General features: G+C 40.0%; 1 protein-coding gene across 2 annotated transcripts; it reads right to left on the reverse strand.

Moving 5' to 3' along the window:
• Positions 1–32572: 32572 nt before the first annotated feature.
• SUT2 (sucrose transporter 2) lies at positions 32573–59019 on the reverse strand. 2 transcript variants are annotated; one of them, XM_087697923.1, is made up of 14 exons: positions 58082–59019; positions 36875–36940; positions 36623–36721; positions 36460–36518; positions 36292–36376; positions 36180–36213; positions 35963–36062; positions 35775–35850; positions 35351–35686; positions 34698–34841; positions 34381–34614; positions 34138–34201; positions 33301–33344; positions 32573–33209 (listed from the first exon to the last, which is right to left on the reverse strand). In XM_087697923.1, exons 1-14 carry the CDS (start codon positions 58337–58339, stop codon positions 33036–33038), a joined length of 1773 nt encoding a protein of 590 aa, XP_087554049.1. In that variant the 5' UTR covers positions 58340–59019; the 3' UTR covers positions 32573–33035. The 2 variants fall into 2 exon arrangements, with proteins under 2 accessions (XP_087554049.1, XP_087554050.1); XM_087697924.1 differs by having other exon boundaries at positions 32574–33209; positions 36623–36776; positions 58082–58124.
• Between the last annotated feature and the right edge of the window lie 4090 nt (positions 59020–63109).

A 63109-nucleotide genomic window follows, 5' to 3' on the forward strand; every position in this document is an offset into this window, starting at 1 on the left:
AATAAATCATGGACAATTTTGTCGATCTAACTTGGTTGGTCAACTGCTTTCTTGGCAATTCGTAACTACCCTAGCTTGGCAAATCAGTCCCAAGGAAGAGTGTTGTAGCAGGATGACTACTCAACTTCTAGAAAATTAGAATTATAATTAGAACTTGCCAAACTTGGTCTAAGGAGTAGCAATACTATTTTGTGATTTAGACACAAGAGCATACAACGTTGCAGCTTGTACCATGAGATAGGTGTCAGTATCTGACTTGTGGGGATTATATCTTTCTTCGTACGGTATTTCTTGCTCAAGAATACCTTTGATAGGGTTTGGGAGTCCTATTGACCCAATCCAAAACCCTAACCCTACCAGACTTGATAAACGTTTTGGCCCTAGGGTCCCTAAATTCCTTGCGGACGTCTAGTATTTGGTCATCTGATCCTTAGGGTGAGAACCCTAGATCATTCTTACATGGGCGATTTGATAACCCTAACATTTCGTGAATGTGGGTAGAACTTTTAATAATGAAAAATATTAAATCGGCATCCCAAGTGCGATACTAAGCAGAATTTTATCATAGCTTAACCCTACCTAGCACATTGAGGTGACCATCATATGCTAACTAATCATACCTTTATGAATTTCATGTAGGCTACTCAATTACACGCGAATTACTTCGTTGATCTAACCAACCCACGACTAAAGATGATCTTCCCCTTAATGATGCAAATACTTTCTTCTAAACTTGCAAGTACTTTCCCTAAAAGATGTAAGTAACTGCAAGATGTGTGAGATGTACCATTCCATGCAATTTCAAGACCATAGACCTTTTTGCCTTTATAGGATCTATAGTAATCTTTCTTTTCCTTACCCTATACTATAATGATTGACATTCAGAACTAATTCTTATAAATCCTACGTTGATGCATCGAATTCAAAGCCTTAGTATTTTACTGAAGATGCATCTTTTTCCAATTTCAAACTTTGATAAAAGAACTCTATGCATGGATGCATCATTCTTTCATGACTAGACACCAATGAATACATCATTGATTTAATCCTTCTTTTATCGCTTAGAGCAACCTAAAATGTGACTATCATTGCATGAGAATTGCATAATATATGTTTTATTGTCAAAGTTCATAAATCCTTTCCTTTCAATGCAACTATTTAGACATCATTTAATGACCATCTACGATTTCCTTATACACGAGACACAACCATGAATTTATTACATAAGTTTGATTACATAAGTGTGTTATGTGTTATATGCCCTATCCTTTATGTGATGCGACAAGGACGCAGTCTTAGCACAATTTCATCTTTTAACCTATGCATCCTACATTCAAAAATGCGACTACCCTTGACCATGGAAGTGCAAGCAAATGCAAGTGCTAGTCATGTAACTTAACTTTGAAAATCGAACAAGTATATATAGATTTTCCCATGCATTTTAAGCTTCCATACGTGAATTAAACATGCTTTATGCATCCTTTCCATGCATAAATATTTTTCGGAACCTGGGCATTTAATATCGGGGCGTTGTCCACTCTCGTACTTTGGGTAGAAGCTCCTGCGTGTGCTCCTCTAGACTTTTGCTTAGGAGCCATTGACGCAGTAAATTTCGTCTCAGCAACTCTCCCTTGGTACCCTTTTTCAAATTCCGAAGTCACTTACTACCCGAGATCTCCCTCGTGGCACAGAAAATAGGCCTTGGGGAACACGATTTTTTTAAAAAACGGGAGGCACGGGTGAACTAGGCCTAGAGAAGCTTCAATAGAAGCTTTCCAAGCTTCTGGAAGAAATAGGGAGATGATGTGGAGAAGATGATTGGAGATAATGATGGAGAGGATGACAATGGAGATGAAGATGATGATGAGGATGATGATGATGATGATGGCGACAGCAGCCTGGCGGTGCAGACAGCCTGGCGACGACAACGGACTGACGGTGGGCAGCTCCTCATGACGGCAACAACAGGACGATCCCCCTCTCTCAAGCTTGGGAAGGGGGGGTTCATATATAGGGTGAAGGTCGGGGGGTTCATATATAGGGTGAAGATGGGGAGGGGGATGGCCACACAAGTGGTAGGTTGCATGCCTTCCTCCCCATGCCCCTCCACAAGTTCCAACACATACTCCCTCTCCCTGCCATGCAACGGGTGAAGGGGGGGAGTTTTTTAAAAAAATTGCAATTAATTCATTATCTATTTTGTCCCTTGAAGGGGAGTTCCCGCGGAGGCCTACGGTTTTGAGCCACGGTTTCTTATGCACAACGCGGGTCTGGTGTTTGTTAGTGCACGAGGATGGTGCACTTAGGCCAGTATCTCTTGGTTGCGCGAGATTACTTTGGATTGCTTTTGCATGGGATCTAAAGTCATTAATATTTCGTTGCGGAAATATTACAAAAACAAGCTGAAAAACCCCACTTTATTTTTTTACATGGCATCGTGTTCTAGAAATCTCCATAGCTTTTTAGGATATTTACAATAAGTAATATCTAAAATATCCAAAATATGCTAGTTTTGCCCAAAAATCTAATATTTTTGGACCATCCATACTATACACATTAACACTAGTGATTAATATGGCTCATAACTCTCGTTCACGTTGTAACTTTTGTTGAAGGGTGGCTACTACAGCCCTTGTTAATCCAAGAAAAATATCAGATTACGACTCTCTTTTTATTAATATTTTTAATTGAATAAAAAATTATTAGTTATTAATGTTAGTTAGTTTTTAATTTAGTTAGTCTTTAGTTAGTAACCTTACTAACTTATTAATTGACTAACTTTTGAACTAACTAACTAATTTTTAATTGTGTGGAAGTATTACAATCCTGGTGCTGACATATACCAAGTCAATCACTACTACAAGTACATTCTCTCTCACAAAGTGGTAGTTGTGTTTTGTTCTAGCATGGAACACTAGGTTTCTAGCTAACTTTATGCCATGCATGGAACACTAGGTTTCTAGTGAATGACAACTAGACCATCTCCTTGTACATCCAAATCACCCAATAACTTTTGCAGCCATGCCACCTCACATGTTATCATAACAACACCTCTATACCACTCAGCCTCTATACTCGCTAAAGTAACTGTAGGTTGCTTTTTGCTACTGCATGTAACTGCTACATTACCAAGGGAAAACATGAATCCGTTGGTAGATCTTCTATTAGATATGCTACGAGCCCAATTTGCATTTGTGTATCCAAACACTTATATATCCTTACATGCCTCATAAAAAAGTTCATACTATAAAGTGGACTTTACATACCTCAATATGTATCTAATTGCATCCAAATGAGACTTTCTATACATATGCATAAACCGATTGACAAGACCAACAATATAGTTCAAGTTTGGGCTTGTGATAGTCTTGTAAATCAAACACCCTACTATCCTCCTAAACATAGTAGGACCTTCTATCTCATCCCCAAGATCAGCACTCAACTTCACCTTTTGCTCCAATGGCACTGAAAGAGGCTTACATGCTATCATACCATACTAGGATAACATATCCAAGCCACATTTTGGGATAGCCATATACCATCATCATATCTAATCACCTCAATACCAAGAAAGTACCTTAGCTCACCCAAATCCTTCATCTCAAACTTCTTCTTCGAAAATTCCTTAACTTCAACAATCCCATTGTCATTGTTACCTATAATAATCAAGTCATCCACATAGATGATGTAATATCTCCGCATAATAAAAGTTAGTTGGTTGGTTCGTAAGTTAGTTAGTCAATTAATAAGTTAGTAAGATTACTAACTAAAGACTAACTAAGGTAAAAACTAACTAACATTAATTATTGATAATTTTTATTTAATTTAAAATATTTTATTTAGAAAAATCAAGAGTCGTAAATTTGATATTTTTCTCGAATTGGCAAAGACCGTAGCTACCCTTCACGTAAATTACAACGTGAATGAGACTTATGAGTTATATTAATCACTAAAGTTCATGTGTATAGTTTGGAAGGTCCAAAAACATTAGATTTTGGGCAAAGCTAGTATATTTTAGATATTTTAGATATTATAAAAAAAATGATATGAAACTAGATGTCATTTAAAAGAAAAGATAAGTGATATTTTAGTTAGTTTGAAGATTTTATAAAAAGAAAAATAAAGAAAAGTGACTGGCGAAATCGCGCGCGCTACGATCGTAGTTTACAGGCAGTAGACAGCACTTCGAACAGAGAAAAGAAGAAAGAGTGAACTGAGAGTTTTCTAAACAAGCATCTTGGGGTTTTACCCCCCTTTCGGAGCCAATGGAACCATCAGATTTATGATCTGAGCATCAGATCACTGATCTTTCCAAGATCCCCCTCCACAAAGAGCTCCACTTCTCAACCACAAGCCCTCTTCTCTAATTCACTATAAATACGAGGCATGGGAGAGGCATAAGAAGGATAAGGAGACCCCGAGAGGCTGCGAGAGAGAGGTAGAGAGAAGGATACCCCTCCAAGAGATTGTGAGGAAGAGCTTGAAAAAGAGCTTGAGAGAGAGAGAGAGAGAGAGAGAAGAGTTACCTCGAGAGGCTGCAAGGAAGAGAATTAGCTCAATTCCCTCTATCTCAATCCTCGACTTAACCATCTTCTCTTACGATCTTCCATCTTGAATCTATTCTACCTCCTTAATCTCTTGAGTCTATTTGCGGACGATGGCCTCCAAGCGAAGAATGTCGCGTGCGGATGAAAATCCTGCAACCAGCAACAAGGCTTCGGGCAAAGGCATCACCGTCAATCCAACTGCGGTTCCAGTCGTAAGTAATGTATTTTCAAATTCATAGATGCTTGCTTTTGTTCTCGTATGAGATACGTTAAGCCCATACTATTGCACGAGTATAGGTCATGGGAAAGGATAAATTTCATCTCGCTTACTCGGAAGATGGAGTTTGTGAAGTGCATATATCAAGGGAAGATAATTGCACCTAGTTACATATGACTTATTTGCTAGTAGAGCAAAATTACAAGGAAGAATTAGTCAAGCGTTATGAATGGCATAGTCGTCAAAAGAACGACATTAAAAGATTGGGCATACAAGTGCTAGATTAAAGTATAGTCAAGGGTTATAGATAGCATAATTGCTAAAAGAATATGACATTAAGAATCATGAATAGAGAAGTACTAGTTTGAAGTTTAGATACTTCAAATGTACTTAGCTTAAGAGCCCAAATATTAAGAAGAATTATATTCTAGCTCAAGGCAAGGCATGTTAAAGTCTAATTACTTGAGATAATATCACACTTATCTTATCAAGTATTTATACGTTATGCCTATGACATGTTTGATATATGAGGATAAATTTCTATTTGCCTCATGACTTGACTAAGAGCTAGTACAAGAAATTAATCATAAGGGTTAAAACTAAGATGTCTTGAGATCCGTTGGATAAGGATGACTTTTACCAATCCAAATTCAGGGTTGGGTTATCAATCAAGGAAAGTGTCCTATAGAACTTACATCATGAATAGTGTTTGAACCCTTAACATATACCCTAGCCGAAGGAAGGAAGTGTTAAGAACATTTTTGCATAATATTGCTCTTAGATCCCAAGGGGAAGAGCAATTATGCAATGGGAAATATTATTTCATCTACTCTTGCATTGTTTGGAAAGAATGAAATTGGTTTTGTTGGTTGATCAAACAATATCCTAAATGCTTTTATATTCAACTGGTTATTAGTTGTTGTTTGGATGATTATTCCAAGTGCTTGTGATTTATGGTAAATGCATGGCAAGGGTCTGTGATGACAAGTCGCCATGGGAATAAATGAATGTTTTCTTGGAAATTGATATTAGGCTGATTGCCTTGTTTGTGCTTGATTCTTAAAGGATTTAATTAAGGAAGGATATATTGTACGGGTGGATCACCTCCATGGTCGCACCGCGTATTAACCCGAAAGGGCACTGCTCGATTCACGGGCCGAAGGTCGAGTGGTGAAAAGGGCAACCACGGGAATGATGTTTCGCTCCTAGACAGCTTGTGGGTCAGTTGGAGCTTTGGACACCCCTTGCTAGGTCAAGAATGGAGTTGAAGACCTCCGTGGCCCCCAACATCTGGGCATGTTGGGAGATCCTATTCTAGATAAAGGATTGAGTTTTGGTGCCATGTGAATTGGACCAGTTACTTCTGCAGGGCAGAAGGGATACTTCTGTTGGACAGAAGCGAAACATAATTTCTCCTGTATGGGTGGGAGACAAAGATTAACTTGAAGATAAGTTAAGGAACTTGTTTGATCTTGTTTGTCAATAGATTGCTTTGCTCTGTTTTCGTGTCTGTGCTATAATTTACGCGAACGAACCTTGTTCCCTAAAAGGCTTAATTAATGAAGCTGATTTTAAGTGTCACACATAAATGTGGTAGGACCTAATTAGAAAACTAAAGCTATTAAGGGAAGCGGGTGGGCGGAACCCCCGATGGGTCCGTCCTATGGCAGGGTGGTCCCAGAGAACTGGGAGGCTTCTCACAAGTTTTTATCGTCATTCGACCTTTAGATATTGATAGGTCAGAACCCGATTCATGCCGTTTTAGGGGACCGGAATGGGACTATGCCCTATGGGCAGAGAGGTTGAGTAACGCATCCCTCTCGTTTCCCATTCTCTTTGAACCAAGTGCGGCATAGATCTGCTTCGGGTTGGGTATCTCTGCGTAAAGTAGGATGTCCAATACCCGACGCTAGAATGCTAACAGGAAACCTTGACAACTAGGAACCCAAATTTCAGGTCGATCCTAGTGGGTTCGGTCGTGAACGTTCCGTTGCGAGGTGGATTCGGGAAACCCTAGGCGACAAAACTCGGAACATTCCTTGGGAGTGCCGGGCAGCGACGCTTAGATTCGTTTCTCGATAGACCACTAAAAGAGTGCCTGGAAAGCCGATGGGTGGGCACCTCACAGATGACTATGATGACCAAGCCTACATCTCCCTTTCTCATATAAAGTGAGTGGCTAGCATTAAAAACATAAAAGCCAATGTTGAGAATATACTCTTTGATCTTATCAAACTATGCTCTAGGTGCTTGCTTCAACTCATAGGCCCCAGATATAGACTCTGGATGTCCACCATGTTTGTGGTACCCACGCTTAGCCTTTTCTACGATAGCCTCTGTTGTTTTTCCATGTCTATGGTGTGCCCACACTTTGCAGGTGTTGCTTTCACTAAAGCCTCTATACGCTTTATACTTCTAGTTGTGATTGAGGAGGGGTATTGAGGTTTTTGCAATTACACCTACTGTAATCTCTTTGGAAGGAGCAATGAGGGCTCAGGACAAGAATCCCATAAGCACAATAGGAGGATGTGCTACCTAGACTTTCCTATAAAGCATTGTCCTTGCTTCCTTTTCTTTAATATATGAAAGTACTCTTTTCTTTTCAGTAAAGTATCTATGTCATAATCCACACACAAGATTGTGTTTATGAGTCCAAGTCTCAATCTTGGAACCTAATTTATTTGTGTGAGAGTTGGTCTTATATGTGTCCATGTCTTCATGAGTTTGGTCTTCATCTTCCAACCTCCATAGCTTCCGTATTGCCATGTCCTAGATCCATGTTTCTACAGGCTTTACTGAGCACTCGTAAGAATACGCAGAGTCTATTGTCTAGGTTTCCCAGAGTCCACCCCATAATGGAAGGTACGAACCGTCCCCACAAGGATCAATTTGCAAGCTGGGGGTCCTAATTTGACAACTGAGGTCCCAATGCATCAACTAGCTCCCTCGAGGTGTCCCACAAGGGCTTCTCGGCAGACTTGATCAATCATATTTACCCTTAGTTCATGGAGTGTAACGTTTTTTTCCACAACTAGTTAGTATTCAAGGAACCTTAACGAAGTTCTGGCACAGCCGCTGCACATTTCCCCTAAGATAATTTTTAATCAAGGTTTTAAGACCTCGGTAAGTCAACGCTCGGCTCTACGTAATTTTTTCCTAATGAACGTTTCATTCAATCTCTTGAGAGAAGGTCCAAGCTTACCGAGACCACCCATCTGTAGGACGGATCCATTTGGAACCCACTTCCCACAAATGTTTTTCTTTAGTTCTCTAATTACCTATCACATTAAGTTATGATGTATTAAAGCAGCTTCGTTAATTAATCTGTTATCATAGGTTCCTTCACATAACTTTATGACACAACACAAAGACAGAGAAAAACTGTCTTTTAAAAAAACATATTTATTTAATATTTCACAAAGTTATTTACATTGATTTTTTCCTTCTACCTAGGTAGAAGATAAACCTCCATTCACCAAAAAATCCCTTATGTCTGTGCAGAAGAAAACAGACCCTCCAAGATTTTCATCCCTTCACTAGTACCTAGGACTCCAGGATCCCATCCTAATTCACGTGAGGGTCAGGCAGATCTTAGGAGTCATCAAGAGATTTACGGTCAGAGCCCCCCTAGCACTCCCGCCACCTCCTTGCCTAACGGACTCCTTGCTGAGTGACCTCTTGCCGTCGAGGCCAACCAAAGCTCCTCATGACGGTACAAAAAAATCCTCCTTTGAGTAGGGTTTCGCATCTAGCCGTGGGGGGAGGCATAATGTGATCTTTTCTCCTATTATCCTAATTATATATTTACAATCTGATCTAACTGATGCAAGCACAATCAATCTTTCATGTGCAACCATTAATGCATGCACAAATCAAGAGAAATGTCAGTAAGTGTATTAGCATAGGAAGCAGTCCCACCCAAATCTAGGGTTTCTCTTTTAAGGTCCCATCTTATTCTTAGGGTTTCACTTCCTACTTACAACTCTTTTTTCAGGATCCGCAAGATATTTCACAAATCTAAAGTCTATTTTATCCTTATGAAAAATTTGGTATTTCCACTCTAAAAGATAATATGGGCATTTATGCCTATGGCAGCAGGCAATTCATGCACTACCCTACCCTAACCTGCACTTAGTAGGATTTCAAATGATTTTCCAAGTTTGTTTAGACTTTAGAATTTGTATCGAAAAAATTCTATCAATGTCCAACAAGTCCTACAGACTTTTGATATTTATTTAATTTTCTAATATTAATAGTTTCTGGATTGTTGAGTATTTCATTGTTGTTTTTGCTTCAACATTCTTGATATTTTAGGTTAGGTTTACTCATTGATTCATACATGGGTCAACTCATGATATTGACGCTCTTGCTAATATAATCATTAATATTAACATTGCGTGAGTTTTCAATAAGAATATAATTTTTATTTCATTCTACTCATATCCTATAGTTTAATCAACAATGTCCAACCATTTGTCACTTTCAATGTTTATCTAGAAATATCAATTTTCTTTTAGCTATGTCCTAAGTGCAATGCTGATTGTTTTTATGAAAACTTTATTCTAAGCAATGCAAAAATCATAAGTGCAATTTTTCTTTCATCTTTCATACATCGAATTGTATTACTACACACCTAATTTATGCGTATCTAGTATATATTTTCCTATACAATTTTCTGTTGATTTAATGTATTGATTATTTTATGATATTATCTAAATAATTTTCTATAAATTATTATAAAATGCATATGTGTCCCTTTATCATTAGAAAAATGAAATAGAGATAGTCACTTTCAAGAAAAATTTATAAAATATTCCCTTCCCTCATACCGTCTATCTTTTTTTTGTTATTATGATCATATGTGTCATTAATGAAATAACAATAAATATCATAAAATGAACCATAATTATGATATTTTCAAATGAAAGAGTCTTTTCATTGAATAGTTAATTATTATATTACTTAGGCTATTTTCTTAAGCGGCAGTTTATATGCATTTTCTTTAGAATGTGTTTGTAATCGTTTAAAGCCAAATATAGCAATAAGATTATAAAACTTTTTTTTTCCAAACTGACGAGATGTTACCTCTCTCAGATTTGTTGTAACGGGGGTTTCACCGATTTCCACCTCGTCATTTTCTCCATCCGCCGTGTTTCTTGATTTTCTTGCTTCGAATGGGCTTCTTGAATTTTTGCAACCTCATGGAGCCATGGATGTCATGCAAAATTGACGTGGTACTTCAAGGAGAATTGGTGGTTGTCCAGAAAAAATTTGTGAGTGTTTTGCTTAGTAATATGCATGTATGGGAGGAAGGCGTAATAGGGGGTAGAGAAAATGGAAATGCTGTAGAATATGGGTATTTTCCTCCTTCAAGGCTCAAGCTACAATGGAAAAAACTTTGGTCAAGATGTAGGGTTTGGGAGTCCTCTTGACCCAACCCAACCCCAACATTACTAGGCCGACAACATTTGGCCCTAGGGTTTCTAAATTCAAACAGAAGTCTAGTATTTGACCAATTGATCCTTAGGGTGAGGACCCTAGATCGTTCTTGCATGGGCATTTAGTTAACCCTAACATTCCGTGAATATGGGTAGGATCTTTGGGATCGAAAGTCTTGACTCGGCATCCCAAGTGCGATACTAGGTAGAATTTTTAACGTAACTTAAACCCTACCTAGCACTTTGAGGTGATCGTCATATGCAATCTAATCACACCTTTATGATTTTCATGTGAGCAACTAAACTATACGTGAATTACTTAGTTGATTTAACTAACCCACGATAAAGAAGACGATCATCCCTTTTAAAGATGCAAATAATTCCTTCTAAATTACAAGTAATTTTTTCTAAAAGATGCAAGGAACTGTAAGGTGTATGCGATGTATCATTTCATGCAAACTTGTGATTTCAAGACTATAAAACTTTTCCTTCAATGCAACTATAAGATTTACAATGATCATTTCCTTCCCTCGCCCTAAACTATAATGATGCAATGGAATCAAAGCTTTAATATTTTCAATGAGGATGCATTAAATATAAGGACCCCATGCATGAGCGAATACCATGAGTCCAACATTAAATTAATCCTTCATTTAGCACTTAACCCGACCTAAAATGCAACCATCTTCGCATGCAATTTGCAAAGTTTGTAATTCCTTTCCATGCATTGCGACGATTTGGATATCATTCAATGGGCGTCTAAGATTATCCTCTATATGAACCATGACCATGAATTTACTTCGTAAGTGCATCGTGCGACATAAGCTCTATCCTTCTTAGCACGATATCATCTTCTAAGTTATGCATTATACGTTCAAGAAGATTGCAACTACCCTTGTCCACGAGAGTGCGAGCAATTCCAAATGCACTAAACTTTGTAAATCAAACAAATAAATGCATTTATAACTTCCCTGCGAAAATCAAACATGCCTAATGCATCCTTTCATTGGGAATTAATTTTTAAGAACCTGGGCGTTAAGGATCGGAGCGTTGTTCACACGTGTACTCAGGGTGGAAGCTCCTGCGTGTGCACCTCGCGTCTTTTGCTTAGGAGCCATTGACGAATTAAATCTTGGTTCAGCAACTTCCTACGCATTATAAAGCTACTTCCGTCTGATATCTCCTCCTCCGCACAGGACACAAGCCTTGCTGGATACGGTTTTAAAAACCGGGGAAACACGGGAGAACAAGGCTTATGGAGGCCTTTAATGGAAGCTTCCAAAGAAGCTTCCAAGCTTCTGTGACAAGAAATGATGTGGAGAGAGAAGATGATAATTGGGAGGATGAAGATGACGATGCTGAAGAAGATGATGATGATGGTAATGATGATGAAGATGATGGTGATGATGATGGCAGGGGCGTGGGGCAGCAGCGTGGCAACGGCGGCACAACTAGTGGCTCCTCACGACAACAGGGCAGTCAGTACGATTCCCCCCTCCTTCAAGCTTGGGGTGGGGGTGGTCTTATAGGTCTAAGGTGGGGAGGGTAGCCACACACGTGGCAACCTGCATGCTTCCCTGCCCCATGCTCCTCCTCACACTCATACTTCCTCTCCCCGCCATGCATCAGTTGAGGGGGAGAGCGTTATTTTAAAAAAAAATTGCACAAATTTATCCATTATCCCCTTTTTTTCCCCGTGAAGGGTGTTCTCGCGTGGCCTTATGGTCTTCAAGCCATGACTCTTGTGCACCATGTGGGCTAGAGTTCGTTGATGCACGCAGAGGGAGTACTTAGGCCAGGGTTTGTTTTTTTTCGCAAGGAGATCACTTCGAACCGCTTTTGCGCAAGATTTTGGGTCTTGAATATTTTGTAGCGGAAATATTACAATGCCATACTCTTTGATACTTAACTTACTCAATATCATGCTCGTTCTTGCGCATTCTTTGCCTACCGATTAAGGCGTTTGCGATTTGTCTTGCGGTTACAAAATCAATGCGATCTTTGACTCATTAAATGGAATCGGGAATATTAAATCAAATATAATGCAAGAAAAATTATGATCAAGCCACTGTAATATTATTTATGATGCGTCTTTGCTTCTTATTGGCTGGGAACATTGAGGTGTCTTCTCATGTCAAATTTCAGAATTGATTTAATGCAAGACTCGATATTAAAAAATTTATATGCGGTCACTTATATGATAACTCGATGAGTAATTATTAAAACATTTGAAGCCCGAATTTGTTTCTTGATATGAAGTGTTATGGCGGGAATATTACATCCTCTCCTCCTTGGAGGAATCAAGATATCCTCATCTCGAAAAGAACCGGGGAAACTATTTTTCTAGAGCTGTCTCTTCTATCTAGGTGGTATCCTCCTCAAGATAGTCTTTCCACTGGATAAGATACTCTCTAATGATTTTGTTTCTCAGAGGTTTCTCTTTTACATTTAGGATCTTATCAGGCTAGAGTTCAAGGGCTCCTTGACTAGACATTACGATTTACTAATCATCAAGAATATGATCTTGATTGGCCGCATAAGCTTTCAAAAGACTAACGTGAAATACAATGTGGACTTTCACATGATCAAGAAGTTGCAATTTTTAGGCATTAGCTCCTAGGGATTTGAGAACCTTGTATGGTCCACAATACCTTGGACTCAACTTTTTGAACTTTCCCAATGATAGAGGACTCTTCTTTGGGCGTACACGATTGAAAACCATGTCTCCCTCTTGGAAAATACACTCTTGCCGTCCTAGATCAGCACAAGCTTTCTAGCGGTCTTTGGTAGCTTGGATGTCTTGTCTAATAGTTTTGACTTGATCATCCATGTCTTCTAGCATTTTCTTAGAAGCCTCTGTCAAGATTGTGGGAGAGAAGGAAGGAGTCTCACTTGTAGCTTTCTTGCTTGCACAATGGGGGAATACACACAAGGGTGGAGGCTGAAAACAGTTTTTCTCTTCTTAGTTGTGTAAGCCAAAAGAACTCAAGTACAAAAGAAATAGAAGAACCCTAGATATGGGTCTCAAACCAAACTCAACTAACTAAGGTGGCATACTAACTGAGCCACGAACTAGAGTAGATAAGGATAGCTATCATGTAGCTATTATTCAGGGGCAGTGTACCAACCGCATCTGCAACTGACAAGTCGGTGACATAAATACACAACGGTCACCCTGGCGTATCACGAGTGGAGCTCGATATCTCAACACTCCCCCTCGAGCTCAATCCCAATTCCTGCACACCAAGCAGGTCTCTGAACTTGCGCAGCTTCTCTGCGCCCAATGCCTTCGTGAATATGTCAGCTACCTGATCCTCTGTGCTGACATAAACTAGATCAATAAGACCTAGTAAAACCCTCTCTCGCACATAGTGATAATGCACCTCAATGTGCTTTGTTCTAGCATGATAGACTGGGTTATTTGCCAAGTGTATACTACTCATGTTGTCACAATAAATGACAACTGGCCCATCTGTAGACTGATGCATATCATAAAGTAGCTTATGCAACCAAGCTACCTCACATGCAGCCATTGCTGCACCCCTGTACTCGGCCTCTGTGCTCGACAAGGCAACTGTAGGCTGTTTCTTGCTGCTCCAAGTGACTGCAGCACTCCCAAAAGAGAACACATATCCACTGGTAGATCGTCTATCAGAAATACTACCAGCCCAATCAGCATCAGTGTATCCATGCAACTGTATCTGAACCCCAGTCTCATAAAATAGTCCATATTGCAATGTGGACTTCACATACCTGAGTATGCGTCTAGCCGCATCCAAATGTGGTTTCCTTGGAGCCTGCATAAACTGACTTACCAATCCAACAGCATAGCTCAAATTTGGCATGGTAATAGTCATATAAATCAAACTTCCTACTATGCGTCTGTACATAGTAGGGTCTTCTAGAAGCTCACCTGCATCTGTGCTCAGCTTCACATTCTGCTCCAAAGGAACTGAAATAGGCTTACAGCCTGTCATCCCATATTTGGACAGCATGTCCAATCCATACTGCCTCTGCAAGAGCTGTATCCCACTTGGTGATCTAATCACCTCAATGCCCAAGAAATAACGCAGCTCTCCCAAATCCTGCATCTCAAACTTCTGCTTCAATAGCATTTTCACATGAAGGATATCTTCATCACTGTCACCTGTCATAATCAAATCATCAACATAAATGACAAGTAGCATAATACCTTTCTCTGTTTTTCTCACATAAAGTGAGATATCTGCCTTGGAAATCTGAAAGCCAATAGTGACAAGATACTGTCCTATCTTGTCAGACCATGCTCTAGGTGCTTGCTTCAAGCCATACAAAGCTTTCTTCAACCTGCAAACAAACTCAGGATGAACAGCATGCACATAACCTGGTGGCTGCTCCATATAGACCTCTTCTTGCAAATCACCATGCAAGAAGGCATTCTTTACATCCATCTGATGTAAAGACCATCCCTTTGATGCAGCCATAGCAATGACTGCTCTTACGGTTGCCATCCTTGCAACCGGACTGAATGTTTCTTCATAGTCAATGCCATATGTTTGTGCATACCCCTTGACTACTAATCTTGCCTTGTATCTGTTCACAGAACCATCTGCATTGTGCTTCACCTTATAAACCCACTTACAGCCAATTGCATTTTTACCTTTAGGCAAAGGTACCAATTCCCATGTAGCATTTGCTTCCAAGGCATCCATTTCTTCATCCATGGCTTTCTCCCATTTTTCTTTTCCCATGGCTTCCTCAAAAGAAGTGGGTTCTGGTTCCTGTATCACTTTAACCATATATGCATAGTGAATGGCTGTAAATCCATCATATTTCAACCTATCCACAGGATACCTAGCTCTCGTAGACCTGCGCAAAGTAGGTTCACTCCCAGGTGCTCTCAAAACATCCCTGGTCTTCCTTACTCCAGGTGTAACAATAGAAGGAATACCCAACTCATCATCAATGCTCTGTTCTGAGCCACTGGATTCACCATCCACATAAGAGTGACCTGCATTCACATCAAACATGGGCTGATCAACCTTCTCTTTTCCTTTTCGTGATACCTGCATACCACTATCTGCATTGCTTTGAGAAGATTCTCCTGATCTCAATCTGCCTGTCCATGGCGAAGAATGTAAACCACTGCTAGAAGACGCTCCAGGTCCACTAATATTTTGTGACTGTTGCTTTGAATTCTGTGCAGCATTACCATTTTGTGCATCTACATCATCAATCACATTTACTAGTTTATACCAGCTACTCATCTCATCAAAAACAACATCTCTGCTCACTGTAAACTTACGAGTAGAAGGGTTATAGCATCTATACCCTTTTTGCTGCAGAGAGTAACCAATAAAGATGCACTTCTCAGCTTTTGGATCCAACTTGGATCTCAGCTCATCTGGCACATGTACATAGGCAATGCAACCAAAAATTTTCAAATGAGAAATATCTGGTTTCCTACCAGTATACCTCTCCTCTGGAGTCATTCCATGTATTGCTGCAGTGGGAGTCCTGTTCATTATGTAGACTGCTGTAGCAACTGCTTCAGCCCAATAAAAATCTGGCAGGTCTTTTTCATTGAGCATGGCACGAGACACCTCTCCAATATGTCTGTTTTTTCTTTCTGCAATTCCATTTTGCTGTGGGGTATGACTGCATGAATATCGCTGCTTTATGCCATGCTCCTGCAAGAACCTTGCAAACTCATTTGAGAGGTACTCTCCCCCTCCATCTGACCTTAGGCATTTTATTTGCAGACCTGTTTCATTTTCAGCCATAGCTTTAAGAGTTTTGAAATGCCCAAAAACTTCACTTTTCTTTTTCATAAAATACACCCAAACTTTTCTGCTATAGTCATCAATAAAAGTGACAAAATAATGACAGCCTCCAAGAGATGCAGCTTTAGTAGTCCACACATCAGAGTGGATTAATTCCAATGGCTTCTCACTCTCTTGAACATGTCTAGGAAATGGTTTCCTTGCCTGTTTTCCAAACTGACAGGCTTCACATACCTTATGCATTCCTGCAACCTTGAATTTTGGCAATCCTGCAACAATATTTTGGGCCTGCATTGATTTAAGTCGCTGTACATTAACATGACCAATGCGTTTATGCCAGATATCAATATCTGCAACTACACCGGTCCCATGTGCAAACATTGCTGCACTCAATTCAGACATGTCTGCATCCAACGTAGACATTCTGCCCTTCTTCTTTCCTTTTGCTATCAAGCGACCTTTATTTTTCATATCCTCAACAAAGCATCCATGAGGATTAAATCTGACCTGCAAGCCCTGCTCAACCATTTGACCGACAGAAACCAGATTCTTGGTGATATTCGGGACATGAAATACATCGGATAGGTATTTCTTTTTCCCATCCTGCATAGACAAGGGAATTTTTCCAATCTGCACAATCGGATGTGCAGTATCATCACCAGTCTCCACAAATCCTGGTTTTTCCATTTTCCTTGCATCCTCCATCCATTCTGCATGACCTGTCATGTGGTTTGATGCACCTGAGTCAACATACCATACATCATTGCTTTCTTCTGCACTTGTCACAGAATTGTTCATGTGCTGCACCATAAACAAATGCTCATTTCTGTCATCACCCTGTCTACTAGAAGATGCATAATTTCCTTGTTGCAGTTTTCCATTCATGATGTCATTCTGCTTTTTATACCAGTCTTTAGCCATATGACCCATTTTACCACAATAGTAGCATTCAACATTACTGTTTGCATTTTGGCCTCTTTGCCATCCACCACGACCTCTTTGGCTCCCCCTGCCTCTAGAGTTACCACGTCCTCCTCCATAGGACTGGTTTTCTTGAGTTTGCTGCATATTCTGATTTCTACCACGGCCTCCAAATCGGCCTCCTCTACCTCTGCCTCTACCTCTTCCAGCATTTGAGTAGAAAACAGCTTCTTTTGAAGTTCCTCCTGAAGAAGATGCACCACCATTTCTCTGCTCCTCAGAAATTAGAAGAGCAATCAACTCCTCAAAATCGAGAAATCTTTCACGAACTGAGATGGATGTCCGAAACTGTGCATAATCCTTTCCTAGACCATTCAAGGTCACAGAAACTAAATCATCATCTTCCACTGGCGACCCAATGGAAGCAAGTGCATCTGCAATCTTCTTCACCTTCATGTGGTAGTCATTGATGCTTATACTTTCTCTTTGCACATTATGCAACTCTTGCTTGAGCTGCATTTTCCTGGCTTGCGTATTTGTGCTATACATTTTTGACAGAGTATCCCATGCCTCCTTTGGCGTACTTGCATCCTGAATATGCACAATCATAGAGTCTGAAATACTGATAGACAGCCAATACATAACTTTCCTAGCTCTCTCATGCCATGCTTTGAATGCCTGCATTTGCTGTTGATTGGGAACATCAGGAAGAACTGGTTCTTCTTCATTTCCTGCAACAAATTCCCAATATCCTTTTCCCATAAGGAAATTCATCATTCTAAACTTCCATGCTTGGAAGTTGTTCTTGTCAAGCTTTTCAGTGACAATCTGTGAAAGAGAATCAGATGCCATTACAGAAGATTGCAAAAAATTCTGTCACTGCAAAAACCACAGCTTCACCCTCACAAGGGCAAATCTGCAAAACTGGCGAAAGTGGTATTTGACCACACAGTCACTTCCTAGTGACGATTTTGCATCAACAGGCAACAGGGATGATTCTGTAACTCTCAATGTCTCTGCGCACAAGCATATGATGCAATTTCTACAGAAACTTTTCACCGACCTGTAGAACAGTGGCTGCACAGCATAAAACTGGGCCTTTTCCTGAGTGCATGCAGAAAACTTCCGCCTTCAAAACAGGCCCCGAAATGGCCTCAAATCAAAAAAACAGGGTCGCCAAAAGCTAAAGCTTAGCCCCGCAGCATATACTGCCCTCTTGCTTCACCGCGAAGGGCATCTCAACCTGAGACAATGCACTCCTGCACTTTCCGGCTGTGCTACCTGCAGAGATCTACTCCCAAAACAGAAAATGAAAGAAACACTGCTCCTCTTACCAGACCACCGCGAGCTTGGCTTGCTTTCTTGAGCTCCTTACCACGAACAAGGCTCTGATACCATGTCAAGATTGTGGGAGAGAAGGAAGGAGTCTCACTTGTAGCTTTCTTGCTTGCACAATGGGGGAATACACACAAGGGTGGAGGCTGAAAACAGTTTTTCTCTTCTTAGTTGTGTAAGCCAAAAGAACTCAAGTACAAAAGAAATAGAAGAACCCTAGATATGGGTCTCAACCAAACTCAACTAACTAAGGTGGCATACTAACTGAGCCACGAACTAGAGTAGATAAGGATAGCTATCATGTAGCTATTATTCAGGGGCGGTGTACCAACCGCATCTGCAACTGACAAGTCGGTGACATAAATACACAATGGTCACCCTGGCGTATCACGAGTGGAGCTCGATATCTCAACAGCCTCAACCTTTAGGGCTAGATCAGAGAAATTTAGTGGCATCAAACAATCTTGCTCATACAATGCTTGAAATGGAGTCATTTGAATACTCTAGTGATATGACACATTGTAGGAAAATTATAGTAAGGGAAAATATTGTATCCACCTTGTCGGTTCTCTGGAACAGGAAGCTCTCAGTATATCTTCAATGACATGATTAACATACTTTGTTTGACCATCAGTTTGGGGATGGTAAGCTGTACTAAAGCAAAGCTAGGTTCCAATTTCTTCAAATAGGCTTCTCCAAAAATGTGACGTAAACAGAGAGTCGTGGTCACTAACGATCCGTTTAGGCAATCCATGAAGCCTAAAAATTTCTTTCACAAATAGTCGTGCAATATCTAAAGCTTTATAGTTGGTCTTTACTGGGATGAGATGAGTAACCTTTATCAACATATCCACAATCACCATGATTGAATTATACCCTCCTTGAACAAAGGGTAAGCCAACCTACTGATGAATTTCCATTTCATCTATGGAATGTCAAGTGGCTAGAGCTTGCTTGGTATTTTGACACACTCAGCTTTCACCCGCTGACAACTTAGGCATTCAATAACATATCTGAGTACATCATGCTTCAATCTTTCCTAGTTGTAACTTTTCTTGACTACATTAAAAGTTTTTACATAGCCACGGTGTCCTAAGAATGGGGAGTCATGGGCTTCCCATAATACATTATTTTTCAGCACTTGATTGAGGGGAATGCATAGCCTTGTCCTAAAATAGGCAAGTCCATCATCATCCACAATGAAATTTTGGTATTTGACTCTGAGCTTAGGATCATTGTCCTAAGCATTAGCTAATACTTAAAATCCTAGTCTGCCTCTTCTTTGGCTAGCTCAATGATTGGATTGCTAGGCATCGATATCATGGTAGCTAAAGTCTCTCCTTTAGATGGCTCTTCCATGATAAGTGCATTCAAAAAATCTTTACGACTTAATACGTCATCAATCACATTCTCTTTTCCAGGTCTGAACTTGATTTCAAAATCAAATTCTTGCAAGACTTCAATCCACTGATGTTGCCTCATGTTGAGGTCTGGTTGAGTAAAGATCCATTTGAGACTTTTGTGGTCAATGGCCAAAGTAAACTTGCTTCCAAGCAGATAGTGTCACCACAATTTGAGAGCATGGATCATAGCTAACAAGTCGAGATCATGGGCGGCATAATTCCTTTCATGGATTTTCAGTTTCCTTGAGGAATAGACTATCGAATGACCTTGTTGCATAAGCACACAACCTATGCAAGAGAACTTGCATATGTTACAACCTCAAACTCTCGACTTAGGTCAAGTAGCTTTAAAATGGGTGTTGTTACCAAATTTTTCTTGAGTTTCTCAAAACTGGCTTGCTCAATGGGCATACATACAATGGCAGTTTGTTTTTTCAGCAAATTAGTGAGAGGTGAAGCTATTAGGGTGTAATTTTTTATGAAAATTCTATAGCATCCTGTCATCCCTAAGAAACTTCTCACTTCCTTAACTGTCATTGGAGGTTTCCACTCTTGAAAGTCTCTAACTTTGGCTGCTAATTTTGGCTGGATCTACAGAGATTCCTTTAGCGGATACTATGAATCCGAGATATTACATCTGCCTTTTGAAAAATGCACACTTCTTTTTCTTTGCATAGAGCTTGTGCATCCTCATTGTGTCTAGCACAATGCGCAATTGCAACTCATGGTCTTCGTCTCTCTTGGAGTATGTTAGGATATCATCAAAGAATACTAAGACAAACTCATCAAGATAAGGTCGAAAAATTTCTTGCATTAATCTGTTAAATGTAGCACGGGGGCATTAGTTAGACCAAAATACATTACAACAATGACCAAGACACTAACTGAAATGGGAAAGCAGAATGATATTGCATTCATCATCTATGAAAGTGACAACCAAGTACAATGTTATATAGAAAGGGGTAGGTGCCCATATTTCTCTCTATGCATATGGGATTCCTACAATAGCCTGCATGTCCTCCTCATCTAATCTTACAAAGAGGTAGCATGGATGTGATTACAAATCTCAACACCCCTTCTCAATCACAACCAAAAAGTACAAAGTGTTTAGAGGCTTTAGTGAAAGCAACACCTGCAAAGCACACCATAAACATGGTAGATATCTAGAGGCTGTAACAAGGCCTCACAAAGTGTACAAAGGCTATAGTATAAGGCTACATGAGAAGTTTACAAGCTTATGTCTGAAGCATTAGGGCTAGGAAATACAAGGCTAAAAAAGTCTATCAAAATAGAAGGACTGATGAGGCTTGGTCCTTCTCTTGGTGGTCTTTTTCTTCTTCTTCTTTCTTTGCTCCATGGTCTTCTTCTTCTTTAATTACAACAAGATAGGCCTTCTATGACCTTTTTTGACGTGGCAGAACTTCTCGGTGTGTCCAGTCCTTTTGCAAAAATTATAGAAAAGTTGGTCCTTCTTGCCTTTGTACCTGTTGCCAACATGTAATGCTTGTTTATCTCTAGAGGTGCTTGGTTCTTCCTTAGTTTTTAGCTTCTTTTCCTCCTCTAACAGTGATGCCTGGATATCAACAAGCTTAGGGTTTGGCATATTTCTTAAGTTTGTTGATACATTATTATATTTAGGAGGTAAACCTTTAAGCATAGCACCAATGCAAACATCTTCTTCCAATTTGATGTTGATTCATGTAAGCTAGGTTAGAAGTCCTTCCATGTAATTTAGATGTGTGGCAAGTGATGTGTTGGACTTCATGTCAAGTCTAAAATTTTCAATTGAGGGACCATACTTTGATAACTTAGACTATGCACCAAACAAGGTGTCAAGTCTCTTCCATGTATCATGTGAAGTATCACAATTATCCACATGGTGGATATAGTTGTCGTCTTGTGATGGCCCAGAGACCCTTCTTCATTAAGGATAAGCTTGATGCTAGTCTGCCGCCAGGTATGAAACCCGACCCCTTTGAACCTGACAGTTGGAGAGTCTTTTCCCATGTTAGAGTTGCAAAGGCAGCAACAAATCAGCTCCAAGAATTGTCAATTTTTAGCTCAAAGGTTGAACTTGAGTGTGCACAACTGTCAAGAGACACTAGATGAGTAGTATCAAGAGATACTAGTTATGACAAACTGAGTGCTGCTTGCCTTTTTGGACTTGAGATCTTCAAGAACTTTCAAAAATCTACTCCAAATCTTCCAAATCCCCTCCTTGATTTGATGCTGGTCTGGTTTGGTAGTAGATTTGAGTGACAAGGTGAAAAAACAAGCTTATGAAGGACTATGCTTCAAAAGATTTGCAAGAAAAAATCTCCAAAATCTTCCCTCCTCAATTGTTTGAGAATAAATCTTGTTGGAGTCTTCAGTGGGTTAGCAAACCAAAGTGACAATGTCTTAATCTAAGTGGTAGGAGAGAGAAAATGAAGAAGAGAAAAAAGCTTGAGTACTCTTGGCTATGGAGGATTGTGTTAGGGTTTCAGAGAGCATCATGGTTCTGTACTTAGTGTGCATTTTTTACTCAACCATTTCAAGAATTTTTTATGAGAATGAAGCCTGGTTAATGGGCTTCCAAAGCCCTATGATCCTGGGCAAGATCTTAGCACGTGATGATTACGCAGGGTGTACGAATCAGACTGCACCATTTTCTATCTACGAGCTAGTTTTATTGCAATGTCAGGCCATATACAAGCTAATGTCGACTTCTTAGGTGATGAGGAGGAGCGTCCTAATCTGGGGGAGATATCCCTAGAAGAAATTAACTTAAGATGTGGCTTGTAAAAGGAGATCAAGAAGCTCCAACTGTTGAGATGACAAGCTCAACACATGCGGACATTGATGAGGGACCGCCTAGTTAGATGGATCCACATGTCTACACTTAGCACGTCGGTGATCATTATGACTCTCACATGGCCATTGACTCATTACTTATTATATTCAAGTTGTTACACCTATTTACAGCTGGCATAGTTATAGCGCCAGTCGACTAGTGTAGTCGGTTATGCATTCTTTGACTTAGTAGGCCACTTTCCTTTATGTTATATCTTATCTATACTTTGTGTACATTGAAAAGAGTGTGGAAAAAAGAAGAAGAAACTAGCAAGAAAACGTTTTGGCCTCCATCTCTCTTCTTGTCTCTTGAGTGAGCTTCTCCTTGTGCATTCTGTGTGTGTTCGGCACAGCATCTTGAGCAAGTCCCCCCGCCATACGATTCAAACAATGTATCTAAGTGTACAATCACGATCATTTCGGAGGCCGTTTGTGCAACTGCTAAGGTGTGATTCATTTCTCCCAAATACTCCCAGCATTCGATCCCGGATCGTTCGTGACTTGGCGAGATTCCAAGGGCTTAGCAAGCTAGGTTGCTTGTTTTCCCTTTATCTTTGAGTTAGGGTTTGTACCCTACCGACCCTAATTATCCTTACCTTAGGTCTCCTTGCAAATAGATCATGGACAACCCCGTTGTCCTTGGTTGGTCAACTTGCTGGTCATCTCCTAGATCCCTTGTAGTACCTATGTCCCTTTATCTTTGATCTTAATTGATCAAGATTGTCTATCCCCTTGACCATGGCTGGTCAAGATGGTTCTGATTAGAACAGTTCCTACTCCAACTTAAGTATAATCTTCTTAAGACCTCTTAACAATGCTCACAAGCACTAAGCCTTTACCTATCCCTCTTGAAGTCACCAAGGACCTTGTCATGGGATTCATGGATCTAAGTCCCATTTGGTAAATTACAAACAACGTTGAATTTTTCCAACTACTTTAATGCACGCAATGTAATGCAATGCCTTCTTTCAATGCTTACAATTTTGATTTAATCCACATGATATTTTATGCTACTCATGCGAAGGTATTTTCTATACATGCAACCTTAACATTATCCTCTACGTAATTATTTACACGATCTATAACCTTCTTGAATGATCTAACTTTATGCGATCATTGTATGAGTCTAGCTGCACTTTAATCTTTTTAGCAGGTTATTACATGAACCTCAGAATCCATCTTGTGATATGGAGATGCACTTTGTTTCTTTTAATGTCCTCTGAAATGCATTTTAAGCAAGACCTTGTGCAAAGAGCAATGCACTTTATGCAAGAATTTTTGGCAATTTACGATGCAATTTCTAATCAACTCCACCTATTATGATGACATCTTACGATGGAAATTATCTTGCCTGTTACATACATCCCAACTAAGTTCACACCTGGGTTTGGAGTGATGCCATGATTCCAGTGGTATTGATTCCTGATGAACCATTCACAGTTGCGGTGCCACCTTGTTTTGAACCTCCATCCACGCTTGCAGCGTTTCCGGCCATCTTTGTGGAGCTACGCTTCGGGGCCATACTCGAGACGCACATATGAGAGATAGAATTCCCGCACTCTCCTATGCAAGATTCTCCGCCTCTCCTTGAGTGGAGGAAGAGATTGAAGGGGGGGAGAGGAAAATTTCCGAAAACGACAAGAGGGGTGTGTGACCTCTCTTTGAGGAGGAGGGAAGTGAAGAAGCTTCTCTCTCTCTCTCTCTCTCTCTCTCTCTCTCTCTCTCTCTCTCTCTCTCTCTCTCTCTCTCTCATCACAGGGGGGAAGGGGGGGTGCTGCTGATGACAAAGGAGGGGGCGTTGCGAGCTGACCAGGGCGGGGCTGCCTTCGACGTCCACAGGGGGAGGGGCGATGTCCTCCAACCCCACAAGGGGATCCCTTTTATAGAGGGAGGGGAAGGGATGTGGTATGGGGAAGGGGAGACGGCTATTCACAGCCGCCACCCTCCACCTGGGGGGGCTGCATGCCCCCCTCTCACACTTTACTTACTCTCTCTCTCTCTCTCCCCGCCATGCAATAAAAAAATTTAAGGGGGAGTTCTCACGGGGAAAGGCATGGGGGTCACGGAAGGGGAGATATTACAATACTTGTGGGATGGAACCCACTGACAAAACATGGTCAACAAAGGACCCAGCAACTACAAGAGCACCTCTAGCAAGCACAAGTCTGCCATGTGTGATCTTCCAAGCAGAATCCCCAAAAGAGACATGAAACCTAGCATCATCAAGCTATGCTATAGACATAAGACTGTGTGTAAGCACAGGTACATGACGTATATCCTGTAATAACAGAAAGTATTGCCAATAGAGAACTGCAGCCGTACATCCCCAATGCCAACAATAGCAAGTGACCTATCCTCATCACCCAAGAAAAGTGAACCAGAGACAGTGTGGTAGGAATGAAACCACTCACTGCATGGGGTAACATGAAATGAAGTACTAGAATCCAAAAGCTAGCACTGCACATACATAGAGTGAACCTCGGTCAATAGCGTAACATCACAAGAACTAGCTGCAAGTACGCACTTCCCATCAGAGTCATCAATTTTCATGACATTTATCTCCTCGATTTTCACATTGGATTTCGCAGGTACCATGCTGCAATCGGAGGACTTTTCTTGTATTTTGTCTTTGCCTTTCTCTTTGTGCTTCTCATTGCGCAACTCATGACACTATAGGCATATATGACCCTTCTTGCCACAATGATGAATGTCACATTAGCATTTCTCCCATGAGACTTGCTGCACAACTTACCACGTAACTTAGACCTAGACTTCTGTGAGTCTCTACCACAGCCATTTCCACGGTTATTCTTTCCATTACCATCTCTACCTCTAACAGTCAATGCATGCGACACACGAGAGGCATCCAAGTTCTTACGGTTGATCCCTTCCTGTGTAGAAGAGCACACTCTACATTAGGAAAGCTCAAAATAATAGCAGGAACACATAAGGCAGTGTGGAATACATCCCATGACTCACTCAAAGTCCCAAGAAAAAGCAATGGAGTAACCTCATCATTGAAGGTAATGCCATGCGAGTCAAGTTCTTGAGAATAGCATGGAACTAGCTCAAATGAGCAAAAATTATCATATTCTCCTTCACATGCAGGTCCATAAGTTGCTTCAATCAATATATCTGACTTGCTGGAATTTTTTATCATAGAGGTTCTTGATCTTATCCCAAAGTTTCCAAGCACTCTATGCTTCCTTAACCACATTGTAATGCACCTGTTTAGTAAGAGACAAGATGAAGGTGGACTTACATAACTCATCAAGCTCTAACCATTTGTCATCAATCATATTTTCAGACTACTCTCCATGAAACCTTAGTGATTTTATATGTGATTTCTGCACCAATACATGTCAAACTTGGCTCTTCCAATAGGCATAATTCATACCATCAAGCTTAGTGATGTTGAAGATAGCGCTGTCAGTGGAAGAAGATGCCATATTGCAGCCCAAAATGGTGCAGACAGTTCAAAACTACTTGATGTTTCCTGCTATACATAACCAAAATACCACCAAAACCAAGGCAAAATGACCACAAACTAATAGCTAATGATACTACCCACCAAGTACCATCAAAAGTACATAAAATCAAGATGCTTGAGCATGAAAAATACATCACAGTCTATGCATAACTGCTTGATGCAATAAATTATAGCTAGGTACAATGAGAGCAAATTGTAGACAAAATGAATGCACCGTCAATCACTGACTGTCAAAGCATAACCGGCATCAAGTGGACATAAATCAGCAGTGACTGTCATATGGACATAGAGCAAACACCCAAGCATGTCAAATGAATCCGTTAGTAAGCTGGCACACCCCCTATGTAATAGGGCAAAGTGTACACAACACTAGAAAGATCTGACACAAATAGTTGTATGCTCGGAAGTGCAAAGCCCAAATCGGCCCAAGTACATCTCTGAGGACCACAGCATATCAACCATGCAACATCCAAGTCAAGATCCTAGTCTCGAGTATCTGAATGCTCAAGTAGCATAAACCCACCTGCTCTATGTCTGTCAAGCGTATCAAGATGCTTCCACTAGCACAAAAGCCTTAAATGTCAAGCAAGAAAGCTCAAACAAAGCATATAAGAGTGCACAGTGATGACAAGTGTCCAAGATCAAGCATCAGTTAGACATCCCGAGCATATAGGCTCCGTAGCATCCATACATAGCATCCATAGACATCAAGTACACCCAAATTGTAACTCTAGCAAGCCAAGAAATAGCCAAAGTAAGCTCTAGGCAATCACATGTCAAGCCAAAGCAAGGCTTAGTAGCATCCAACTCCAGACAATGTAACGTGCATGTAGTAGTGGCACAGGCCAAGCATGTCAAGACCTGATTGACAGAAGTGAAGCACATGCCATAAGTGCATCAAAGATGGAGATCCAAATGCTATGTGAAGTGAGCTCAAAATCAACCAATGATCCAAAGCAATATCAAGCTCAAAGTCGATCTCCAATGATCAATACATCAAAGTACATCTCCAAAGCATGTCCCAATTCCAAGAGGCATAGGCAAACATGAAGTAACAGGCTTCAACCCACTGTTGTACAACATTGATTTACTATTCAAAATTGAGATTTTAAGCCCAAAAATCATTGCAAGTTCATGGAAAAACATATGTATTTCATACCCCAACAATCAGTCCATCAATAGGCATCAAACCACTTAGCTAAGAAGCTCCAAACAAGCATAGTCATTAACTACTAGTGTAGCATTGACATTTAGTGTCTATAAGTTGCTATAAACTATTTCAAAACAGTGCTACATGACCTTAGATCAATTTCCAAGGCTCGGGAGGCTTCAAAGCATGTCAAGCATCATTGCCAAGGGTGCCACAATGATCTAGGAGAAAGGCATGACCTTCAGCAAAAAAGCGAGAGATGAGTTGTCCAAGGGACCTGTAGATTACACACAAATCACGTTGATCTACTGATGGCTTATGCTGCTCCTGCTAGGGCTATACAAGGTGAAAGAGAGCTCAATCATGAGTCAATGAAGGCCTAATGCAAGCCCAAGATAGCAAAGGCTTCATGCAAGATATGATGTGAATAAGCTCCAATGGTTGGAGCTACAGCTGCCCCTAATCTTGCAAACCCTGCTGTACCTGTAAACTTCAATGAAACCCTGAAGCAAGTGAATGAATACCTTTTTTGGAATGCCTTGAGGGTGCCCAAAGGGGCTAGGTAGGTGCTCGAGAAGTCGGAGAGGAGTGACGGGAGCTCGGGAGAGTCAACTACGGCTACCAGGAAGGAGACCCAATGAGTGTAGGTAATCAATAGAAACCTGAAGTAGTCACAAACCAAGTCAGAATGCTCGAGCAACCATGCTCTAATAGCAGTTGAAAGGTGAGAAGGCTCGAATCTTTCTTGGAAGAGTTATGGCAGGAGAGCAAGAGCAAGAAAGAGAGAGAGACCAAATGGGAACTCCAACAGTCACAATGTGTGACTGGGCCTTCCTTTGTTCAAACTTTCAATAAAAGAATAAAGAATAGAGTGACGGTGACCAAAGGATTTTTCCCATCTCCAGTCACCAAAGGAACACTACCAATATAATCAGATTACCTTATGCAATATGCATGCCTATGTAGCCTCAAAGTAGTCTCATTCTACATAAAGGAGTTTCAAGGAATTCCCCACATAGCCTCAACTTACATCTACCCAAGGAATATTGATTGATTAGTTAATTCACTTTGCTTGATTGAGGCATCCTAGATCTTGATCCATTGATACATGCATAATATTTATGACCTTCCTAGGTCCACTTCATATGTTTTTTATCTTGATATAGTACCTAGATAGTTGGATACCTCGAGACTTATGATAATACCAACTAGGATTCTACTCTATCAACATGTAGATTTTTGTCTAAGGGGGTCCACCTATAATAAATTGTCTATATAATATGTGTTCAAAGGATATTAAGAAATAGCCTTTCTTTAAATGCTATAAGGCCTTAGAATGACCCCTTTTACTTTACTAAACTTACGGATTTTTTTCAAATTGTAATTTAAAAAACCCTTTTGTAAAAATAATACCCTTTCTTTTGAACTCACATGGTATCTTACATGTTCTATAAGGTGGACTTCCCATGATTTTTATATGACTATTTGTTTTCCAAAAAGTTGTATCATTTTACATATGCTTATAGGTTATGGTATCATATGTCAATTGATCTTTTTTTAGATGGTAATGAATCATTTCATTTCATCTCCCTCCCCTCTACATTGGCTTTTTGGATTTACATGGAGCCTTGTCGTCCTCATGTTTCTGTTTATATATAATGTCAACTGATTCTCTTCGAAATATATTGGTATAGTTTCTCATTATGTCTATTGGCATTACAAAAAAATTTGCAAAAGAAAAATTTTGTGATATTCAACCCCTTATTAATCTTTTTCTAAAACACACATGCATGCATGGTTAAATATGTGTAAATAGTTAGATATCTCTAGACTTATGATACTACCAACTAGGATTTTAATATCAACATTTAGATGCTTTTCACTTATTGCTTTTTTCCCAAATAGTTGTATCATTTTACATATGGTTGTAACTTATGGTCTCATATGTCAATTTAGTCTTTTGTGGACATTAGCAAACCATTTCATTTTATCCCCTCCCCCTCCCCCCAAAATTTCCTTTCGGAGTTACATGGATCCTTGTTGTCCTCATGTTTCTAATTGTATACAATGTCGATTGATTTTCTTCAAACTATATTGAGATAGTTTCTCCTTTATGTCTATTGGCATTACCAAAAAAATAGCAATGCAAGCCTTTGTGATATTCCACACCTCTTATTAACCTTTTCCTAAAACACACATGCATGCATGGTTTAATATGTCTAGGTAGTTGGATACCTCCCAACTTATGGTAATGCCAACTAGGATTGTACTATCAGCATTTACATTATTTTCACTTATTGTTTATTATTGAGAAATGATAAGTGATGTATGCTCTAGGAAGAGCTGTCCTAAATCCCATATGCACAGTGAGGAGAGTGAAACAACCCAACTTCTATAAAGCATTGTACTTGACTCACTTTCATAATGATGAATACAATATCATGATGCTTTCCTCTTTCAATTAGTGTCACTGTCATTATTAGTCCAATACACAAGATTGTCTTTATAGGTCTAAGCTTCCATTTTGGAACCTAGTTCACTTGTGTAACAGTTGTCTACTCATTGTGCATGTCAACATGAATTTAGTCTTCATCTTCCAACCTCCATAGCTCCTGACATGCTCTAGATCTGACATTCTAACATGGTATCAGAGCTCAGCTAAGCATGGTCAACTTCTCACTCTGCTTCTCTGTCTCCCCTTCACTTCTATCCAACTTGGTATCAGCTCAAGTCTTCATTTCCTACTCTAGCTTCACCTTTACCTTCACTGGAGCTTTCATGGCTACCATGGATAGTGGTACCCTATCTACTTGTAGCATCTAGATCTCTCTCCACAGTCAATATCTCCACACGATTTCTTCAGGAGATCTTTTCCTCTGCTCAAGTTGCACCATCCTATCACATTATAGCTAGCTCAACATTATGCTTTTCCCTGATCATTGTCCGTTTTTTCACCGCTTGCACTTCGTACATCGTAGAGCTCAACATTGTGCTTTTCCCTAATCATTGTCCGCTTTTGCACTGCTTGCACTTCATACATCGATTCTCTCCCTGTGTGGCACGATTCACTATGCAACCTTAGGGTTTTGGAAGGCCTACACATGAGCTTCCTCCTAACAAAATTTCAGCCTAAATACTTCACTACAGCTACTAAAATCAAGAAAAAACCAACGGCATGTCGTGAAACCCTAAAAGGGCAGCCATAACCATTGACCTTCAAGGTCATAAAACCTTTTATTTTCTTACTCCTCTTAGTTCACTGAAGGCTCTATCACTCTGGTCTTACTAAGCACTCAATTTCTAGCAAAGCATCATACTAAATTAGCAAGCAAGAAGAAGATCAAGCATTAACATTTAACATTGAGCTCCAAGATAGTATCTTTTAATGCAGTGTTATTAAACACTAATCATCTTGTGTCTCTTGACGCATTGAAGTACAACTTTTTCGGCTGATTTTCTACTGATCAAAAATGGTAAAGCTTGAACAAATAGCAAAGTTCAATGAATAAGGCTTCCATGTCTGGAAGGAAAAGACCATGTACCACCTCATGAGGAAAGACCTTTGGGATCTCTTTGAAGATGATAAAGATGATGTAGATGGTAGGAAAGAAGATTTAGAAAGCAAGGATCAAAGATGATGAAGGTGATGTAGTTGGCGGGAAAGAAGATTTAGAAAGCAGGATCCTTGCAGTAGCTCCACGAAAAACCAAAGAATGGAAGAATATGAATAGCAATGCACTAGGCATCATTGTGTGGGGACTAAGTGATGATGTGCTACATCATATCTCTGGCATCACAGATGCTAGAACTACTCAGGAGGAACTTGATAGGATCTTTGGTACCCAAGCAAAGAATTCCAAGGTAAAATTACTCGTGCAGTTTTATAAGCTGGATATAAAAGATAGTGCTTCTATGACCATACACATTAACAAGTTTAAGAGCCTAAAAACCCAGCTTGCAACTCTTAAGAAGAATATTGATGAAGATGAAGCAATAGTCGTACTAGTTGTAAGTGTAAATAAGGATCCATATGAGAATCTTGTGTCTACCCTAAGTAATGTTCCAAGTCTCTCACTTAAAGATATTGAGCACTCACTACTTGATGGAGAAAGAAAAGTTAAAAGCAAGGATGCAAAGGAACGCACCACCAATAATAGTCTCTTGTACACCAAGGGCACTTATGGAGCAAGAGGCTGTGGTCAAGGACTCAACATAAACAACAAGGATCGGATTATATATCATTACTATGGCAAGACTGGCCATATAGCCAGTGAATGTTTCCACAAGAAAAGAGCACGGCAAATGCAGAATGATCACCATCAAAACCAGTTCATGAATGAAGAAGAAGAAGAAGAAAAAGAAGATGCTTTCGCTACCCTCAACAACTCTGACAGATTATTCTAAAGAATTTTTTTCATTGCATCTTTCATATGTTTTTTTCCCATATTGGATCTCTATTTTTCCCTTAGTAGATTTTCTTTGTAAAAACCCTTACCAAATATGTAAAGTTTCAAGCTTTAACTTAACTAAGCTGCCTATGAGCTAGTCTCCCAGGACACCATGTAGGGAGGGCAAAAGCCAGCAAGTGTAGGGACTCATCATTTGAGGGGGGGTGTTGAGAAATGACAAATGATGTAGGCTCCAAGAAGAGCTGTCATGAATCCCATATGCACAGTGAGGAGAGTGGAATAATCCAACTTCTATAAAGCATTGTACTTGACTATCACTTTCATAATGATGAATACAATATCATGATAGTTTTCTCTTTCAGTTAGTGTCACTGTCATTGTCAGTCCAATACACAAGTTTGTCTTTATGAGTCATCCAAGCTTCCATTCTTGGAACCTAATTCACTTGTGTAACAGTTGTCTACTCATTGTCCATGTCAACATGAATTTAGTCTTCATCTTCCAACCTCCGTGAGAATTACAACAAGACGCCAATGAATTATACAATAGTGTATATCACAAAATATGGGTGATAAATAAAAAACCCCATCAACACACACACACACACACACATATATATATATATGAGAGAAAAATTAGGTGATGGGTATTAACAATAATCAGGAGTAATTCCAAGATATTATAACTAGAGATCTTTTAACTGAGGGAGAGAAGAGAGTAACCAAGATTAGGTTAAAGAAGGGTAAGATGGAGAGTGAAAGCTAACTTAGGCACTAGCAAAAATAGGTAATATGTTACACTTCAGTAGATATCACAAACCAATAATGGTGATGATTAGACGAGGATTGAGGCAAAAGAATTGGGGGACTGGGGTGATAGTCATTATACTTATCACATGATTAGGGGGCATTCACCTTACAGCACAAGCTGACGACAGCCATGCACCACCTGTATCTAAGAAACCGAGCAATTCTAGTCATTTAAATAGGTATGTTAAGGTGATGAAGCTAGGAGAAAGTTCTGTATATTTCTGTAGAATGATATTACTAGAGCAATGGGGAAACACGAAAATAGGCATGCCATTCCTCCTCATGAGACGAATAATACAAGCATCAAGGACGGGGGTGTGAAGGTGGGGGGAGAGGGAGAGAGATTTACTTGTCACTGGTCATTCGGCACTGATACTTTCTACATATGAATCAAACTTTCTTAATGAGTTAACTGTGGCCTTCTCTGATTGTGCTGAATTGAATTAAATATGGTACTTGACACTAACAACATTGTAATGTCATTCAATGCCAGTGACTTTGTGACCATCTAAGGAGATCGAATGACTACTTTGTACAATGACTCCTCCAATCACTTTGATATTTAAGAGATACAAAATGTCTCGTGCACAACTGCACCCGAATTCCTATCTGACTCAGGGCAACATACAAGAGCCCAAAGAATTTTAAGTCAAAAAATAGTGAAGATCTCGAGCAGGTTAACTGATTTCCAACCGATCATAGCAGCAGGAATGACCAAGGGGTCAACCAAAGCCATGAACTCCAGCAGGCACATAGCCTGCTTTAGCCAGTTGTGGAAGCTTTATGACAGCAACAACTCCAGCAGTAAAAGCAAATACAGCAGCGAAAGCAAAAGCTGGCTCATTACCACCACCAAAGAGTGCATCCCACGGTCCAGCTCCAAGAGCAACCACCATCTGTACAAGAAAACAAATACTTAAGATGACATCCAGAAAATAGAATCCAGTTCAAACCTCTTAAAAAAGCATAACAAACCAATGAAATTACCTGTGGAACCACAACAGCAAGGTTCAAAATGCCCATGGCCAAACCTGAAACATTACATGCCAAACATGTTAACTAGATAATCACCTGAACTAGAAAACCACATATTACATAAAGCAAGCCTAATGCTTCAAAAGACCAAATGGTCTACTAGATACTATGTCTGATTCAAAAACACATGAAAATAATGTCCAGAGAGCTCTGCAGTAACGGGAGAGAATGAAACATTATGCTTTTCTAGAAACACATTTAAGGACCAAACAGTTTTAAAACACATCATTGTCCTTTCTAAGCTTATATGAGGGTGATAACATTTTAGAAATAGCTCACTTATCATGCCAATCAGATTTCTGACAGAATGATTCCAAGCTTAGATGAAGTAATTAAAACTTTTATGTGGAATGACTGGATTCACTACAAAGCACTCCCAAAAATGCCTTTTGAATGTATCATGATTCCTAGATGCAATAGAGCACGTTTCCATCTTTCCACTGGACCACCTCATTTCTTAGAGTATAATACAAAGACAGGCAGGTTAATGCTTATATGAGCACTGGTCTTGTAAAACAAATCCCAGTACAAGACGGAAGCTTGTCAACTGATTTTGCATGCAGCCAAATATTAGACGTTTCAGATAAACACACATTCTAACCAACATTTAATTCACAATACATTGTTTATGCAATTTATCCACATTTTGAGCATAGAGATGATCAAAAGCAGGCATCCTCTAAGGGGTCCCAATAAGCTCAGATTCTTACTTTACCCTATCTGAAAATAAAGCAACTGAATAGCTCTCAACTTAAATAAAAGTCCACATTGTACTTGCAGTACACAAACCTTGTCCCCCTCCAGAACCTGATGCCAGCTCAGCAGTGATAGAGTATGGCACACTATATGTGATCTGAAAAAGGGAAAAGCATGCATCCTTTTAGTGAGAATACATAATTTGTGACTTGATGGATTCTTAGAACCCCTGGACTCTTGTGACTTGATGGATTCTTAGAACCCCTGGACAAGAACATATGGCTGTGCATGTATTTGCACCATGAAAAGTTTCACAGATGGAGTCTAGGAACTTACAGCCAGTGGTAAACCTAGAAGGGCAAACAGAGCAACAGCTGCAGTCTGTGCCCATTTTGCATAATTGTATGCATGCTGTGCTCCAGTGCCTTCTTCCTGTAGAGCAAGTGCGTTGATTAAAGCAGTGCTGGCCATACAGGCAAAAATCATGAAGTTGCTAATGGCCCAAACGTATTTGGAACCTATCCGCCGACACAATGGATCAATCAGGAAAGAACCAATTGCTAAAACAACCTGCAAAGATGTGATGGGTTAGCACTAGTATTCCACTTAGCTTGACATGATTGTTCCAATAAATGAGAACAAGAAGAACATACTGAATTCAATAATAAACCAAATGCTCCACTTTGAACACCAGTTTGATAAGCTTCAGCTTTTGAAGAGTCACCCAACGGATCTCCATGATAAACCTCTCGTCCCATCCAGTCTGTATCAAAGAGGAAGAAGGGAAACCACGATAGCTGCAAAAAGCATGCACAATTCTTATGAGACTGGTAAGATCAGCTTTATCCCTTATGTAAAAGAATATACAAGATAAGCACATGAATATAAACTGACCTGTTAAAGGTTCCTAGCAAGGAAAAATAGCAGGAAGCAAATGTGCAGAAAGATAACTAAGGATATGTTAAAATAAATAAGAGTTCCAATCATTTTCTTTTACTCCCTATATAAATCACAGTTGCCACAAACACGAAAGCAGCATTGGAATAAAACATTCACTTCAGTGTATTGTTGGGCATCTCCTCATGAGACGCTTTCTATTTTACAGCTATTCCTACCAAATTAAGAATAGCATCTGTCCCATCATTCAGCAGATACTCCACAAACTGTCCCATGATTGACCCAGACATTCTTCAACTGGCAGACAGGAACTCAAAAAATGTGTCTATATCCAGCAGACTTCATAAATGTGTGCTTATTTCCATGTGCATGACTATTTTACAGTGCTGCTAAATTTTCAGGAACATACCCAACAAAGCGCCATCACTATAAGCACACTTTTCATCTCAGGAGGAAGCTGCCTGACACTTGTTAAAAGATTGACCAGAACTGCACCAGGTCCAGCAATACTTTCAGCCTCTTCTGGTTCTGTTTCTGATTCCAATGAAAAATCTGTCGTGTTGTTTATTTCACCATTGGTCAGGTAATGACTTTCAGTTGGTACATGCATGCCCTGCATTTCAACAGACTTTTCTATCTGCGATGAGAGTAAAGGAGATGCATCTTCAGTTTGTCTTGTTTTTGCCATTATTGCAGTCTCCCTTGCAAAATATACCGTGACTAGGGTGCAAAATAGAAGAAATACCTGATACACAATTCATAGACAAATCAAATCTCTTCATGTACCTGCACCTTAGTGCTTACTGTTAAACACACCAAAAAATTGAACTCACCACAGCAATAAGGAAGGCTGCCTTCAAGTTCATACAAGCTTCGCAGCAGGCTCGGGTTGCAACGAAAGGGAACAATCTAAAAGTTTTTACATCCATTAACAATGCACAACACAACAAATCCTGCTTCAACAATGGAGTAGATCCTTGACCCACAATGCCAAAACTCAGTTAAGCAAAATAGAGCTTACTTATGCCAATTACCACTGGCTCCAGCGGAAAATCCCATTATGTTCCCAATGGCCATCCATAGGCAAAATATGGCATTAGCAGTATCACGCTGTTCAGGACCTGCAATGAAGTGCCAGGTTGCTTGAGTCAATTAGGTGCTCCAATATTACTAATATAAAAGGAGAGCCAAAATTCAACTTGCAGTCACTACAACAAAAACTGCCCAGTGTGGCATACCAGCGAGATCTGCAAGCAAAGCACGTGCAGGACCCTGCAAAATGACACTGAAATTCATTTCCAAGAAAATATAGCAAGCAAAATGAAAACTCATGAATCATTCATTGACTACCTGTACAGTATTATTGGCTAGATCCAGTAACCAAAAACCTAAAATAAATACAGCAGCAGCTCGGGGACGTATAACCTTCTGATTCCTATATGGGTATGTCAACAGCAACATTAATACATTAAGTAGTCAAATGTTCTGTTTTAAATGGAGGATGCACATAGCACTTACCTGCAGTCATTGTCTCCTAGCAAGTACCCTATATCTGCAGCAAATCCTATGATAGTCACCTGATTTGAGCACCATGAGTTTGCATAAATACATGGACCATATAGTCTGTCCTATAATGCTGATTGAACAATTGAAACAAGAAAATATAGATGTAATTCCTTACAGCTGAACAAATCAAGAGAGACCCGCCTAGAATGAATGGGCGTCTACGCCCAAGTCTCAGTTTGCATTGGTCACTCCATACACCAACCAAAGGTTGCACCTCCATCCAAAAATCAGATTGACCTCTTAGAATCATCAGGGCACTTTTTAAAACCCTGTACTTGTGCAGAAGTGGCAGTAACCACATCCAATAAAAAGCTGTACAATGCAATTTCAAAAAACAGGAAATCAAAGTATCACAGGGAGCACTTACCACTAGGCCAGTTATAGGGCCACAAAGCCAAATGAACGATGTAAAAGCATGCTCAATCCCCAATGTCTGTCATCCATCGCATTCAGCAAATAATAAACATGAACAGTCAGTGCCTCGACCAGAAGAACTAATACCCACTTTCTAAGAGAGACTCCAAGCAACTGCCACTGGCGAAAGATAATGCATATGTCCGAATTCCATGCACACAACAACAGTCATATTTATGCAATGCCAAAATTCCAATGCACACACCAGCCACTTAAGAAAGCAGTTAGAGCCCCAACTTAAGGTTGAGTGTGAAAACTTGGTGCTGTATGGAGGCTGGCACCCATAGTTACTAACAGTGTCCCACCTAGCAGTTCTCTTTTTCTCTCTCTCTATTGGGTAGACAAGTGCTGCCTAGTTTGGATGGCCTAATCTTGAAAAATACAGCTTGCTATGAATGTAAAGTTTGAAAGGCTCAATCTGGTAAAAGTGCAAAGCTAACTTGCTTAGATGGTTAAAGGACTTCCTTAATCTATCAAGACCATGAGATCAATTACCTGGCAACACTTGAAAAAGAAGATCAAGGGAATTAGCTAGAATGAATGAGTTTGATGAGGGCAAAGGAGTGTTGCTCTCAAAGAAAGAGGCGTTGAGCTAAAAATGCATTGCCCATTGATTAGCTCTTTAAAACAACCCCAAAACAATAAATTACCAAAAGTTTCATTAAATGGGGAGCGTTTCTAGAGAGTTCATTAAATGAGCGGTTCTAGAGAGTTTGTGTGTCCCACATGCAAAACCCTAATTTGGGAGGATCCTTCCATGTCTATTGATAGACAGACTGCCCACAATTCACCCCATCCTTGTCTTGCAAGTTTCAGCCACATCAGCCATCTTCCACTAGCTGTCCAACCCCCAGCAACTGGTGCTACATGGTCCACACTATCGTCTAGCCTCCCATTATTGGCGGTCATCAGTTACCATCATCTTCATCAAGTCGTTTTTGTCTTTTCAGCACTTATTCTTCATCAACCTCTGCTCCGATTGGTGGTTACTGCAATCAGGATCCGTCTCAATGGACGATACACATCAACACCTCCCTCAACCCGCTCCCATGAGAACCATCGGCTGTTGGACAGCTCTGCCCTCAAGCACTTGTACATTCTTTCCTTCATTTGCAGCATTCATTCATTCACTTCAAAGTTCTCTCTTTCCTCTATTTGTGTTTTGCGTTTTGCGTTTTGCATTTAGGATTTGAGTTTTGCACGTCACTGTCTGAGTCTTTGTGTTTCAATCATGTGCATACTTTCTGTGTTTCCTCAATGCAAACCCTAGCATACCTTCACATGGTATCCGTACCTAGACATCCAAATGGGCACTAGTAACACTGGTCACAGAGATCATGAGGTGACTTAGTGTGAATGCACTAAGGGCACATTGGGGTTAGGGCAGTCAAGTCCTATAAATAGGACTCAAGGCTCTATTGCGCGCATTCATTGTGTGATCGCCACTCTTGGACTCTTGGCCCACTGGCCGACCCATTCGTACACCGGGATGGTGTGGGCTGGTGGTATGGGACGTCAACCCATGGGATGTGGTCGTGACTTGGAGTGTTGCTAGCTCTCAAGCTCCGAGGTGAGCCATTCGACTCTATGGCTAGGAGGTGAGTCTAATGTCCAATCCCTTTTATGGTGAGTTTGGCTTGTGTCGTGTCTTGTGTGTAGGTTGGATCCTAGGGGGACATATCACTGGTATCAAAGCGAGAACTTGCAATTGAGCTCGAGACTTGATGACGTGCACAAAACCACTTTTACTCACGGAACCATGATGGTTCACACCTAACAAGTACGCATTTATCTCATTGAGGGTGATATGGGACACTGCTAGCAGGCAAGGCATGAATAGGGGGCATGTGTTGCAAGCGTTGGGTATGAGAGCAAGGTATGTTTCATACCTATACTTGGGTTTTGTGTTGGGGTGATGCTAATGCGCAAGTGTTTTTTTGGTTGTTTTGACGGTTGGAGTCCGAGGAGCTGCCACTCCAATGCTATGGCAGACCATTGTTAGAAACTAAAAACCTTGTGACCCAAATCAACATCAGAGAATTTAATGTTGAGAATTTTCATTAACATTAAATTAGCATTGAATGTTAATGTTAGCATTGATTTTAATGTTAGTATGGCATTACGTATTATTGTCATTTTAACATTTAATGTTTATGTTCTGCTACCATTAATTGCAATGTTTATGTGATTATTAATTTTATTATCGAGATGGGCTTTGGATGTTGAGGAGAGAGAAAATGAGTGATAATCGTTGCAACAGAAAACGACTAGTTTGGAGAGAACATTTCATGTGCTTCAATTCACAAGCGGGGAGAGAGAAATGAAGTGATTGATAGAGAAGTGACTAGCAATCGACTCAATGAGGAGGTATGTATGTGGGTTTGCTGAAATTGCATCTCCATTGCATGCTTTGTAAATGAAAAATGTACCATTTAGATGGACAATAGTGGAAATTTCAACATTTGAAAAGTTAAAGAAAAAGATGACTTCAGATCTTGTGCTTGTGTTGCCCGATCTAAGGAAGTCATTCGTGGTTCAGTGTGATGCATGTGGTAATAGCATTGGGGTTGTTCTTGTGCAGAAAAGCCAAGTTGTGGCTTATGAGAGCCGAATTCTCCACGATGCAAAGAAAAATTTGCAGGTTTATGAGAAAGAGCTCTTGGTTGTAATTCATACGCTGTCTACGTAGAAACATTATTTATTGGGGGTTGATTTTATAATGCAGACAAACCATCAAACTTTGCGGTACTTTTTGACATAGACAAAGTTGTCAGAGAAGCATATGAGATGGGCAAATTTTCTCTCTATGTTTCATTTTCAAATTGTACATATTGATGGTAAAAAGAATGTTGTCACATATGCCATAAATTTCAATCATCAAGATGGTTTATCACATTGAGTTGGATGCCATGAAAGAGCAATATGTTGCAGAATTTGGACTTTGCTAATATTTATAATCAACTTTGTAATGGCTAGAGGCATGAGCACTTAGTACTTAGAGATGGATTTCTAATGATGCATGGACGAATGTGTATCATGAAGCAATTAAGGTATAGAGTTATCATTGAAGGTCATGCTCCTTTGTATACAGAACACAGAGGCAATAGTATAGTTAAGTTAAAACTGATGCATTGTGACTCTAGGATTTTTCCCTTTGAGCATTTTTTTTATTGGCCAACTTTGAGACATGATGTAGAGCATTTTATCAGGACATGCATCGTATGTCAAAAGGTAAAGCCTAATATGCAAAAGATGCCGAGCTTGTTGCAACCCTTGCCTAATCCAAATAGACCTTAGTAGGGCATTGCTATGGACTTTTTTTTTAGCTTCCTAGGATACCTAAAGGGAATGATGGGATATGGATTATCATGTTGGGAATAAAGAGTCACTGTGCCTTTTATTGTGTTCGGGTGTGAATGCACCCTTACACTTTGTACTTTATATATATATTCAAAACCTAAAATGTGGTACATTGTCATTGTACCGAATACCCATTGTGTCGTGCTCACTCTCTCATTCTACTACTCTCAACTCTCTATCCCCTTCACTCTCAGCTCACGCACAGATTCCTAGACAACAACTGTGGTATCAGAGCCAGTGACAGGTTTGAGGTAACAGGCATGAGGTGACACACCTAAGGTGACGAGTGCTAGTCAAGGCGGGCTCAATAGACAGGCGTGAAAGACAAGTTAGGCAAACTCGTGCGCAGACAGGCGCCAGACGGGCTGACATAACGTGCTAGCACTAACAGACGTGCTGCGACCTAACGACTTGACGAAACGACGGACTGGCGCTGACGGACATGCTCCAACCTGAGACTAGACAAGAGGGACTGCGACTGACACACAGCGGACCGATACACGATGGACTGGCCGAGACGGGCTGCGATTAGCGCACAGTGGACTGGTGCACGACGGGGACTGGACCGTTCGCTACAAATGTGGCACATGCGACAGGCAACGGTCAACGCTTTTTTTTTAAAGGAAATGCCTTTTTTTTTCTCTCCTTCATCGAGCGTTCACATGGCAAGGCACAAAGTTAAATTCTCCCCAAGGAATTTGGAGCTTCTTCCCAATCTGAGAATTTTAATGTAGAAGTGGACAATCTGACTCAAAATTTGTGAAATCAGTGCACAATTGCTCGTGAAATTTTGGGGCTTTTTCACATTTTGATGAAATTTCTTCAATTTCAATGAAATTTGTGCACACCGGACCCGAGAAATTTGGGGCTTTTGCAAAATTTCATCAATTTGTGCAAGAATTGCTTGGTATATGCACTTGGGCACTTGAATTGATGCAATTTTGAACAAATCATCCTCTTAAAATTTGGGGCTTTTTGACCCAAATTGTAAAATTTGTGTTCGGGAATGCCTTTTGAGTGGAAATTGCAGTGAAAGTTTGGGGATTTCACATGTAACTATTGGCTTGGTCTCTAACTGTGTCAGAAATTGCTAGAGTGCAGCAAAGGATATTTTTTTTCTGAAAATTCATTTGCAGATCTGAAAATTTTTGCAATCTTGGGATTTTCATTGCTGGTTGGTACTCTTGTGGACTGTGGTCACTTGTGTCATATTTGGGCTTGCCTTTGGTGACTGATCACTCAATTTGGGACTGCAAATTATGGCTGGAAACAATAACAGTAGTAATGTGCAAGAATTGCTTGGTATATGCACTTGGGCACTTGAATTGATGCAATTTTGAACAAATCATCCTCTTAAAATTTGGGGCTTTTTGACCCAAATTGTAAAATTTGTGTTCGGGAATGCCTTTTGATTGGAAATTGCAGTGAAAGTTTGGGGATTTCACATGTAACTATTGGCTTGGTCTCTAACTGTGTCAGAAATTGCTAGACTGCAGCAAAGGATATTTTTTTTCTGAAAATTCATTTGCAGATCTGAAAATTTTTGCAATCTTGGGATTTTCATTGCTGGTTGGTACTCTTGTGGACTGTGGTCACTTGTGTCATATTTGGGCTTGCCTTTGGTGACTGATCACTCAATTTGGGACTGCAAATTATGGCTGGAAACAGTAACAGTAGTAATCTTTTGCACATTAAGAAGCTTGAGGGTGGCCATAATTTTGAAATCTGGCAAAAACAATGCTATAATGTCTTGGTGTAGAAGAAACATGTAAAGCCCATCAAAACAAAGGGAATCAAACTAGCAGACATGGAACAAGACGAGTGGGATGACTTGGACGAGCTTGCTCGCTCTACCATTGAGCTCTCAGTGTCAGACAACTTGCTCTTCAAAATTGAGAAGCTGAATTCAGCATATGCAATGTGGCAAAGGCTTGAAGAATTGTATGCTCAAAAAAGAGCAGCCAACAAGGTTTATTAGTTGAAAAAACTAATGGACTTTTGCATGAAAGAGGGTACAGCCATGTCTGTACATTTGAATGAGTTTAACTCAATTTTCAATCAGCTGATTGCTTTGAATTTTCATATTGATGAAGAGTTCAAAGCTAACTTCTTGCTATGCACTCTACTTGAAGGTTGGGATATTTTCAGAACAACTTTGAGTAATTCGAATGCTCAGCTGTTTTACTCTTATGTGGAGAGTTCTTTGCTGATGGAAGAACTCAATAGGTAGAACAACTCAGTAAACAAGTCTTCAAATGCATTACACACTAGAGGCAGATTTCAGCATAAGAGCAATTTTGAAAATAGAGCACACAGCAAATCTCATGGAAAGAATGTGGAGTGCCATCATTGTGGCAAAAAGGGGCACTACAAAAGGGATTGCTTTCAGCTAAAGAAAGAGAAGGGCAAAAACAAAAACAATGAAGCCAACAAGGCTGAAAACAAGAGCAGCCACCCTGTCAAAAAGAGCAATGTAAAAATAGAAGAGGTTAATGTAGTCACTCATGATAATGACAATGATGGTGATGTACTTCTAGCTTCTTTTTTGGATGCATGTCAATGCAAGAAAAAGCACGTAAGTTTGAACTAGTGATCGATGTTTTTAAACATTGAAACAGCTTGTTACCACTACACCAACGTTGCAGATTCTCGATCCAAATAAACCTTTTGAGTTTCATACAGATGCACGTGATTATGCTTTACACCCAAGAGATGGAGTTATTGGCGGTCATCCTTGCACTAGTATGCCATCATTATCTGTATGGCGCTAGGTTAATTATTTGGATAGACCACCACTCATTGAAATACCTATGTAATCAGCCCAATCTCCATGGCCGCAAGGCAAGATGGACGGAGCTTTTGCAAAAATTTGACTCCGAAATTCATTGACACAACTAATATAACTGCCGGTACTCTTAGTCAAATTCTTGAAGCTGATAACTTGTCGTCCTCTGAAATTTCAACTAATATCTATCTTTCTCTCAAAGGGCGTTGCCAAAATGATCTTCACTTTGATAAGATTTGGCAACTAGTTCAAGAGGGACTGTCAGACGGACGGCTCTGAAGAAGACCATAAAAGCCAGAGGAAAAGTAGTCTGAAGAAATGAGCACGAGCGATCCTTTCACCTCCCAGCCTTGCCTAGTTTATTGCTGGCCAGACCCATCGTGATCCGATTGCCAGCCGTCAAACCTTGGTGAGTCCTACTATTCTTGGACTCTCTTTGGTTCTAGGCTCCCCTAAACCCCGTTCGGGCGCCCAAGACCCCGGACGATCATCCTCATGCATGTTTCCCTTGATTTACCTTAATGTCACATTAAATGTTACTTTAATGTCACATTAATGTCACATTTAATGTCACATTTCCTTCCCCTTAAGAATCGGTTTCGTCCTCGAAAACGATACTTGGAAGGTCTAACTGTAAATTGGGAAACCTTTTCTTTAAAGTACTTACTCGCTCCCATGTTGAGCTTTCTTCTGAACAATCTTTCCACTTAACCAAACATTCTTGATAAATAGTATTCCTTGTTCGTCTATTACGAACATTTAATATTCTTTCTGGTTCATGTGGATTAGATTGGTCATTTAATAGCTCCTCAATATCATCATTTAAGATTAGATTATCCAAATCACCCAGCTTCTTCCTTAATTTACTTACATGAAAAACTGGATGTATTTTACTACCAGCAGGTAGTTGGAGCTTGTAAGCCAATTCTCCCACCTTTTAAAGTATTATGAAAGGACCACAATATCTCGGTGAAAGCTTTGGACATTGTCCCTTTTTCATAGTTTTAGTTTGTTCAGGCACCTTAAGATAGACCAATTCTCCTTCTTCAAAGAAGATGTCACTTCGGTGAGGATCTGCATATGCTCTAGTTCGATTTTGAGCTTTTTTAATATTTTCTTGAGCAAATTTTAACATGCTATTCATATCCTCCAAAAAATCTTTAGCTGCTTGAACCTTTTCCTTATGCAGTCCAATTGCAAAAGGAGCTCTGGGCTGAAACCCATACATTAACATAAATGGACTATATCCAGTGGAAGAGTGCTTGGCACTATTATATGCAAACTCTGCTATCGGTAAATACTCTTCCCAATTAGTTTGCCTTTTACTTACATATGCCCTAAGCATATCTTCAAGGATTTGGTTAACCCTTTCAGTTTGCCCATCTGTTTGCAGGTGATCCGCCGTACTCATGCTAAGTTTAGTATCCAATTTCCTAAATACTGCACGCCAAAATTGGCTATCAAATTTTCTATCCCGATCAGAAACTATATTTGCCGGAAGGCCATACAATCGGTATATGTTCTCTACGAACAATCTAGCCAATTCTGGTGTTTTAACATCAATTGAAGTTGGAATGAACCTAGCCATTTTGGTTAACCTATCCACAATCACCCACACAGAGTCGTGCCCCCTCTGTGTTCTAGGTAAAGCAACAATAAAGTCCATGGAGATACTCTCCCATTTTCCCGAAGGAATCTCTAGTGGATGGAGAAGTCCTCCCATTTTCAATCTTTCAACTTTATTAACCTGGCATTTATTACATTTGACCACATAGTCAAGGACGTCCTTATTCATTCCAGGCCAATAGAACTGCCTTTTAATAAGACTATAAGTCTTATTAACTCCTGGATGTCCCGCGCTAGGGGTATCATGACACTCAAAGAGTATCTGGCGCCTTATTTCTGTATCTTTCGAGACACATACCCTACCCTTGTAGAGTAAATAACCATTATCAATGGTAAAATTCTTCCACTTAAATCCAATTTGAGCAACCCCTTATGCTCCATTTCCTTGTTGAACATCCTCAGATATTCCTTCCTCAGTAGAAGCACTTTCATTTGGATCCCCATTTTTTATTGCTTCCCATATGTTGGAATATGCCGGATCAACCTGGCATTTCCCTTTTAAAGATTCAAGCAAGTTGGAAGTGAACTGAGTAAAACTCAATTCATTAATGATGGGCATTCTGCTGAGTGCATCAGCTACTATATTATACTTTCCTTTTCTATATCTTATCTCATAGTCGAACTCTTGGAGGAGTTCGGCCCATCTGGCTTTACGCCCGTGTAAATCCGGTTGATCATTAAGCCACTTAATGCTTTCATGATCCGATAAAATCAAAAGTTTGGCACCGTACAGATAGTGCCTCCATTTCTTCATTGCATGTACTATTGCATATAGCTCCCTCACATAAACAGAATAATTTTGTTTTGCACGGTCTAATTTCTTGCTTTCAAAAGCAACTGGTCGACCTTCTTGTAATAAGACCACGCCTATCGCCTTATCACTGGCATCAGCTTCAACCACAAATGGTTTATTGGGATCCACTATTAATAATATTGGAGCTGTAGCAATAGCTACCTTAAGTTTTTGAAAACTTTCATTTTGGTCTGTTCCCCAATTAAAGCTCTTTCCTTTTCCTTTAAGTTGGTCTGTCATTGGAACAGTTATTTTGGCATAATCTCGAATGAATCTACGATAAAATCCAGATAAACCTAGGAAGATCTGCAGCTCTTCCAGTTTCCTTGGAGATGGCCATTCAATAATTCCCTTACTTTTTCTGGATCCATGTTGATTCCCTCTTTCGAGATAATATGCCCCAAATATTTGACCTCTTGTGCAAAGAATTCACATTAAGTTTTCTTCGCCTAAAGGGAATGTGTTCTTAACAGTTGGAATACTAATTGTAAGTGTTCCAAATGTTCTTCTTTTGATTTACTAAAGATCAAGATATCATCCAAGAAGACTACTACAAAATGTCCTAGATAGGGCCGTAACACATTATTCATCAGTTTCATAAAGGTAGCTGGTGAATTAGTGAGGCCAAAAGGCATCACCAAAAAATCATAATGCTCGTATCTAGTACGAAATGCTGTCTTGGGAACATCTTGTGCCTTAATTCTTACTTGGTGATAGCCTGATCTTAAATCTATCTTTGTGAAGAATTTTGCCCCTTGCAATTGATCAAAAAGATCTTCCATTCTAGGCATAGAAAATTTATTCTTCACCGTTATTTTATTAAGTGCTCTATAGTCAACACAAAGTCGCATAGAACCATCTTTTTTCTTTACTAATAAAATTGGTGAAGCCCAAGGTGAATTACTGGGTTGTATAAACCCTTTATCAAGGTAATCCTTAATTTGTCTTTCAACTTCTTGATGCTGTGTTTCACTTAACCTATACGGTGGTTTAGAAATAGGGTGTGTATCCTTATTTGTGTCAATTGGATGATTTATATCACCCCTATCTGGTGGAAGGCCACTTGGTAAATCGGAAGGAAACACATCTTTAAAATCATCTAACAAACTACTTAATTTATTATTTATATTCAACTCACAAACATAAGAAAATTGTTGCTTTATATTACAGAAAGTGAAAGTGTTTTGTACAGGAAGAGACCATAACATATATACCTCACAAACTTCCTTCTTTATCAGCTTCTGAACTTCAGTAGAACACAACAAAGGATTATCAGATACTTCATGTTCACCTTGAATGACAAAAGTCTTACCATCCCTTTCAAATTCCAGTATATTATGATGGTAACTACGTTTTAAGGATGGTTCCAATCCCCATAGCCACTCCCTCCCTAGAGCAATATCCGCTCTTTCCATGTTCATAATTTGGAAATCAAGTTTATCTTTATATCCTTGAATCTCAATTTCCAAATTGGATACCATTGTATCCCATATTTTATTATCTTGGCCTTGCATCATACGAACAACATATTGATGCCCACTCTTTTGTTGGGGAAGTTTCAATTTTTTGACAAGTGCATAGTTAATAAAATTATGTGTAGCAGAGTCATCAATCATGACTCTAACTCTCTTTCCAACTATCAATCCATGTACTCTAACTAAATCATGTAGCCCAAAAGTAGGCTGCCACATAGAAGTTGACATACAACACTTGTGTTGTACATCCATGTGCAAGACCTCTAAAGATTTATACCTTTCATGCCCCTTTAATTCTAAGGTCTGCACTACATGGATTTGTTTTTCTTTTCCCTTGCCCTTGTCCTTATCCTTTCCTTTGTCTTCCCCCTTTTTCTTTTGAGGGCAATTCCAAGCAGCATGGTTAGGGGATAGGCAATTGAAACACAACTTTTCTTTTTTAGCCTTATCAAAGTCATCAGGACTTAACTTTGGTCTCACATATTGTTTCTTTTCAAAAGGTTGTTTTTTACCCTTTAAAAATGGCATTTTTCTTTTAAATTTGCCCACAAATTTTGAGGTTTCCAATTCCTTAGACTTGGGCTCCGTATCAGTGAGACTAGTAAGTGTACCTGGACACATACTATCTTCATTAATTAATGCAAATTTAATTGCCTCTTCCAGCGTCTTAGGTGAACTCCTTTTTACTTCCTTTTTACAGGCTTTATCTAGTCCCCTAATGAATCCCCTTGTTTTTTGAAATTCATCTATTCCTTCCAATTTAAGGATTATCTCACGATATTCCTCCAGATATGTCAGCAGGGGTCTTCCCTTTTGTCTGATATAATCCCAATCTTCCCAATTTCTTTCCATTTCATTTTCAAGAAGGAATTCTTTCAAAAAGACGGATTCAAATTGAGCCCAAGTTTCAGGTATTTTATTTGCCTCCTTTAAAGTTCGCCACCACTTATATGCTTTGGGCCCCAAAGTTAAACTAGCCTCCAGTGCTTAGAGATGTGGTGGAGTATTTTTAAGTTTATGTAAATCTTCCCATTTTTGGAGGAAATTAAAGATTGTATCTTTATTTCTATCTTTTTCCTCCCCGTGAAACTGAGGGGGTTTCATATCCTTTAGAACTGGATTATCCCTCAACTTGTGGTGGGGTTCCTTAGGATCTCGCATAGTCACATCTAAATCTTTCGATGAAGATGGGACATCCGAGGTTTCTATCTTATTTTTATCTCTTTCTAACAATAAAGTTAATTGAGATTTTATTTCAGTGAGTGTTTGAGTTAAAAATTCCATTTGAACCCCCTGAGCCTGTACACGAGCAGTAAGATCATCAAATTGTTCTCATGTAGCAAAAAATTCTTCCCACTGTTCTTCTTGCATCTCTGGTTCATGGGGATCTACCATAGGGTGGTCCCCAGAACTAGAACCTTCCATTACTCTCTCTTTCTCTTTTTCTGCATTAATATACTGGAATTGGAAAGCAAAGATAAGAAATTTGTATACAAAGTAAAGTACTTCCCTGATTTTAATGGCAAGCTACTGTTGCTGGTTTTGTAAATAAACCCGAAGAGTAAGGAACAAATTTTGCCTTCCCGGGCTAAAACCGTGAAGCAATGATGCTGGAAATGAAGTTTCCTAACTTCAATCATGTATCATCTGACGTTTTTTTTTTTTTTTCCGTCCGTCCCATGACGTTTTTCCGTCCATCCCACGGCAGTCGCCTCACGCACAGAAATCGTCTCACGTTTCTGGCGCCTTTTTCACGTTTCGCCTCAGTTGACCACCGTCGGATCACGTTTCGCCTCACGCCTGGCTCTGTCCGCAAAGTGTCACACTTACGTGACGTGGCACACCACACGTTACCACTTCGAATAAAGATCTTCAGCGGCTAACGGATGGCGGGCGACCTTAATGGACTGGCGACCTGGCGGGCGACCTTAATCGACTGGCGACCTGGCGTATGACGGGTGACCTGGCGGATGACGGATCATGTCCCTTGAACCATATGCTCTAATACCAATGTCAGACGGACGGCTCTGAAGAAGACCATAAAAGCCAGAGGAAAAGTAGTCAGAAGAAATGAGCACGAGCGATCCTTTCACCTCCCAGCCTTGCCTAGTTTATTGCTGGCCAGACCCATCGTGATCCGATTGCCAGCCGTCAAACCTTGGTGAGTCCTACTATTCTTGGACTCTCTTTGGTTCTAGGCTCCCCTAAACCCCATTCAGGCGCCCAAGACCCCGGACGGTCATCCTCGTGCATGTTTCCCTTGATTTACCTTAATGTCACATTAAATGTCACTTTAATGTCACATTTAATGTCACATTAATGTCACAGGGACCTAGTAGACCAAGAAGCTTAAGCAGTCCGGACGCCGGAAGGCTGGCTACTGAGAGAAAGATGGGAGAAAAGTATTCCATTTGAAATAGATTACTTTTTAAACAAGGCAAAGTGTGTGTACCCGATGATCAGGATATCCGCAAGAAAATTTTGTAGGAGTGTCATGCTACGCTGAGCATCAGACACCCTGGCATACACTAGACTTTGGCCTTCGTTACTCATTATTTTTATTGGCAACATATTAAGACTATGGTTGAGTATTATGTGTGCTTAACAAAGCTAAATGGCACAAACAAGCAGGAATGTCATATCCTTTACAACTCCCTAATAGAAAATGAAGTAGCATTTCTATGGATTTTATAGTAAGATTTCCTTGTGTGAATCAAGATCATAACACAATCTGGGTTGGGGGCTTGATTCATTCCTACAAAGACAACCGTGAAAAGCCATGAGTTGGCTAGTCTCTTTGTCAAATAACTTTCTAAACTTTATGGTTTGCCCAATGAAATACTTAGTGACCGCAATCCTAAGTTCACTGGCCATTTCTAGCAAATGGTCTTTCAAAAGTTGAAAACTCAATTATCCTTCTCGTCCTCAAAACATCTAGAAACCAATGGGCAGGCCAAACGGACAAATCAAACTATGGAGAACATACTTCATACATATGTTTCACGTAGACCATCTGATTGGGAGCATTATCTTTCTCGATTTGAGTTTGCTTATAACAATGCTAAGCATTCGACTACTAATTATAGCCCACTTATGCTTATGTATGATTATGAGCCGAAACCACCAATTGCCACAGAGCTCAAGGCCGTGAAAATCTAGTCGATAGTCAACTTTCTGCATGATATGCAAGAAATATTGACGACTACGAGAGGAAACATTAAAACAGCCCAGGATCATGCTACATTTTATGCTAACCAACATCATACTCCCAAAGAGCTCCAAGAAGGCATCCGGGTTTACCTTAAAGTCCCAAAGAACTTTGCAGTCCTTTCCAGATTACCAAGAAGATAAGTAGCGTATCCTATGAGTTAGATTTACCATTGAAAATCCGAGTTCATCCTATGTTCCATGTAAGTCATTTGAAAGAACGATTGGGACAAGGTAAGCAAATTGTTCCAATTGAGAAGGTCCCACAGCTTGAGGATATTGCTCGGTACATTCAACTCGAACCCAAATCAGTTCTTGACCTTAGGACTAAACAATCCCATTGGACTATTTATCCTAAGTACTCGGTTAAGTGGAAAATTTGCTCAAAGGCGGAGAAGCGTCATGTCCCTAGACATCTGGCTGGGCGCTAGTAGTATTGGTCACAATGGTCATGAGGTGACTTAGTGCGAATGGACTAAGAGCACCTTGGGGTTAGGGCAGTCGGGTCCTATAAATATGACTCAAAGCCCTATTGCACACGTTTACTATGTGATTACCACTCTTGGACTCTTGTCTCATTGGCCAATACTGTTATGGGAGCACGAGACTATGCTCGAGAGACTAGACTAGATGCAAGATTTGTTACAAGAATTTTGATTACAAGATAATCTCACGTAGGGGCACAAGGTACAATGATAACAATATACGGAAAATCCCACAACCCGAGACTGTAGGTATAGACAACAGGACTCCATAGGATATAAAGGATCCCACAACTCAGGACCGTAGGCATGGATACAAGATATCAGAATTACAATCTTTCCCTCAACGGGGATGAATAAGATACAAGACAATACTAGACAAGAACTTGTACTATGAGATTACAGGTGACAAGACAACAGAAGTATAATGGAAGACAAGGCAAGACTAGATACCATGACTAGACAAGAACTAGAACTGGAACTCAAAGTTACTTACTTGGATGTCTCAACTCCTTGAGCTCCCAAGACTAACATTGGCAAGACTAAGGAGCTCTATGGCGAGCCCCTCATTTTATAGGTGTTGAAGGGCGGCTAAAGATCGTCTAGAATGTTCCATGATGATATCATCGATGATACAGAAGATGAGATGGCATGTCTTCTAGAAAATTCTATGATGACATCATCGATTATGTAATTGATGACATGGCATAACTTCTAGAAGGTTCTATGATGACATGGCAGGGGTAGGTTCGCATGGTTGGCTCGAGGATGTCCTATTAAGGATGCGTTCGCATGGGGTGCGAAGAAATGAGCAAGAATAATCCGTACACTTGATCATGGCATGTCCATGGTATCACCCCCTTCTCTAGGGACGAGTTCCACGAGGAGCCACTTAGTGGATTGGTCCAAGTTTCGTTGGATTTCTCTTGTGAGAGATGCTCTTTGAAGATATTCTGCAAGTTCCCAAGTGTGATCATTAATGTCATATCCTTTCCAATGAACAAGGTATTCCAATCAACCTAGGAAGATCCTCGAGTCTAAGACATACTCGACCTCAAATTCTTCATGATCTTTAATCTCGACAGGTGGTGGAGATTAGATCTCTCCCCCCTCAATGGTGAGCTATGGTATGGCTTGAGCAAGGAAACATGAAAGACTAGGTGGATCTTCATGGTGCTGGGGAGTTGGAGTCGGCAAGCAACTGGTTTGATCTAGGCTACGATAATGAAGGGCCCAAATCTCTAGTGGTCTAGCTTAGTGGAAGGCCTTGTTGTCAGAGGGTTAGGCCTGAGTAACCATGCTTTATCACCGACTTTGTATGCTAGATGTTGGAGACAATGTTGGTCCACATAGTGCTTGTATTAATTCTAAGTCTTTTGAATTTGTTGCTTGAGTTCCTAGTGTTTATCTGCTAGGTATTGAGCTTTATCTTGAGCGATAGGGTTCTTTACTTGATTGGAGAGATGCACATCCATCCTTGGATGCTAGCCATAGTTTGCAAAGAAAGGAGTTTGCTTGGTAGATGCATGGATACTATTATTATAAGCAAACTCTGCAAAGGGCAAGAGCTCAAGCCAATCATTCTGATGGTAGTTGATTGTCTGTGAATGATTGGTTGTGGATAACTTAACTTGGACTCCAAGGAGGTTGCAAAGGCTGTCCCAATGATTGTCTGTGAATGATTGGTTGTGGATAACTTAGCTTGGACTCCAAGGAGGTTGCAAAGGCTGTCCCAAAAACTAGATATGAATTGGGGACCCCGATCACTGATGATGTTGTCTCGGAGTCCATGTAATCTAAAAATGTATCTGAGGAAGAGTCTAGCAGTAGCTATGCCTGTGATGGTATTGTTGGTAGGGATAAAATGTGCCATTTTTCTAAACCTATCTACCACAACAAGTATAGAGTCATATTTGTCTGATTTGGGAAGATTTGTTATGAAACCGATGGACAGAGAAGGCCAAGATTGCGCTGAAATGGGCAAGAGTTGCAGGAGGCCATGTGGTTTGTGATGAGATACCTTGGCCCTATTACAGGTATCGCATGATTTTATATATTCCTTAGCTTCTTTCCACATCTAGGGCCACTAAAAATCTCTTGAAATAAGCTCTAAAGTCTTATTAACTCCAAAGTGTCCTGCTGTTAGGGTGTCATGGCATTGTTGGAGTACCTAGAGTCTCGGCTTTCCTGGAGGGATGTAAAGTAGATCCTTATAGTATAACAATCCATTAGTATCCTAAAACTCACAAACTTCATTCCCTTTTTCCTCTTGATTTTTTCTCTTGAAATTGTTGGCCAAATCATCATGCAGCACGGCTTCATGGATTAACTGGATCAAGGTAGGGTCGTCTTCGTGACAATTGGAGATGGCTACTAGCTGGAGGTGCTTTGGCTTGAGTAGTATTGCTCATTGTTGATCAAAAGCTTTTTCTCCCTTCTTAGGTGCCAGGTATGATCATCTTGATAAAGCATCTAATTGGCATTGTTGGCGTTCTGGGCGATAGGTTATGACAAAGTCAAACCTAGATAAGAAGTTACTCCAGCGAGATTGTCTTCAATTGAGGATGCAAGTTGTCATTCTAAATGTTTGTGACCTGTATAGATGATAACTTTATGGGCTGCACCCCCTAGATGATGATGCCAAGTATCAAAGGCATCCACAATAGCAAGGAGTTCTTTGTCATGGATCTCATAGTTTATCTCTGGAGGAGCAACGAACTTCCTTGAGTGAAATACCACTGGATGCATATGACCATTATCTCAATGATGGGACAAGATGGCTCCTAAGGCATAGTCTGATGTATTGGTCTCCAAGAAAAATGTCTTGGTAGGATCTGGGTAGACTAGGATCAGCAGGGCAGTGGTGAAAGCGGTCTTCAGGGTCTAGAAGGCCTTCTCAACTTCTAGGGTCCATGAGAACTTTGAGTTTCCTATGAGTCTGGTGAGTGGTGCCACTATCTTTGAGTAATCCTTAATAAATATCCTGTAAAAGTTGGCAAAGCCAAGGAAACATTGGACATCGTGGACACATGTGGATGTCTACCAACCAAGAATAGTCTCGATCTTCTTGGGATCCATGAAGATTCCTCTCTAGGAGACATTGTACCCCAAGAATTCCACTTCTATTTGATGGAAAAAACACTTCTCAAGTTTTGCATATAGTCCCTTTTCTCTAAGTTTTTTCAAAACTAATTTTACATGGTGCTCATGCTCCTTTGGATCTTTTGAGAATATCAAGATATCATCCAAGTATATAGCTACAAAATCATCTAGATACTCTCGGAAGATATCATTCGTCATATGTTGGAATACTGCAAGAGTATTGGTGAGACCGAATGGCATAACAATATACTCGAAGTGACCATACCTTGCGCAGAAGGCTGTCTTCCATTTGTCTCCTTCTCTGACCTGTACAAGATTGTAAGCCCCTCATAGATCAATCTTTGTGAAGATCTTGGCTTTTCCAAGGTGTTCCAAGAGCTTTGGTATCAACGGTGAAGGGTACCAATTCTTGATTGTTATCTTCTTGAGTCCTCGATAATCCACACACATTCGAAGTGACCTGTCTTTCTTCTTCACGAACAAAATTGGAACTCCAGCACGAGACTTTGAGTGCCTAATGAACCCCTTGGCTAAGTTCTCATCAATGTTCTTGTGTAGTTCAACTAGTTCATCAAGAAATAGCCTATAGATGGATCCAAAAAGCGGTTGAATCCCCCTCATGGAGATCTATAGCACAATCATATGGTATGTGTTCAGGCAAGAGATCTACATTTTTTTTTTCAAAGACATCTTGGAATTCTTGATATTGGCTTGGTACCTTGACTGAATTATCCTTACTAGATTCTTGAGCTAGTATATGATATATCATGTAGGTCAGTTCTTGCCTTGCTATGTGCATAAAAGCCTTGGCTCCTAGATATACCGACTTTCGTTGATTTTCACAACGTGTGATCTTTTGCTTAACCCAATCAATTTCTGGGTTGTGTTTCTTTAGCCAAGGCATCCCAAGGATGATTGGATTTGTGGGACTAGATATGACATTAAAGCATATACGAGATTTGTGATCGCCAAGAGTTACCATGAGTGGTCAGGTTTCCTTGGTAATATCTCCAAGTGCCAAAGGTCTTCCATCCACGACTACAACTGGTGCAGGATTGATCTTTTGGAGTACTCGAATTTGGTACCTATTCACAAAGTCATCATCAATGAAACATGCAGAGGTCCCAGAGTCGACCAGGGCTTTGAGGAAAAGGGTCTTTCTCAGTATGATCATCTAGACGGTGACAAGTTTCCATGGGTGTGGCTAGGATCAAGAGACTCTTTCTTATATCAAGGTCCGGTTGTACAATCTCATTTACAACTGAGCATCCTTGTTTTCCTACTCGAGGATGGTTGCAGCAACTCTTGGGGTTCTTGCCCTCTTATTTGGGCAATTTAGGACGATGTGTCCGAGGTTTCAACTATATAGGTATGGATGATTCTCTCTTCATCTTTCCTTTTCTTATGGGATTAGTTTCATTAGCAAGCCTTAGTTCTTCTCGCTTTTCTTACTTCCTCTCGAACAATCTATTATCACACTGAATAGCTTGCATGATACAATTATTGAGCGTTTTTGCCTTGGGCATAGTGAGCATGAGGTCCTTGATATCATCTCGAAGACCCCATCTAAATTGGCTGATAAAATACTCTTCATGCCAAGTGAGGTCATAGATTAATTGCCTAAATTCAAATGCATAAGCAGAGGTAGGGTGGTTACCTTGTCATAGCTTCCGAAGTTTAATTCTGCTACTTAACCAGTGTCTGCATCCACAAATGTGTAAGTGAGCTCACAAAGAAATGCCTCATAGTTATGAAGTACTGGAATATTCTTTTCCAAGATTGGGACGAACCATGATAAAGCTTAACCACAAAGCAAAGTCCCATGAATCCCACCTTGGAAGCATCATCTGGATACCTCTCCAATTCATGCGGATATAGAGCTTTACTTGTTGCAAAGAATCCCCTGAACATCAAACAGTCACCATTGAACTTCTCTCGCATGCTGATCTTGGATTCTCTTGTTGGGGGTTGATAAACACGCGGAATCATCTAATCACTTCCTCTGTTGTTCTGCAAATCTCGGATCTGGTCTTGCATCTCTTGAAGCACAGGGCCTAGATGCGTAGGGTGTTCTATTTGAAGTTGCGCTTGTTGTTCCTTCAAGACTTGAATTTGTTGTTGGAGGTTTTGAAGGGAGGCTACAATTCTTTCAAGGGTCGCCTCCATGGTGCTTAGTAGGGCCAAAAAGTAGTCTTGCCAAATTGTTATGGGAGCACTAGACTGTGCTCGAGAGACTAGACTAGATGCAAGATTTGTTACAAGAATTCTGATTACAAGATAATCCCATGCATGGGCACAAGGTACAATGATAACTTGATAAGATACGGAAAAAAATCACCTCTCCAATCATGGAGGACATACGACATTTGGGACGACTGGCAAACCATCTTCATCTCAACCAAGCCCAGAATCAAGTTCATAGTCGTATAAATCAAAACCCTCTCTTGTTTTCCTTTGGTATGCACAATCCAGATGATTTTCAATATATAAACTTCAATATAGAAGGCTCTCCAAGCAAACATCCTTCAACAAGTATATCTACATCTTTTGTGTCTTTTGAGCATGTAAATCACTCTTCTCAAATCCCTCCCATCCCACCCACTTCTCATCCACACCTCAATTTCCTCTCTTCTTCATTTCAAAACTCGATTACACTCCACTTCTGCCTCACATTGACAAACTGAAAAATACCATATGGAAAGGGGCATGGGGTGCAAAATTCAAGACCGTGGCATGGAGAATGTCAAGGAAATGATGATCATCATGTGCAATGAAGCCATCCAACAAATCAAGGAGGAGATGTTCAATAAGATGCAAGAGTGGAAAAACGAGATATATGAAGAATTCTAAGCACATTTCACACCTCAGAAGGCGGACATCGAGGCTAGCCTCCAAGAGAGATGATTGAAGAGCTTAAGCACGAGATCACCAATTACAAAAACCAGCTGGACCTCCTTAAAAAGGAGGGAAGGGGAGATCGCGGAGACCATGCCCAAGAAAATACAAACTGAAATTAATGAGCTAAAAACCTATATGACACCAGAGCTCAATACATGGGCAGCTATAGTAAAACAAGCACAAGCTGAAGCAGTAGAAAAACTCCAAATGGATTGAAGTGCCCAAATGGAAGAGTTCGTATGCACCACTTAAAGAGGAGAAAATAAGGAAGGTTAGAGCTCTACACATCCAGGTGGTCGGATGGAAAGAGGGAGACAACCTTTAGAATATGTCAAAGGCATATGTGGGAAAAATGGAAGTGGGGGACCCCTGCACTGTGGAACATGCATGGAGGGTAGCAGCTAAGGAGAGGCCCCTCATCGTCGAATTTACTGATTTTGAGTCACGACTAGCCTTCCTTTCCAAAAGAAAGGCTTTTAAAGGGAAAAAATCTATCTAGACAATGACCTCACACCAGCCAAGGTAGCCCACTAATGGGAATGCATGCCACAAATTATGGAGGATTGCAAAGCGGGAAAATGGGCAATATATAGAGAAGGATGCATCATCACAGAAAAGCACCAATGACAAGGTGCGGCCTATGAGATACACCTAAGGTTCGCAATGTGGAACTATAATGGAGCCATGAGGACCAATACAAGGCTATTCCAAGAGACCTTCATTGACAAAGACATCGTCTTGTATACAAAGACACACCAGAGCCCGGGCTTACATTTACCAAGGGTGAGAGGCTACAAATGGGAGACGACATGCCACCCTAGAGCTTGATCATGAGGGGGGACCAAACTAGGGTAGTAGCAGTATTGTATAGGGAGAAGCTACAACATATTGTGCAAGTCATGCCGAGGGATGAGGAGGTTCGCTTCATGTGGATCCGAATACATACAGACCACCCTTGTGACATATACATTGCAGTGTGCTACTTTGTGCAAGGGAACTCCCCATATGCACTAGAAGGAGGGGAGTCACCATATTTAGATGCACCCCAAGATCTTGAAACCTATTAACCAGATGCACATGATCAGCCTATCAGAATGCCTCATAGTTCATTCTCAGCACTTTGGGATTGTTTTCTCCTGGATTGTATTGAGATGGGGATTCCAAGGTGTCTTTTGCAAAGATTTGATAAAATTGAATCTCAGTTGGCTAGAGGACATAGCTGACACACACGCGTGCATGCACACACATTCATATAGCATATTCTGAGCTTTTATCATATGTATCACACACACATGCACGCACCAAAACAAGGAGAGAACATTACACGATGAACCTTAGTTGAGAGTGCAATTACATATTATGCACGAACCATTACTTTGAATTGGTTACACTTGGTCTTATCAAGAAGAAAAAGTTTTAGAAATTGAGCTACCTGGATGTAAGGAGTGAGAAGTGAGAGCTGCAAAGCCCATCCGAATTGCACTCCAGCTGCCACCACAGATGACAAACCTATAGTGATGATTGATGGATTACTGTATGGAGAAACACTGGCATGGCCATTGGAGTCTCGTCTATCGGGAGATGGTGGGGGCTTTGAATGGTCTGGTGGGGGTAAAGGGCGGGAGAAGGCAGGAAGATCCCCACGTGGGGAGCGTGGGGAGCCTTGCAAACGAGCATTTCGTGATGCCATAGCTGAAGGCAACCACACAAGGGGTACATGCACCTCGAATTATCTCTTTGCAATAGAATGCATTACCGGTGCAGTGGATAGATCTGATACAGATTAGAGAGCTATCGGTAGATATCTATCAGTCTGAGAGCTCTGTAGAATGACTTCTGCACCGATACCGATTTATGATCTGTATATACCTTTTCCTCCTCTCTGTGAGTCTGAGTACATAATGTCTTCTGCACCAATATCGAATTGAAAGATCAGTAAACTCTTTCTCCTGTCGCTCTGAGTGTTACTGTATCGCTTCTTCTGCATCAATGACGGTATTGTCTATCTTCTCCTCTAGTTTGTCATTAATGGCTTGCAATGCTTCTTAATGCTGCAGCAAGCAAAATATACAACAAAGAAACATGTATGTCTCAATCTGAGAATTGGTAAGATCCAGATACGCTGTTTGAAGTTGCGGATCCAGAACGAAATGGCGCGGATCTCTCTCTCTCTCTCTCCGGCTACGCCTGTGTGTGTCTCCGGATCTCAGCAGCGTTTCCTCGATTACGAACCCCGCATTCTATTGTGCTGTCAAATTTCCTGCATTACGGCTACGGCGGTCGAATCTGGGGAGCTTCTTAACAAAGAGTAAAACGTCCACGCACACTCTCTCTCCCGCTTTTGGCCCCAACCTTTGGTAATGCACCTTCGTGTCACCATCTAAAGGTTTTAAGAAAACTAAGGTTAAAATTTGCTAAATCTATGTAGCCTATGTGCCTTCTAAGTTTGAAAGGCTAAGGTTTTGTTAAATCTATATTGGGAGGCTCTTTTCGAAAAACTTTATTTTAATACTATATTATTTTCATTGTAAGTTCAAAAAACTCCAAACCTCCGAACCTACCTTCTTTTCCAAACTCCCTTTTTCAATTGAAACCCCCTCCTCTCCCCTATTTCTCACTTGTAATCTCTCCTTTTCTCTTCCCCTCCCTTTTTTAATCAAAAGCCCCTTTCTCCCCCTCCTTTTTTTCTCTCTCTCTTTTAAATTAAAACCCCCTTCCCTCTCTCTCACATATAATCTTTCTCTTTCTTTTTCCTCTCCCTTTTTTAATTAAGTTCTCATCCCCCCACTCTCTCTCCACATGTAGGGCCTAGGTTCTCTCTCTCTCTCTCTCTCTCTCTCTCTCTCTCTCTCTCTCTCTCTCACATTAAACTTTTATTTTAATTAAATATTTTTTAAAAAAAATTCGATTTAAAATTTTTTAGACATAGTTTTTCACACACTTGGAGAGGGAGATAGAAGAAGAAGGAGAAGGATAAAAAGAAGAAGAAGAAGAAAGAGAAAGAGACTCGGAGAGGGGGGAAAGAGAAAACAGAATAGTCTTTTTTAAATTAAACCTTTTTTTATTTAGTTTTTGACTTATAGAGAGAGATCGAGAAGAAATTTTTAATTTAAAAGAGAGATAAAATAGGGGAGAGAAAGGGAAAGAGAAAACAGAGCAAGAGAAAAAAACTTGAAAGAGAAATGGAGAGAAAAAAAATAAGGAGAGAGAGAGAAATAGAGAGAAAGATACAAAGAGAGCAAAAAAGAAAGAAGAGGAGATAGAGAGAATTATAGAGAGGGGAAAAATAATGTTAAAAGAAAGAAAGAAAAAATGAAAAAATGAAAAGAGAGGGGAGAAGAAAAGGGGGAGAGAGCGACAGAGAAAATAAAAGGAGAGAGAAAAAAGAAGAAGAAAAAGAGATAAATTTATAGAGAGAGGAAATATAAAATTTAAAAGAAAGAGAAAATAAATTTTTTTTAAGAGAATGAAGAGAGAATAAGAAAAAAAAAGAGGAGAAGGAGAGAGAAAAAACAGGGAGAGAGAGTGAGAGAAGAAGATGATGAGAGAGGAAAAGAAAAATATGAAAAAAAAGAGGAAAGAGAGAAGTCTTTTTTAATTTAAATATTTTTTGAGAGAGGGGGGAAGGGAGAGAGAAGGAGAGAGGGGGAAGCGAGAGAGAGAGAGAGAGAGAGAGAGAGAGAGAGAGAATACAAAATTTAAAAGAGAGAGATAATAAAAAATAAAAATTAAGAGAAAGGGGGGAAGAAAAGGGGGCGCAGAGAGAGAGAGAGAGAGAGAGAGAGAGAAAATAAAAGGAGAAAGAGAGAGAGAGGAGAAAAAGAAAGAGAATTATATATATGGAAAATATAAAATTTGCATACTTTAAAAGAGACTGAGGGGAGGGAAGAGAAAGTAAAAGAAGAAGAAGAGGAGGAGGAGAATGAGAGAGAGAGAGAGAGAGAGAGAGAGAGAAAGGGAACATGGAGAGAGAAAATATAAAATTTAAAAAGAGAGAGAAGAAAAAATAGAGGAGAGAGAGAGAGAAGAAAAAGAAGAGAGAATATAAACAGAGAGAGAGAGAGAGAAAGAAAATAAAAAAATTAAAGAGAGAATAAAGAGAGAGAGAGAAGAAGAAGAAAAAAAAGAGAAGAGAGAGAGAGAGAAGGAAAAGAGAGGAGGGAGGGGGAGAGAAAGAGAGAGAAGAAAAGCGAGAATAAAAAAAGGGAGAGAGGGAGAACCAGGAGAGGAGAAAAAATAAACTAAAATAGAAGGCAAAGAAAAAGAAAGAGAGAGAGAGAGAGAAAATTAGACATAGAGAATTGGGGGGAAGGGGGGAGAGAGAGAGAGGGTAAAGAAAAAAATTAGAAACAAAGAGAGAAAGATGAGAAATGGATTGTTGAGCAAAACTTTGCTTGTTGCTTCCAAGTAGCAAAGCTGTCGCGAAGTGACCTCTTCACGCGCACGGAACGCTAGTTAGAATTATAATACACCAATAGTGTTTTATGCACACAAAATACTAGGTCGCTTTGTAGTAAGTGAAGTTATTGTGCGGCTCAACAATCCATTTCTCCTCTTTCTCTCTCCTCTTTTCCCTCTCTGTTTTCATTTTTTCCTTCTCTTTCTCTCTCTCTCCCCCTAATTCGTTGTCTTAAAAAATTTCTCTCTCCCCTTTTGTTTTAGTTTATTTTCTCTCATCTCCTTGTTCTCTCTCTCTCTCTCTCCTTTTCTTCTCCCCCTCTCTCCTCTCTTTTCCTTCTCTCTTCCTCTTCTCTTTTGTCCTTTTTTCTTCTTCTTCTTCTCTTTCTCTCACTCTCTCTCTCACTTCATTCTCTTTTAAAAATTATATTTTATCTCTCCTCTCTCTTAAATTTTATATTTCTTCTATCTATAATTCTCTCTCTTCTTCTTCTCTCTCTCACTTCATTCTCTCATTATTTTTTTATTTTCTCTCTCTTTTAAATTTTATCTTTCCTCTATAATTCTCTCTTTGTGTTCATATTCTCTCTCTTATTCTTCTTCTCTTTCCGCTTTTCTTCTCTCTCTCTCTCTCTCTCTTTTATATTTTATATTTTCTATCTCTATAATTCTCTCTCTGTTGTTCCTCTCTCTCTCTCTTCTTCTCCCCCCTCTCTCCTCTCGTTTCCTTCTCTCTCCCTCTCCTCTTTTTTCCTTTTCTTATTCTTCTTATTCTCTCTCTATTCATTCTCTTTAAATTGTTTTCTTTTCTCTCCCTCTCTCTTTTAAATGTTATCTTTCCTCTCTCTATAATTCTCTCTCTCTATTCATATTCTTTCTCTTCTTCTTTTTCTTTCTCTTTCCCCTTCTCTCTCTCTCTCTCTCTCTCTCTCTCTCTCTCTCTCTCTCTCTCTCTCAAATGTTATCTTTTCTCTCTATAATTCTAATGTGTTCATATTCTCTCTCTTATTCTTTCTCTCTCCTCGCTTCTCTCTCTCTCTCTCTCTCTCTCTCTCTCTCTCTCTCTCTCTCCCCTTTTCTTCTCCCCTTTTCTCCTCTATTTTCCTTTTGTCTCTCTCCTCTTTTTTCCTTTTTAATTTTCTCTCTCTCTCTCCCTCTCTCTCTCTCTCTCTCTCAAAGTATGTGAAAAACTATGACAATAAATTTTAAATTAAAAAATATTTAATCAAAAAAAGAGAAAAAATAGAGGAGAATTTAAATTAAAAAGTTTAATTTAACTAAAAGAGGGGGAGAAGAGAGAGAAACTTTTGATTTAAAAAGGGGGAGAAAGAGTGAAAAGTTTGATTTGATTGCGTGTGCGTGCGTGCGTGTGCGTGTGTGTGTGTGTGTGTAGGTTTGGGAAGGGGGTAGGTTCAGGAAGCTCTCTAGAGGTTTGAGACATGTGTGCATACAGTCAAGGTCCTCTTGATTGTGTGATGCGTCAATTTTGAAATGCTTTATTGGGCTTCATCCCAATCTCTACACCCTTGAGAGTAAAGGCACCACAAAGCCACACAATCAAAGGATTTGAACCTTGACCTACCATTTCTCAAACAATTATACTGTTGACTAAGCTGCCACTCACTAATCTCTTGCCTCCTTGTTGATTCTCAATCTTAACTTATATTGGTTTTGCTCTCCTGCATAGGTACTAAATTACTTGCAACTCTATCTATCAACCTCAACCGAAGCATCACATGGAGAGCATGACTTGGCAATATGACCATACATTTTGCCTTGACAGTTCTTTGTAAACTTCTAACTAGCTTTCCTTAGTCCCAATAAACCATGAAAACTTTACTTTGTCACTTTCAAAAATGAAAAGTTAAAGGATGCAAAGCAATTGGCAAAAGGCATTGGGAGGTGGCACATCATTCTTTCATCTCCTTCTTTGTGGGGGGGTCCAAGTCAAGAAAATACACGGACTTCCTAACCACCATAGTTTTTAGAGGAAGTAATCTTCAATACATGTCAAGGGACAATTAAGCATCATACTAAAACTATGAGTACGGTTATAATCATT

The sequence above is a fragment of the Lygodium microphyllum genome, chromosome 17, assembly GCF_053477565.2.
Source record: "Lygodium microphyllum isolate KBCC chromosome 17, Lygodium_microphyllum_v1.1.10, whole genome shotgun sequence".
Taxonomy (NCBI): Eukaryota; Viridiplantae; Streptophyta; class Polypodiopsida; order Schizaeales; family Lygodiaceae; genus Lygodium; species Lygodium microphyllum.

Coding starts and splice junctions, on each gene's coding strand:
- SUT2 (XM_087697923.1), bottom strand. CDS start 58,339: ATGGCATCACGAAATGCTCGTTTGCAAGGCTCCCCACGCTCCCCACGT. Junction 36,519..36,622: donor CTCTCTTGATTTGTTCAGCT/GTAAGGAATTAC, acceptor TGCTCAAATCAG/GTGACTATCATAGGATTTGC. Junction 34,615..34,697: donor TTGGTTTATTATTGAATTCA/GTATGTTCTTCT, acceptor ACATCTTTGCAG/GTTGTTTTAGCAATTGGTTC.